Raw genomic sequence first — 72,089 nt, 5'->3', positions numbered from 1 at the left:
GACATTCTAAGAGTGAAGATATCATCCAGTCTATCGTGGCTTCCCGGATCCTGTGTTCCTCCTCGCTGCTGTCCTTGCAGGCCTGTGCCACGGATCCTGCTAGGCTTCCTGTGCCTCGTGTACATCAGTTCACTGCCACTTGGTGTTTATCTCATGATGACTGGGCATCTACTAGGCATCATCCTGGTCAGTCTAGTGCCCTGCACCCTAATTCTCAGTCTGTTGTGCTATTGTTTCTGCCATGAGCTTGCTGCCTGCCTTTCTGACTGACGCAAACTTGAATCCTGTGCAGCCAACACCGATTGTGTAAAAACTGTGTCACCAGCATCGCGTCACCTCCACTGACAGTGCCAAGCCTATGCCTCTAATACACTTCCATGTGCCAAATCCATGCCCTCTCTCTCCTCCATACGTGTCCTGCATTGGAACCACAACCATCCATGCTGGCGCCTTGAGAATCAGATTCTGCCAATCCACATATCATTCTATGTTTACTAATATGATCAAATTTACTAATATTTTTGGACCACCACAACTTTTTGCATACTGCTACTGTAGAATCCTCCCAAAATATTACTATGATTTGAGTTTTTATATCGTTGCTGCCGAGTGGCATAACAGATAACAAGAATAATGCTACAGAAAACTCTGCAAGAACTTTGATGCAGATTTCACTCTTTGCAATGTGACGGGAATACATTTGCTTCAATTCCCCGATCATAAACATGCAGATTTTGTGGCTGATTTGTCTATATTGTGAAATGTTATCACCCTCACACCCTCCTACTAAATGTAACAGCTTAATGGTCAATTACTTTTTAACAAGGTTATCATAAATTAATAGTTTAGCAGGAGTGCACCATCCATGAGGCGAGCGGAGCCTCTTGCCTCAGGCAACAACAACTGCAGCTATAAAGCAGAACCGTACCTCTAAAGATAGTGTTTCTTCACACCCAGTGTCAGCTCCTGATATACAATGTCTGGTTGAGGAGGAGGGGCGTAATTTTATATCGCTCACCTCAGGCAGCAGAGATTTTAGGTTCCAGTGACTACAAGAAACTTTGTAATGTATCTTATCGGATAAAAATGCTTCCTTCTCTCCTTACTTTGGCTCTTATCATCCTCCATCCTTCCTTGTAATTTCATCCTCCATCCTTCCTCCTAATTTCATCCTCCACCCTTCCTCCTCATATGCTCAGCATCCTGAATTCCGTCTTGCTAGCAACAAGATAGAAGCTGACTGAGGTGTCTCCCTATGGACAGGGTGGGGGAGCAGTAAAATCTCTACCTACCAGCTGAAAGTTTCACTGGAAAGAGACTACAGAAACCTCATGTACACGCTCCGGACAACTGATTCCTGCAAAGTTTTTAAAAAATTTTACGCTTTGACTTAGGACTGACACCACGGGCCTGGTCTAAGACCAAAACTACTAGTAAGACATCACTAGTCAAAGTCCTATACATTAAAAACTTTTTTTAAAGGCCAGACTCACCGTACACAGCCCTTCGTTGACCAGGTTTTTTTTCTTCATAAAACTAAGTGTAAAGTTACAATCTATCGATGAATCCAGCATTTCTACTATCAAAGGCAATAACAAAATAACTCAGAGGACAAACCTGTTACAAAGCAACTTACTTACCCATCATCGTGCATGCAAAGGACGGAGAATAACCGAAGTGTCACTATTACCAATATTTTTGCATAAAGTTAGAGTATACAAAAAGAAAGAGTCTTGTAGTGACCTATCACTATGAGTATATGTGTATATTATATATTATGGTATATTATTCCAGAGAGTGATCATCCAGGATGCGCTAGTGTTTGAGATGTTGATAGGCAAGGGCTATGGCTTCTCATACTTCTATGTATACTGGTATATTTTATTATCCATGCTATCATGTTGCAGATAAAGTGCGTTTATTTTCTATTGTGTGTGAGTATTTCTTATGAAGGGCATCAACATAGCACTTCCCCCCTACCGCTGTGTGATATTACATCGGGCAGAGGAAGTGCTGAGGGAGCACAGTTTAACAGCCTGTGAAGCTAGAGCACGTAGGGACTTTGATAATACGCCCTAAAGTCCCTGCTGGTTCATTAGCATAATTTTAAAAGTTGATTTGAGAAGGAAGAAGGCTAACAAGATTACCACAGTCACAGTGGCTGGATCTATGAGTAAGTGTCCCTGGTTTATCATGATGGATTTTGATGGTAAATTTTCATTTAAAGGGGATTACCAGATTCAAAGCTATGTCTCTGAGGTAGGAAACATGGGAAAAATAAAACAAGATTCTTGCTCTCCGACCCCAGGTTGCTGTGTCGGAAGGGCCTAGAGTGTCCATTGTCACGTGACCACTGCCTAGGCCACCAATTGGTTGCAGCTATTACATGACCCACGTCTCTTCTGCCCCTGTGGGACAAGTAAACAGAGATCAGGGAGCTGTGACATGGAGCAGGAATTTTAAGCAAGGCAATTAGGTTTTTGTGTTACATTTTGGGAATTGTGTCCAACAGGAGCCCCATATTTTACTGTGGTATAATTTTGGTGCATCTTTTAACTGGTTTGGTTCTTCTTCATCCAAAATTTAAGACCTTAAAAATTGATCCCAGCCCATATCTGTAGTTAAAAAAATATTAATATAATAATAGAAAACACATAAGATCTTGAGTAAATTCTCAAAAAGTATCAGCTATTCTCATATAGTGTTGTGCCTTAAGCATCACTGTAGTGCGCCAGAGGGTACAACATGGGTAAAGCAAGAACAGAGCAGGGACTTAATAATGAGAAAAAAACAGTTACGGAAGAAGGAGCAAGTTCTAGAAGGGGACGGTGGAATAAGGAGAATGGGGGATATTTATCATGCGCTCGTGTGTATGATAGCCCCGCCGCTGCAAATTCGCAGCCCAATACATCAAGAGGCTTCTGCCTCTTGATGTATTGGGCTGCCAGCAGCGCAGCGTTTAGAAAAAACCGCAGCCGGCGACTTTTCGCGTATGAAAAGTCGCCGGCAGCAGCGAGTGCACAGGCGCGGGGCGTTACTCGGCCGGCCACCCCCCCCCCCTTCACGCCCCACTGGCGTGAAGGTGGCGGATTGGGAAAAATAATCGCAAAAGCTAGCATTTGCGATTATTTCAGGGCCTCTGCGCCAGTGGCGGTGCGCAGAGGTCCTGATAAATATCCCCCAATGTTTCTGTTTTATGTCCCTGATATATAGGAAAAAGATCATAACACATCCCGCTTTCCTAGCAGTAAAATTCTCCTTCTTCCACCCCTACCCCGGGGACATTCTCCTTCTTCCACCCCTACCCCAAGGACATTCTCCTTCTTCCACCTCTACCCCAAAGACATTCTCCTTCTTCCACCCCTACCCCAGGGACATTCTTCTTCTTCCACCTCTACCCTGGGGACATTCTCCTTCTTCCACCTCTACCCTGGGGACATTCACCTTCTTCCACCGCTACCCTGGGGACATTCACCTTCTTCCACCCCAGGGACATTCTCCTTCTTCCACCTCTACCCCAAGGACATTCTCCTTCTTCCACCCCTACCCCAAGGACATTCTCCTTTTTCCACCCCTACCCCAAGGACATTCTCCTTTTTCCACCCCTACCCCAAGGACATTCTCCTTTTTCCACCCCTACCCCAGGACATTCTCCTTCTTTCACTCCTACCACAGGGACATTCTCCTTCCTCCACCCCTACCCCAGGGACATTGTCCTTCTTCCACCTCTAGCCCAGGGATATTCTCCTTCTTCCACCCCTACCCCAGGGACATTCTCCTTTTTCCACCCCTACCCCAGGGACATTCTCCTTTTTCCACCTCTATGAAGTGTTTGTGCCAGTTTTGTGTTTTGGCTAACCTGTGTCCAACACTTTAGAAAACTGTGTACCTAAAGGGGCGTGTTAATGATTAGTCGGAGTTTGCGACATATGTATTACTTCGATTCGACACAGTGTATCTAAAATCGCCACCAAAGTAAAAGGTGCACTATTCCCGAGCAGCACGTTGCACCAGTACTGAATTACATAGCGTATCCTGCACATTGGTGAAGCAAACTGCACTGAGGCAAATTGCTGAGCTAGCGTCAGTACTGGGCATACCCGGGCAAGTGCTGGGGGGGCAACATAAGCTTGTACATAAGAAATCCATGGGGTTGAGAGGGGCTGTATCTAATGAATCCATAGTGGGTGTTTGGTATGATTTGGTATGATTAAATAGGGAATATTTTAGGGAACAGGAGACTGTTTTAATTTCTGAATTTTTAATGCTGCCACGTAAGTTCAGTGGAAAGGGGCCCACTGAGGCTCTGTCGCCCAGGGGCCTACTGAAACCTGCAGCCGGGCCCTTTTAGATGTGCCATAAGGTTCTGACCAGTGTGAGGCTACGTAAGCTCATTTACTTTCTCCATAAACAACAGATCTCACATATCCAGACTATGTATTGCTGGAAGCCCCCAACACAAAAGAGAAAGGGTGTCCATTTTGGTTAGTGGTCAGTACCAAGGGCGAATGATCAAATGGGCTTGATGGGCAGGCGGCACAAATCTGTATGTGGAAAATAAAAAGGGAGTTAACGGCGGGGGATGTTGAGCAGATCCCAGCCCCAAATCCAAACTTCTAATAAAGTTTGGGGTCAGATCCGCTCAAACCCCCCCCCCCCCTCCACTACATGAAGCATTACATCAGATTTCTGCTTTAAAGTTCCAGATTGAGCAAAGGCGCAGAGGTAGTTACCGTCTGGAGGTCGTCACATTAGCAGGGATGCTATGAATAGATGATATTTGTGCTGAATAGACACTTTATACTCCTCCAGACACTTACCGGCCCCTGGCGTTGAGCTTATATGAGATACCAAGGGCATTGCAAACACGATAAATATATTGAAATATAGTCAGAGCTTAGAACTATATTTAATATTATGTAAAGGAGAAGAGCGGTGGCTGAAATGTGATCTATAAATAAATCCCCTTGAGAATAAGACATCACATTAAGCAGCTCTCGCTGTGCAGGAAACAAAGGTCAGAACATCTCGCTACATTCTGCATAATGGCTTAAGTACATAAAAGTGTTACATGAAGCTCCCTGCAGACCTGATGATATACTGCACGCCGCCATGTCCACAGCCCAGCCACATGGGGGAACGCGCTCTCCTAATAACACTGGTCACAGGGTCCAACTCTAAATCTAGGAATAAAAGAAAAAGTGCAGTTACAGACTTTGTGTACATAGTGTCCTATCTGCAGGAAGCATGTTATAGAGCAGGAGGAGCTGATCAGATTGTACATAGTGTCCTATCTGCAGGAAGCATGTTATAGAGCAGGGGGAGCTGAGCAGATTGTACAGTGTCCTATCTGCAGGCAGCATGTTATAGAGCAGGAGATGCTGAGCAGATTGTACATAGTGTCCTATCTGCAGGCAGCATGATATAGAGCAGGAGGAGCTGAGCAGATTGTACAGTGTCCTATCTGCAGGCAGCATGTTATAGAGCAGGAGATGCTGAGCAGATTGTACATAGTGTCCTCTCTGCAGGCAGCATGTTATAGAGCAGGAGGAGCTGATCAGATTGTATATAGTGTCCTCTCTGCAGGCTGCATGTTACAGAACAGGAGGAGCTGAGCAGATTGTACATAGTGTCCTATCTGCAGGCAGCATGTTATAGAGCAGGAGGAGCTGAGCAGATTGTACAAAGTGTCTTCTCTACAGATGGCGTATTATAGATCAGAAGGAGCTGAGCTGATTGTACATAGTGCTAGCGGGCAGCATGTTATAGAGCAGCTAAGCTGCTAGTTGGTAGCCATCAAATTGGAAATAAAGGTCCTAAAATTTTAGGAGTCAGGCGGTGATTTGTTTTGATTCAATAATAAACGCAGCTTTATTTCCTGTATAGAAGAATATCCGTTCTTTTACAAAAGCAATGAATATAGACGTTACACACAGACTAGATGAGGGTTTGGTAAGTAATAAGTCCCTTTATTACAGTAGTACAGAGGGCACAGGTGTGACCGCTCTCATTCTGGGAATGTAGTTACCTCCATATTACATATATACAGTAATAAGCAGCAGTGGCTATTAGTGGTAGGAGGTGATACAGTGCCATGCAGTGACCGCCATATATCCAATATATCCTTCAATATAATCACTGCTCATACAGAATCCAGCATTACAAGCTATGTGATTTTCATATGGAATATAACCCCCCTCCCTCCCCCTCTGAACAGACTTTGTAATCCAAGGTATGTACATGAGATATTACAGTTTCTGGTCATTATGTATCTTTAAGAAGCTCTTTTTCTCTACAGTATTTTGCAGTCTTTGTGCTACTGGATGAGGACCCTGCTGCTGTGACTCAGTGCCCCCTCCCCTCTCCATAGACCAGCTGTGATTACAGCAGCAGTGTGCTTGTGTCTCTGTCTCCTCTCCTCCAGCTCCATCTCCCCGGGACTCCACTGCGGGAGCGGCGCAAGGTAATGTGAAATAAAGTTTTATAAAGTTCAGAATGCTGACAAAGGCATTCTTTAAAATCTGTATAGCATAGGCTACTGGAACCTGTCACCAGCTGAAAATGACATTCCTGGTAAGAGGTTCCCTTTAATGTTGACCATAAATGTCACACAGCATATTTGGTCTTCCCCTACACCCCTGTATACATAGATGCTTTTGCATACGTTCCATACAGAGACAGGGTAAAAATCATATTGTTCTTTGTCAAATAAGAAATCCCCAAACATATTCAGGATGTTGAAATCCAGCATCCTAATTCTTTTACACCCGAATATCTGCCTTTGGCTACAGATTGGAAGTTCTTTGTTCAATCGATGTTCTAATGTGGCGATTTAGCTTCCTGAACTCCACTGCTGACATTGTCCTGCCCAGGATGCACCAATTTTTACATCTCCCGAGGTTTGCTACCATATTGTAGTATGTCATTACTGGTGGCAATGGTTTGTTTTACTTTTTTATGTTATTTTCTTAATGCACAAGTTACAGATACATCTTGCAACTTTTTGTAAATTCCACCCCCTTGGGTGATGATCGTGTGACATGGAGAACACATTAGAAGGAGAACATACATGAATATGACAGTTATAGATAACGTATGTGCTTATAGTATAAATATTATGTACAGGCAGTCCAAAATAGGTTCTGTAGGTTTGTTCTTAAGTTGCATTTGTATGTAAGTCGGAACTGTATATTTTATAATTGTAACCCCTGACAGAATTTTTGGGGTCTCTGTGACAATTGGATTTTAAAAATGTTGGATTGTCATAAGAACCAGGATTAACAAAAAAGCTTCATTACAGACACCTGTGATAACTGTTATAGCTGTTTATTGTAGCCTAAAGCTAAAGTACAGTAATTTAACAATATCAAGAGGTCCGTTTGTAACTAGGGGTCGTCTGTAAGTCGGGTGTTCTTAAGTAGGGGACTGCCTGTACTGTATTGACCAGGATCAGATGGCTTGTCATTGGCTGCATTATTTGAGGGTATGTGGTACTTACTGTATATTTGGAAATAAATCCAAATACCCAGAATGGCTACAGAAACAGGTTTAACTCAATTAAATATCCAAGATCATTTGTGAGATCTGCCCTACACAAGGCAGGGAAATTGTTAGATGTGTTGACATTTAGGAGGATAGGCGCTACTTCTGACTTGTCTCTTTGAGTAAATACTAGAATTGCTGAATCTTTTGTTAATTTGTCTTCTAATTTCATAAAAAAGTTGACAACAAGATTTTTGTACCAATAAAAAATGACAACCCTCACCCCAAAAAAACAAGCCCTCATCTAGCTCAGATCGCTGGAAAAAAAATAACAGGTTTTGAAACGAAAAACTTTTTACTTGTACAAAGGTAGTAAAAGGTACAAAATGAACAAGGCACAATTATATGGTTTTGAATTATATCGTTTTATGTATAAAGAATTCATACAAATATTTAGCTATTGGAATTTACAGGGTTATTATTAAAGCAAAATTAGGCAGAGGAAATGTGTGAAAAATTAAGTACACCCTTACTGCTCCTATAGGAATTAAGAAGGTAAGTAGTAGCCAGGTGATGCTACTCAAATCAGAAGCAAGTGAGACCACCTCTATAAATGCAGCAGTTTCAGCAGTTTGCTGGTCTGGAGCATTCAGGCATGTAGTAAAGATATCAGGAACGATCTTCGAGAAATGATCAGTGTGTGATGACCATTCGGGTAAAGCTATAAGGTCATTGACTTGAAGTATTAAAAAAAAAAAAAAAAAAGATGACATCCAAGGATATTCACGCTGAGGTCAGACAGTGCAGAGTAAAACTAGCTCTCAGACTCTATAGGCCTCAGTTAGGCCAAGTTCACACCTAGGTTTGCTCATGCCTTGTAAGGACACGTTGTGCCGCCTCCTCCCCTGAATGTGCAGCCAATTACTGAGGTTCAGTTTGTTTCCCCAGTGATTTCACTGTCCTTTTATGGAGAACCTACCTGAGCATAAGCTCAGCGGAGGCCGGGGGCAGATGCAGTACTGCTGCACCCGTCCCCAATGGCCTCCGCTGAGCGTGCACTTTACTCAGCAGCCTACAAAAATGTAGGTTGGTGGATATTTCCATCCTGCTTTTTGCACAGTATATTAAATTTTAAAAAAAACAATGCCTCCTCCTGCCAAAATATGTCTACGATGAGCGGTTATGTAGAGCGGTAGGTTTTTTGGCATATACATAAAAAGTGTTGTGAACTTAACATGGAAGGTTAAAAAAATGACTGAATGAGGGTTTTCTGCTAAAAGAACAGGTCAGAATATTGTATTATTTCATGGATTGTTACCCGTCAGACAATTTGTATTTTCTTTTTAATATATATAATATTTATAAATATTTTTATCATTTCTGTATACAATTATTAAATATATATGCTTATTTTTATATATTTTAAATAGGAGAGGGTGTGATTAGAATTTTTATATATTTTCTGGAATGTTGACATTTCCTCTTATTAATAAGCTTATTATTCTGCATTATATGTACTAAAGCCGGAACTATGTACCTGTCTGATCACCATGTGGTGGGGACCGATTTCCATCTTTGTAAACACCGCTGGTTCGCTCCATGGACTACAAGAAGAAATCTTCAAAGGCGTTCAGGAGTGTTACCCAAAGTATATTAGAGAACAGCAGGGAATTCTATTACATACTGAATAAGGTTTATGTGCCGAAACAGGAAAGTAAGTAGGAAAACAACAGAAGATGATAACACTTGTGAAATGGCTTGTGCTGGAGTGTAAGGATCAATTCACAAGTGGCAGATTGCGCCATTCACCAAAATGAGATTTGCAGGAAACCAAGTACATGCTGCGGAAACAATCCCATTCAGAGGAACGGGCCTCACATACAGCCACATACAGTACAGACCAAAAGTTTGGACACAACTTCTCATTCTAAGAGTTTTCTGTATTTTCAGGACTATAAAAATTGTAGATTCACACTGAAGGCATCAAAACTATGAATTAACACACAATTATAACATAAAACTAGAAAATATGTATTATATTCCAGGTCCTTTTGCTTTGATTACTGCTTTGCATACTCTTGTCATTCTCTTGATGAGCTTCAAGAGGTAGTCACCTGAAAAGGTTTTCACATCACAGGTGCTTTGTCAGGTGTAATAAGTGGGATTTCTTGCCTTATAAATGGGGTTGGGACCATCAGTTGTGTTGTGCAGAAGTCAAAGGGATACACAACTGGTAGTCCTACTCAATAGACTGATTTCTATAATTGCTAGAAAAAAAGAGTCACCTCTGCGCTGTGGAGGATAAGTTAATCCGAGTCACCAGAAATCACAGGTTTACCAGCAGCTCAGATTAGAGACCAGGTCATTGCCACACCAGAGTTCTAGCAGCAGACACATCTCTACAACAACTGGTAAGAGGAGACTGTGTACAACAGCCTTCATAGTAAAATAGCTGCTAGGAAACCACTGCTAAGTACAGGCAACAAGCACAAGAGAACACAAGGAATGGACATTAGACCAGTGGAAATCTGGGCTTTGATCTGATGAGTACAGATTTGAGATCTTTGGTTCCAACCACCCTGTCTTTGTGCAACGCAGAAAAGGTGAATGGAGGGACTCCCATGCCTGGTTCCCACAGTGAAGCATGGAGGAGGAGGTGTGATGGTGTGGGGGGCTTTTCTGGTGACTCTGTTGGTAAATGTATACTGAACCAGCCTGGTTACCGCAGCATCTTGTAGGGGCTGCTATTCCATCCAATTTGCGTTGAGTTGGACTATCATTTATTTTTCAACAGGACAATGACCACAAACTCACTTCCAGGCTGTGTAAGGCCTATTTGACCAAGAAGGAGAATGATGGGGGGGGGGCTACGCCAGATGACCTCACCTCCACAGTTACCAGATCGGAAACCCAATCAATGGGTTTGGGGTGAGCTGGACCGCAGAGTGAAGGCAAAAGGCCCAACAAGTGCTGAGCATCTCTAGGAACTTCTTCAAGATTGTAGGAAGACCATTTCAGGTGACTACCTCTTGAAGCTCATCAAGAAAATGCCAAGAGTGTGCAAAGCAGCAATCAAAGCAAAAAGTGGCTACTTTGAAGAACTCAGTTGTTTAGAATTTTTTGTTAAGTATATAATTCCACATGTGTTCATTCATAGTTTTGATGCCTTCAGTGTGAATGTACAATTTTTATAGTCATGAAAATACAGAAAATTCTTAGAATGAGGAGGTGTGTCCAAACTTTTGGTCCTGTATAGGGTACTGTATATGTCTATGGTATATTCTCCAATTAAAGTCACCCTATTGTATTTGATATGATACAATAAATGTATTATGGAACAGTCATTGTGGCATTTTCCTAATGGCTGTTTTTATGGCTTTCATTGTGTGCCCCTAATGCCCTCTTTAACTTTGGGTCATTACAATCACGGGGGTGCATAATTTATATAGGTTCGGTTATGTTTTAATACATTAGATAAAAAAAATAAAATTTTTTTTTGTATTCCCACACTCTGGAACCCTATTCACATTCTTTTGGAAGCCAAAAAAAAGTATTTGATTCTCGCCGATTCTGCGACGCCTAAGCGCCTCAACTGTTGAGATGTCATGGTCATAGCTGACCCTGGCATCTAAGGGCTTAACAGCCGGTATATGCTACAGGAGAGATTACTGTGAAGGAGAGGGCACAGAGGGGGCAGGGGAGGATGATCAGTCACACGTATACACCACCTACCTCTATAAGGACCTTGTGATGCAAATAATTACGAGCCTTCTGGAACGCAGGGAATTTAGGCCTTTCAAGTTCTGGTGATTATTATTAATTTGTAAAGCACCATTAATTCCATGGTGCTGATGTGATGATAAGTCTATGTACACATACATAGATCTACGTTGTTCCATATATTGAGTGGGTGTGTTTCTAGGGCACTGCCTAGAGCCAAACTTTAGCCACAAACATTAAAAGGAGTTTTGCACTTTCAGCAAACAATTCATATTGTTTGTGTAGTGAAAAGTTATACAATCTACTTTCTGTATCAATTCCTCTACATTTTCTAGATTTCTTGCTGTCACCTCTTGGAAGTTTCAATGTCCCCATTGATCCCTGGTCACGTGATGTCACACAGGTGCACACCTTGTTATATACCTGGTCATGTGATGTCACACAGGTGCACAGCTCGTTATGTATCTCGGGTCATGTGATGTCAGAATTGCACACCTTGTTATATACCTGGTCATGTGATATCACACAGGTGCACAGCTCCTTATATCACAGAAAGTAATCAGAGCTGTGTGTTAAAACAAGCAGTGCACCTGAGTGACATCACACACTCAGGGATATAACAAGCCTTGCACCTGTGTGACATGACACGACCAGGGATATAAGTAGCCATGCAATTGTGTGACATGACATGACAAGGATATAACGAGTTGTGCACCTGTGTGACATCACATGACCAGGGATATAACAAGCTGTGCACCTGTGTAACATCACATGACCAGAGACATATTTCTATGCACAGAAAGTAAAGAAGGAAGCAGAGATCTGGAAAACTGTGAATAATTGATACAGAAAGTATAATGGAAAATTGTACAACTTTTTATTACACAAACAATATCAATCATTTGCTGAAAGTGGACATCCCCGTTAATTGTTTGTATATTCTAATGCACAATTGCCCCAAAGTATACCAAGCTCATGGGTGACAGTGCAAAATCACCCAACAACCAAAGTTTTAAAGGGGTTGCTCATGTGAAAGGAGCTGCGGCAGTCACATCACTGACCCGCTACCTTCCCATTTCCAACACTGTCCCCCTGGGCTCTACTTTCTGCCAATCCCTGACAACCCTGGTGACCCGCCTCTGCCAATGATTGGCTACCCAGTAGGGACCCAGTTAGGAACCGGGCAGGAGTCAAGTGAGGTGCCTGCTGCTTATTTTCCCTCAGCAAAGATCCAGCGCAAAGTTTTGATTTCTGTAATTTTCTATGGACTTTTTCTGTAATTAAAATAAGATTGTAGACTGCTAACGGGAAGGTTTTATATGAAATATTTCTTATATATATCCAGGTGCTTGTATCTAGAAGGAACAGAGTGTGCGGCTCCAAAAACCTTTCGTATGGTCAGTCGCATTGTTTCACTTGGAAGTTTTGGCCTTGCTACTCATGGTGCTACTTGGCTTACAGTCAGCAGACTAATTTGGTCTGATTGCTGATTGGCTGAACGGCGTCGCCTCTGATGAAGCCGTCCTGCCTCAGGTAGATTTACATGCGGATGAAGGGCGCTGAAGCTTCTGTCAAGCCTCCGCTGACCTCGAAGTGGGATCAGGTGCTGGAAGAAGATTCTCATTTGGCCTCAAACAGAGGAGAACAACAATCTGACAAATCAGCAGCGACGCAGGAAACCAAACAAGACGCAACGGCAGTGCAGGGAGAGGGGGGAGAGAACCCGCACCCCTCCCGTCATGAGAGGAAACATAGCAGGGTGGAGGTCAGCTTCAATGGCTAATGTGTAGCCAGATGCCATGGACAAGTGTTTATTGCAGAGGGAAAAAGGAGGAAGAGGATTACCCGATTTTATGATTATCCTTGTACTCGGGGGATTAAATGCCAAAATCTGCCCTAATCCCTTTAATCTGATAAGAGGAGAGGGAGTAAAATCACAGATCAGACACCAGTTCCTGCACCGGAAGAGGTGAAAGTGTAGTGTAACGCTGATCCAGAAGGTTCTGATCATTGCTCAGGACCAGATCCGTCTTCATGTTGGCTCCAGAAGAAGGAAATAAATGTCTGCATGAGTGACGAGCGATCCTGGGGCAGCCACGAGGGCTCCATACCCACAGAGCCGGGCTAACACCTGCTGGCGCACCCGGGGGGCCAAGGAGTGAAGGACACCGGATAGCAAAACACTATTTTGTAAGATCCATGTTCTGATCAACATGAAAAATACACTCATTCATCAACCTCACAGGGTCTGTCGGGGATCTACAAGGCTATGTCTGTATAACGGCACAGGGTATAACTGCGTACACCGATGACATCAAAGAAGGACGAATCATGGAGTGTGGCGCTATACAGTATCCCCCGCTGTAGGGTCTGACGGTATTCAGTTACATGATACGATATTCCCCCCCAGCGTTAGGGTCTGACGGTATCCAGTCACATGATACTGTATCCCCTGCTGTAGGGTCTGATGGTAATCAGTCACATGACATGGTATCCCCCGCTGTAGGGTCTGATGGTAATCAGTCACATGACATGGTATCCCCCGCTGTAGGGTCTGATGGTAATCAGTCACATGATACGGTATCCCACGCTGTAGGGTCTGATGGTAATCAGTCACATGACATGGTATCCCCCGCTGCAGGGTCTGATGGTAATCAGTCACATGACATGGTATCCCACGCTGTAGGGTCTGATGGTAATCAGTCACATGATACGGTATCCCACGCTGTAGGGTCTGATGGTAATCAGTCACATGATACGGTATCCCACGCTGCAGGGTCTGATGGTAATCAGTCACATGATACGGTATCCCCCGCTGCAGGGTCTGATGGTAATCAGTCACATGACATGGTATCCCCCGCTGTAGGGTCTGATGGTAATCAGTCACATGATACGGTATCCCACGCTGTAGGGTCTGATGGTAATCAGTCACATGATACGGTATCCCACGCTGCAGGGTCTGATGGTAATCAGTCACATGATACGGTATCCCCCGCTGCAGGGTCTGATGGTAATCAGTCACATGACATGGTATCCCCCGCTGTAGGGTCTGATGGTAATCAGTCACATGATACGGTATCCCCCGCTGCAGGGTCTGATGGTAATCAGTCACATGACACGGTATCCCCCGCTGTAGGGTCTGATGGTAATCAGTCACATGATACAGTATCGCCCGCTGTAGGGTCTGATGGTAATCAGTCACATGACATGGTATCCCCCGCTGTAGGGTCTGATGGTAATCAGTCACATGACATGGTATCCCCCGCTGTAGGGTCTGATGGTAATCAGTCACATGATACGGTATCCCACGCTGTAGGGTCTGATGGTAATCAGTCACATGACATGGTATCCCCCGCTGCAGGGTCTGATGGTAATCAGTCACATGACATGGTATCCCCCGCTGTAGGGTCTGATGGTAATCAGTCACATGATACGGTATCCCACGCTGTAGGGTCTGATGGTAATCAGTCACATGATACGGTATCCCACGCTGCAGGGTCTGATGGTAATCAGTCACATGATACGGTATCCCCCGCTGCAGGGTCTGATGGTAATCAGTCACATGACATGGTATCCCCCGCTGTAGGGTCTGATGGTAATCAGTCACATGATACGGTATCCCCCGCTGCAGGGTCTGATGGTAATCAGTCACATGACACGGTATCCCCCGCTGTAGGGTCTGATGGTAATCAGTCACATGATACAGTATCGCCCGCTGTAGGGTCTGATGGTAATCAGTCACATGATACGGTATCCCACGCTGTAGGGTCTGATGGTAATCAGTCACATGATACAGTATCGCCCGCTGTAGGGTCTGATGGTAATCAGTCACATGATACGGTATCCCACGCTGTAGGGTCTGATGGTAATCAGTCACATGACACGGTATCCCCCGCTGTAGGGTCTGATGGTAATCAGTCACATGACACGGTATCCCCCGCTGTAGGGTCTGATGGTAATCAGTCACATGATACGGTATCCCACGCTGTAGGGTCTGATGGTTTCCAGTCACATGACACGGTATCCCCCGCTGTAGGGTCTGATGGTAATCAGTCACATGATACGGTATCCCCCGCTGTACGTTCAGCCACTATTCCGCCAGGGTGATCACGTCGTACTGTATCTCCTGCTGTAGCGCCGACTCCGTTTCTGCCGTGTACACCGTCTGAGCCATTGCTGCGTCCGCCACAGCTGAGAGACAGGACAATGAGTTATTAAAGTATACACATAATCCGGGTTTAGAAATTCATGCTTCCTACAAGCACCACTAACCTGTGACGGCGGAGTGGGCGGCAGCTTCCAGTTGTTCCTGAGTGAGAAGTTGTTGTGTAGGGGACATGGGCACAAAGTGGATCTGCTGAGAGGGGAAATCCAATAAGTCAATTAACGCTTTGCCCTGAGCCCTCACCGTCCTTGATGAGAAGATACGGCTCAGCGAGCCAGACAAAAGCCATCAGATCACTAATAACATGGATGGGTGCAGGTCTATTGTGAGATGTCAAGTGATAAACAGGACAGTTACCTGGGGGTCTTGGATGAATGGTCCTCCTGGTTCATACTGGATATGTGTGATCTGCCCATCCTGCACCTGGAAAAAAAATTATTAATCAGGTAATGACTAATGGTATAGAGAAAAGAAGACATAGACAGGTTGGTAAAGTGATAGGACGCATGAGTGGATGTTGGGAGGGCGTCCCATCTGAACCACTGATATGCATGTATTTGCATTGAGCTGCACACCAGATACTCATGACCCCAATTTTTCTGCGACCTCATCACACCCTTCTGTTGTGAGGGTGCAGACAAAAAAAAAAAAAGAACTATTTTGCAAAAAAAAAATTTTTGTGCAACTTGACAAAAAGACAAACAGTGATTTGAGCTGTTTTCCACAGCAAAAACAGGGACCTGCTTCTTATTAAAGATTCGGGGACTAGCATTGAACAGACCCGACTACAAAATTTGGGTTCATACTGAACTTTGTGGGTGAGGGTCCTTCAGCCTGACTCCGATCTTCATTAGAAGTTAAAGACTAAGGTCAGGTTTGGCTCAACTGCCTCCTGGCACAGATTGAGGTTTTTGGGGAGAGCGATGACCCAAAATGGCGGCACGCAGGTTAGTGCCAGCGTGTGCTCACACGTGTTTATATGCAACTGATTGCACGTGTTACTGGTCGGGGTCTGGGTTCGATACCCGAATAGGATTTTAAAATTCCGAATTTCAATGTTTCTGCTCATCATCATCTGAGACATTTTGGTTCCAACTGAAATGAGATTGTACTGCAATACCACACATGGCCTGCAGACATAAGTGCCGCTGATTCAATAATAATAAGTGGCGTTAGATGCTGGCCACATGATAGTGATGGTCACAAGTAGGAAATAGTTTCAGAATTTACCTGAATATGGTGACCTTCAGGGAGAACAACATATTCTTGTGGGATCAAGTGAGGGACGCCGTCTTGGGAAATGATGTATTGTACCTAAAGAAAGAGGATAGCAAAAGAATAAGAGATGACGCCACAATGTTCAACTCAGAATCCGTGGACAATTAGATTTTAAAATTAGTGACAGGAACAAATTAAAGCTAAAATAAGATATTTTAAGGAAGTATTCCAGAACTAGTGAATTCTCTGTGTCATTCTCAATTCTCTCAGAGCTGGTGGGTAAAGACGTAGCTGCTTTCACTCTTTTCATACCTACTCCTCCCCATAGACCTCTATGTAATCTCTCTGTCATCTTTGTCCATTCTCATAGCCAGATGGACGATTCAGAGTAAAAGTAATTTTATCAACGAAAAGGGGAGAATTAAAATATAGACTTTCCTTAGATCCCAAAGTTTCAAATATTTCCTTGTACTACACAAGTTGAAAGTTGACAACCACAGGCCACACTGAGGAATACATCAAATGAAGGATAGATGATCTGGTAAAGCGCTGCTCTAGACGTACAGGATTATTCTCAAACCTTCATATGCTGAGAAGACTTTACCTGATTGTCCGCAGTTACCAGCTGCTGTAGGGTCTGTCCATCTGCGGTTGTGATCTCCTGAATGTAAGCCGTATCCTCCTAATGAAGGGAGACCAAGGAAATCATTGTACAGCCACGGGAATAACTGGAGTATATACAGGTATATAGCAAACGCTGCATAGAGTATAAAAGAGGCAGCATATTATAGAGCATGATGCGCTTACTGACCGGGTTGCTCACAGTTTCCTCCTGCGCCAGGAATATGTGCTCCTCATCCAGGCCTGGGACAGATGCAAGCTCTGCAGGAAAAGTGGCACAAGACACTCAAATATTTCAGTATTTACATGTTATTTTAAGATGATTCTTGCTTGTTTTGAGCAATGGTTGTCTAGAATCAGAATCCTATGGACAAGTCTTGCGTCCCTTGTTTATGTCAGATCCCAATGATAAGACAGAGGTTTTGCCCTGTAATGCAATATTTGACTTTTAATACTCGACTGTTGCTATGACAGCCTAGGGTCACACAAAGACCCAAGGCTGTCTCTTTTACCACTATGTATTACAATGTGCAATTTGCACATCATAATGCATGATGCGTAAAATCCCCATAAACTGTAGTATGGCAGTATATGGTAGGATAAATCAGACAACCTAGGGTTAAAGTACCCTGGGGAGTATAACAAAATAGGGAAAAATAAATAAATAAAAATTCAAATCACCCCCTTTCACTAGAACTCATATAAATATAAACAGTAAAAATCCTAAACACATTAGGTTTAGCCGTGTCCCAAAATGTCCGATCTATCAAAATATTATAGTTTTTCCCCATGTTTAACCCCATAAAAGTAAACAGCACCCAAAGTAAAAAATGACACTTTTTTGCCATTTTACAAAATATAAAAAAAGTGATCAAAAGGTTGTACAGTCCTAAAAATGGTAGCATTGAAAATGCCATCAAAAGTCTCAAAAAATGACGCCACCCACAGCTCCGTACACCAAACTATGCAAAAGTTGATAGCACCAAAACCTGGCAAAGAAAATAATTTTTTTCGAACAGGAGGTTTTAATTTTTGTAAATGTGTGAAGACATTATAAAACCTATACAAATTTGGTATCCCTGTAATCGCACTGACCCAAAGAATAAAGTAGACATGTCATTTGGGGGCAAAGAGAAATCTGTAAAATCCAAGCCCACAAGAAAAAGGCACAAATGTGGTTTTTCACCAATTTCCCTGCTTCCCAATACACGGCATGGAATATTAAATACCATCACTATGAAGTGCAATTTGTTACACAGAAAACAAGCCGTTACACAGCTCTGTCCATAGAAAAGTAAAAAATAATTGGGGATATTAGAAGATGGGGAGTGAAAAATGAAATGCAAAAACAAAAAGGGCCTGGTCGTAAAGGGGTTAAAGTGATCAATCTTCCGAAGATCATAGGTCATACACTTTTTTGCCGCCCTCACCTGTTCGCTGCGGCTGCTCTACATTCGCTCCGGTGTGAAGCCTTTCGATATGGAATTTTAGATGACCTTTCCGATTAAATCTGGGAAGAATCCAAAATACTGTAAAGCTATACGTTGTATTCAGACAGTTACTTTACCCGAAACACAGAGTTCCTTTGTGAGACCTAATGTTACGAGGAATATGTAAGCGTGATACATGATACACGAAAGTCACCGGTGAGGACTGTATATCATGTGCCATCAACCAAACACTGGTGTCATAGGGAGAGAAAGGAAAAGGAAGAAGGAATGTGCATAAGTAAACAATGCGGAGAGGACGTTACCTCTGTCCACACAAGTGACATGAATGCGGCCTGTGGTTGGTGTGTGTCATCGCATGTCTGCTCAGATCTTTCTTATTCCTGGAGGCAAAACTACACTGATTGCAGCGGTGCGGCCGCAGATCTGAGTGCAGAGTCATGTGAGTCTAGGAGGGAGAGAGGAAAGTTAAACAAATCCCAGAAAGTCAGCAAGTTACCAGCTGGAAATACAAATGTATCCGGGACAAGGGCCGGACAGCACAGCCCGGAAGTCTTACCCGGACTTCAGCCCAAGTATCGGCAAAGAAATTCCCACAGTCTGGACACTTGAATCCGCTGCCACCTTCAACGTGGGCTCTTTTGTGGCTCTCCATCTCTGCACGTCCCCAGAAGGATGAATTACAAATTTTACAGGAAAATTTCTTTGTTGTAGGCGGAGGTTGATTGGAGGGAACCTGGTAATAAACACGTGTTATCAGGAGACACTGCATGCAGTTTATCCATCCGTATAATATATACTCTATTTATGGACTTTGGACCATAAGATGCAGGTACTTGTGTCTTAAAGTCAGGAGGATTCAACCCTGCCAGACCTCTGTCCTGGAGATGGTATGAAGTGCTGACAAAGCATTTCACCCGATCTCTGGGGGGGCAGAGCCTCTGCACCGCTCAATCCACTATCAGCATCCTGACAAGTATTTCTGCAGATGGCAGTGACTGATCACGTGATTCATCACAGTAAGGTCCTAGAATCCTTTCATGCTGCTGGCCAGGACAGAGCCAAGGGATGGGAGGAAAAGTTTTGGGATTAGAGATACTTGCGATAACAGATGCGTGTGTGAGGATAGATGTAGCAGTGCTGTTTGTGCGAGGGTGGATGTAGCAGAGCTGTGTGTGCGAGGGTGGATGTAGAAGAGCTGTGTGTGCGAGGGCGGATGTAGAAGAGCTGTGTGTGCGAGGGCGGATGTAGAAGAGCTGTGTGTGCGAGGGCGGATGTAGAAGAGCTGTGTGTGCGAGGGCGGATGTAGAAGAGCTGTGTGTGCGAGGGCGGATGTAGAAGAGCTGTGTGTGCGAGGGTAGATGTAGAAGAGCTGTGTGTGCGAGGGTGGATGTAGAAGAGCTGTATGTGCGAGGGTGGATGTAGAAGAGCTGTGTGTGCGAGGGTGGATGTAGAAGAGCTGTGTGTGCGAGGGTGGATGTAGAAGAGCTGTGTGTGCGAGGGTGGATGTAGAAGAGCTGTGTGTGCGAGGATAGATGTAGAAGAGCTCTTTGTGCGAGGATGGATGTAGCAGAGCTGTGTATACAAGGCCGGATGTAGAAGAGCTGTGTATACAAGGCCGGATGTTGCAGAGCTGTGTATACGAGGATGGATGTGGCAGAGCTGTGCATACGAGGACGGATGTAGCAGAGCTGTGCATACGAGGACGGATGTAGCAGAGCTGTGCATACGAGGGCAGATGTGGCAGAGCTGTGCATACGAGGGCGGATGTGGCAGAGCTGTGCATACGAGGGCGGATGTGGCAGAGCTGTGTATAAAAGGGCAGATGTAGCAGAGCTGTGTATACGAGGGCGGATGTAGCAGAGTTGTATCTTAGAGGATGGATGAAGCTGAGCTTTGAGTGTGTATGTATGAGTGAATAGATGTAGCAGCGCTGTGTGGGTATGTATATACAGCATTGTTGTGCTTGAGTGTGTGTGAACGCCAGGAAATATTTAGTTTCAAATACATTTTTCCCTTTTTTTGATGACTAAATTTGGGGTGTGTCTTATAGTCAGAAAATATGGCAAATAAGTTCTGTGGGTGCATTCTTAAAGTGACCTTGCATAGAAGTTGATTTTGTATGTGTAACTCCAGTGTTTCCGTCCCTATAATAACAATTTGGGACTCTCTGTACATAGATATTAACATAGATATAGGTACATTTCTCTCTATATATGCAGATGGACAGATATAAATCTAGATGTATAGATATCTTGGTCTTACTTGTGGTTGTTGTGGCTTGTTCAGTAGCTGTGCCGCAGGCTTGTCCTTCCCACTCTCTGCCAATAGCGTATGAGGAGATCTAGGGGGCGCATCATTATCGCTAACACCACAAGAAATAAAAATGGCGTGTTACCATTACCCCCATCAATGCCATTTTTCTCACTCGATAAATGTACAATCTTTATAGATACCTGCACAATGGGGTCTGCATGTTATCTGCATTGATCAGGCTGTATCCGGCAGTAGTGAACGCTGCATTGATGGTGATCTGCTGGACGGTTCCCTCGTAGCCGGCCTCCTGAATACTCGTCTCTTCATAGCCGGCCTCTTGCACTTCTGTCACTTGTCTCTCATCCATGTGTAGTGTTAGGACCTGAGCCATCTGAGGCTCCTGGGGCGAAGCTTCTACCTCTTCTCCATCAATGCACGGTGCAGATTTTACTACAGCCACCTGCAGATAGAACACATTACAGAGGTCACAATTCCAATAACTCCATATCTTATCCATATACTCGTATGCCCCTGTAGTTCTACTTGCGACTGATGTCCACCTACTTGTAACGCTCCTCCAGGGCCATCTCTTTGGGCGCTCATATTCAATAGTAGATCTAGAGCCGCTTGAGTTGCGAGTTCATCTCCTTCTCCACCTACCAGACAAGGTGTACAATAAGGATAAGTGTTGGAACATTTGATTCCTTTATGATCTTACAATAACCTATGAATATTGCAATATTTTTTAATTTTTGGGGGGTCTCACCTTGTTCATATATGATAGTGGCAGCTTCCAGTGTATTTGGTGCCTGCCCACCATCCTGGTTGGGTTGGTGAAGCATGTGATAGGTAAGCTCTCTGGGTGGATTCTGTAGGAAGATATAGAAATTCAGATTTCAAATGTGTCAATAATATCCTGGGCTTCATGGATGGATTTTGTATCTGCAGTTCACATTTGTTCACACGTTTTTAACTTCTGTAGATCACAGAACCACAAGCCTGACGTGGTCTGCAAGATGAGATTCTCATCTTCAATATGACACCAAAACATATTTCTAGATACTATAGAACCAAAAAATAGGGGTGTCTGAAGTCTCTCCACCTGCAGCCCCTAAACTTTTCTGAGCCTCCTCTCTGCTCAATATCACATGACTTGGGAGGAGATTTTTTTTATAGGTAAACGGGTGATATTTTACATAGAAGTAGGAGTTCTGGAATTCATAACCTATTGGAGGGGGTTAGTAACTTAATAGGGAAAGATCTAGAGACAATTTCCCTTTAAAACGAAGACTAGATATTATGGAATCACCCCGGTCACAATCTTGCACATTACTGACCTCTGAGTCTTGTGTAGGTGGAGGCTGGAGCACCGGCTGCTCATGTTGTTGCTTGAGTTGTTCAATCTGCTGAGGAGAGAAAAATGGTCGCCGTCTACATGGCGCTTCCTCCGGGTGTCGCTGCACCCACTCCTGGAACAGTTGTGCGTGTCGACATTTCACGTGTAGACGCAGGTTCTTCTTGTGTTTGGTGGTGAAGTGGCAATACTCACAGGCAAAAGGCTTCCCAGCTGATAAAATAAATGGAGACTTTTTATGATGCAACCCAAAAATCCTAATCAAACACAGTTTACTCGTTGGCCATATTTACCTGCATGTTTGGTAGCCTGGTGGGTGAGCAGGAAGTCCTGGCGGAAGGTGTGATATTTGCACTGGTTGCATTTAAAGGGCTTGTCATTCATGTGAGTGAGCTGGTGATTCAAGAGCTGCTTTCGGTCCTCGCACATGTACTCACAAAATTCACATTTATACCTGCAAAAGGAAGGATGTTAGGCTCCATTCCACAAATGTATGGGGGGCATATATCCGGTCACAAATTTGCAGCTGGATATGGGGGATATGGGGGGTGTATATTGTAGGGGAGGGGGGGCGTTTGAGTACTCAACGTTCTGAGCCGAGGCCGCAAAAAAGATAGAGCATGCTCTACCTTTGGTCGTAACAACGGCCACATGGCTCTATTTTGTATGGAGAGGGGAGGTGTGAGCAGCCATAGTCGGGTCTGGGGTGTGGAAGAGGTGGCATAAGCGGTGCTCAGCCCAATCACATATGTACACATGTGATCGGTAACCAGCACCCGCTGTTTTAACCAATGCAAAACAGCGGGAGCTGATCACCAATGGCCACGTGTGAAAGTAGCCTAATGCATGTCGCATTATTACTGTAATTTCCTCAATTGGCTATTTAAGCACAGAAAATAATGGCTGTAATAATTTTCTTGTATAAATTTTGTATAAATTAGTGTAACAAGGAATTATTTATTTGTATTACTAAAAAATTTCATACTCTTCAAAATTGGTAAGAGGAGTAATTATTGGTATTATTACCTTTCTGGAAAAATGTTAGTGCGACCGCTTCACACTGCTATGACACTATATTACCTATTGTTGCGTTTTGATCCAATGAAAGTATCAGTATAAAGATGTTAAATTACTATCTATCCATCAAATTCCACAATGTTTTCCAATGTTATAAAATCTCATGGATAGTATGAGACACCCTGACAGGTCCGCCAGGGGGATCTCTGGGTGCCCTCTCTGCATGGCAAAGCTGATGGGTCTTGGCAAACCAGAGCAAGAGACGGGAACATAATAATGATATTACGGTAATAAGTAATACAGGCGGTCCACTATGTAAAAACACCTGACTTACAGACAACCCCTAGTTACAAACAGACCTTTGGATGTTGGTAAATTACTGTACTTTAGCCCTAGGCTACAATAAGCAACTATAACAGTATAAAAGGTGTCTGTAATGAAGCTTTTTTTGTTAATCCTGGTTTTTATGAGATTCCAACATTTCTAAAATCCAATTGTCACAGAGACAAAATAAAATTCAGTTGGGGTTACATTTATAAAATATATGGTTCTGACTTTCATACAAATTGAACAGAATCTATCTTTTACGTAACCCGGGGACTGCCTGTATACGGTATATTTGATAATAAAATAATTTTAAAAAAAAAATAAAAAAAAAAGACACACTACCTACAACTAATCAGACTGTACCAGTAGGCTTCCCCCATCACCTACAAAAGGGTTAACAGATAGCAGGACCAGAAAATCATTAATGAATGTATAATCGTGGGAAGTAATTCCATTTTCCAGTGTTCGGTTAATACACCGGCTCCCATGGGTAAAGAAACAACCGAGCCGGCCCATGGTTATTATAAAAAGCAGTAACAGCGATCTGTGAAATGTAGAATTTACAAAATCAAAATCACAAAAATAATCTGACACGGACAGCAAAAAAAAATAATAATAACAGAGAGATCAATACGATCCAACATTACCGCCACCCACAGCGACTGCACAAACAGCCGCTGAAATCTGGTCAATATGTATTAAGAATAACTGAATCCAAGGTCATGTGCACACCAGGAAAGATTTCTGAAATAATCGGAAAAAATATGCAACCGGGAGACAGAAAATCAATGCATTTAATAAGAGGGAATATTTAGAGGCCGGTCCGATTCATTAGAAAGTAGTTAATGATCCATTTGAAGCATCGGCCACATATCAAAAATCACATTAAATAAGATATAACAAAACATATACAAATCAATAAAAACGTGACCTTGCCGTGTCAGACGCCGCCATGTGGAAAAACTACCATGATAAATAAGAATAAGAATAATAATGAGGGGATCAATAAATTACAGCGAAAAAGTAAAAAGGAAAGCAGATTACTTAATAGTAAAAGAAAAATGGAGGTTGTCCAGGATGGGAAAGAAACATATGAAACATCTACATTAATACTTAGCTCATCCGCTTTGTAGGTACACAAAGGCTCAGCGGTGACATTACATCGACAGCACCCACTGGTTACACCCTGCATTAAGCTGTGGTGGGTGCCGTTCAGCCAGGATCGGAGGTAGGGACGGAGCCAAGTTCAAAAAATAATGCTCAAAATAATGTTGCAAAAAATAATGTTGCACCAAAAAAAAAAAAAGATTCCAAGAGTTTCAGCTTCCATGGATTTGGAATCGATTTGCAGTACAAGCCATTGGCTGCTGTGGGATACTACGATGTCAAGTCAGTATTTCTATACTAACTACTGTGGGACTATCCACAACTTGCGTAACACTACCATCGTTATAGGGGACGTTATCTTGATCAGATCACGACCCCCATAGAAGTCTATGGCACTGGATCACGGTGCAGTAATCACTCTGTCTCACAGCTCCGTGATCGGCCAGGTGGAATGTGGGACATGTCCTATATTTTGCTGTTTAGAGTCTGTGGTTGCTCAGGTTTCTACGGAGAGGGGAGCACATGAAGCCTAATCAAAATACAGGCTTCGGGGAACCCCTGTTATAACGATACACACAGTGGGGCACATCTACCATATTCTGGTGCTCTGTATGTTTCCTCCTTGCACCCAGTCTCATCAGATTTAGCAGGAGGCTACGGCAGGCGACTCTGCTGCGCCGGTAGGGGAGTCTTGCCTGGCACTGCGACCCAGTACAGAATAAAACAATAGCTTGAGCACAACCATGGGGAACAAGCACCTCACGCTGGCCCCATTCAGCCATCTGCAGTGCCCCCTTCACTCCCCTCCAAGCTCACTAGGCGTGGAGGTTGGCTAATAGGCGTAATTCCTGCCCTATCATCTCAAAAAAAGAATATACAGGTCTTAATTGAACCGATTCAGATTCAACCAGAATGTGGTTACATTTTACCCTTTACGCCAGGGTTACAGTTACGGCCTGACGTCTGTCATCATATATGCCTATGCTGCTGTAAGTACAGGTCATGAGGCTCTAGTCGGACCAGGCTTTGCAGATATATTAGACACTAAAGCCATATCACATATATATTAATCTGATTTAGGTTTAAAAGGGAATCTGTCAGCAGACGCAGAGCTGCAGGTGGTGTGAGTGATTGTCCCTGTAGATCTGTGTAACAATACCTTTCTGTGTGTTGTTACTAGTTACAGGACTGTGGTCTGCAGATCCTGCATGGGCTCTGGACAGGTCTTTCAGCCTGAAGAGCTTTCTGCTCCCTGCACTGTGCTGCTCCACAGCCCCTGCCCTCTACTAGGAGGAGGCGCTGTATCAGGATTTCGGTTGGATACTTACAGCAGCCACTCAGAGCAAAGGGGAGGGGCTGTAGAACAGTTCATTGCAAAGAGCAGTGAAGCAGCACAGAGCAGGAAGCTCTTCTGGCTGAGAGACGCGCCCAGAGCACTTGCAGGAGCTGCAAACCTGGATTTAAAGTTCACTTTTCACAGTCCTGCTGCTACTTACCACACGTACACAGATAGGTATGATTACACAGCTGTACAGGGTCTTTATCTCTGTCTAGAGTTTATTCAATTCAAAAATGATGATGGATTCTGATGAAAGGTACCATTAAGTGTGCCAACAACTATATAACAATCAATGAGAACTATTTATTATTAACATTATCACATTTCTTGACGGGAGACTTTACCATGGCGCTTTTCCATTCTTTTATAAAACGCTCCGAGTACGTTCATGTGATTGCACTCCAGAAGAAGGTCATTCAAGCCCCAGATGAAGAGGAGCCTCGAAATAAACTCGGGCTCTCACGGTTGCCATGACAGCTTTTTATGTAAGGAATGCTTTGCTAGAGGTGACTTCAGCCTTGTCATTTATTTCGTTAGAACATGAAGTTGGTATAATCATCCGGAGCAGGTGCCAAGTGGATGCCAGGTGGGCCGATGGGGTATGAACACTTCAATCTATTATTCCAGGAAGAGCAGGATTGTACGGCTCAGTGATGGTGGGGGGTTTCATTTAACGGAGAGTGAGGTTAGGAGCAGAGTCAGATCTATATACTAATTCTAGGAAAAAGTCATCATGGTGGAGTCGTGCAGAAGCAAAGGAGGACCTGCTTTACATTATCAGGGGTGACCCAGAAGACCCTGACATAGCATTTATGTTCTATATCATTCACCAACACTCAGAATATCTGCCCACGGAGACAGACCCCAAGACTGTATAGGTGATTCTACATAAGGGAAGCATATGACAGGCTGGTCTCTTACTACATTGGGCGAGATAACGTAAAATATATGATTTATGTTGCACGTTTAGGTGTAGGGTCGAGATTTTGCCTAAATGTGCGACTTCCTCTGCACCATCCTCACACCACCTTTCTTTATGCCTTCCAGGAGGGTGTGTAACCTCCCAGGGCACCACAAATCCGCTATAGAAAGTGGTGTAAATTGTAGCCAAAATTGGTTCATTCCTATGTAAATGGAGGCCATGCAACTTTTAGATGCTGATGGAAACACTGGACATGCTGGACATTGTAGAGAAGAGTCTGCCAGACAGCCCCTGGCACTGCTCATCACTTTTCTGTATTACTAATAGAGATAAGCGGACCCGATAATTACCTTAGTGTTTTCGTGTGCTGGACATACTGCCGAATTGGCGGCTGAAGAGTCAGTACAGCAAATTGATGCTACTAGCCATAGCTATGATAGGCCAGAGGGACATGTTGTTTGGCTACCAATCCAGCAACATGTTGGGGTCCTGTGGGCCGAACCCTAAACCAAAACATTGGGTCATCTCTAATTACTAGCCATCAATAGCAAGAAACTAGACAAAACCCACTCCATGTATGTGGTACAATAACTAAAAGAAAATTATTAGACCTAGTTTTTTGGGTTTTTTTTTAAAGTGCAAATAAATCAAGATCCATATCACCACCTTTTGAAGTCTTTCGCAGGAATTATTCTAGTGTTATGCACCACTTTGCATATTATGGCGCTGGTCAAAAGTATGTAATAAATTGCAAAGAAGAAAACGATCTGATCAGTGGGGGTCCAACTTCTGGGAACCCCACAGATCAGGAGAACAGACCTTTCTCCCCCCCCCCCCCATCACAGTGATCCATAGAACAAAGGATTCTTACTATGAATCCCTGCTGCCTGTCCATTGCCGGAGTATCGGAAATTGCACAGCTCAATGTCATGTATCTCCAGCTCTCATATACACAATAATGACAGTGCTGGAGCGCTGTGTACTGCAATTTCCAAAGCTCCCATAGTATTCAGTAGAGCTGCAGGACACAGGCTGGACCCGCTGCTCAATTAATTAGTGAGAATGGGATTTACGTTTTCTGGATCACTGGAAGTTCCGGGACTCCCAGCGATCAGATTGTTAGCCCCAATCCTATGGATAGCATGATAAAGTTGGTACAACCCCCTTAACCCCTTAATGATGAGGCCTGATCGGCCATTTGTAGCAGATTTGCGGACAAAGTGGTTTAAAAAATAAAATAAAAATAGCATATTAAAAACCAACTGGACTGTGGTGGTGCTGTGGACCTGCTTTCCTAAACTCCTGAATGGCACATTGGACTAGTTATGCAATTATATATGCAGCCACCTGCCAATGCAGAAGATTGTGTTTGCTCCACTGTTCTCCAGCTTCTAGTGCTACCACAGTGATTTTTAGGGAAACATCTGCTTAGGATATACAAATATAGTCTTGCATTTTTACAGACCTTTTTTTCCTGACTTCCTGATAATCAGATGCAACTCAAAGTGTTAAGGCCAAAAAAGCATGTAACCTTTCATCCAAGATTTTTTATTTTTAGGACAAATGTGTAATTGTACGATTTAGGCTGATTATGAGGCAGTGTGGATAAATTAAGCTGCTCATAAGACCAAGTGTGCTCAGACATCCTGCATCGCCCCAGCTGTTGTTTACATTCTGCTGTCTGTTGTATGGCACATTCACAAAACCAACAGCGGGCGAGTGTGTGTGCGGAGCGGTGACAATACATGCCGTATAATGGAGACAGGATCCTGGGGTAGAAGGCTTATTTACAAATCCAGGGGTAAATTATGAATGTCTGGGGCCCCATCAATCACTGGAGCCCACTATGGTTAAATATTGTTCCCTGTCACTGCATTCAAGGTCCATGAGTCTCTGTACTGGGTCATAGACATCGAATGGAGCGCCATGGCACGTGTGTGGCCAGCATTGTGCTAATAAGGGGCTAAGCACCCCCATTCAAGAAAACAACAACTTTCCAGTGTTTATAAGCTGATCCTCTACCGTGTAGGTAGGTGAAATTTATATAAGGGATTAACCCCTTTGTGTCAATAACCGGACTTCACAAGCGGACGCATTACCTGTTTTCTTCCACGCAGTGCAGATGGGTCAGAAGATGATTCTTAAATGTATATCGCTTTTTGAAGGCTTTACCGCACTAAAAGGGGACAACACAAACACGTTAAGAATGCAGTTAAAAAATTAAAAACGTAATATGTAGAAAAGATCAGAGAGTAGTTGTAGGTCCCGCACCTTGTCGCACATGTGTGGCTTCTCAGCGCTGTGCGTCTTCATGTGCTGCGTCAGGCGCTTCTGCATGGAGTATACACGGTTACACACGGGGCAGGGGTAGGTAGTGGATTTTTCAATCTGTAGGGGTAAAGCAGTACAGAAGTATAGATTATAATGAAGACACAGGATTGTCCAAGTAATGCAATGTTTTTTTATGTGCCCCCAAAATGCAGGCCAGGGATATAGAGTGTAATTATCTCCCTATGTCCCATAGATCCATTGCTGTACCTCCCGCACAGTTCCTGGTCTCTGTTGTTCAGCAAGCAGAAAAGCTGCAACGATTGTTGCCAATACAACAGACCAAACCATTCTTCCCTTTCTCAACTCCTCCCCTAAATCTGACTTTTATTTGACTTACTACACGACAACCCCTTTAATAGGTGTCCCAGGAACTCTGTTTCTGTGTCTGGCTAAAAGACAACTGGCCTCCCCTCTGTCCCGTGTCTTGCTACAAGACAAGTAGCTTGAGCAGGAACTTCCTCTCTGCCCTGTTCCTGCCTTTAAGACCACTGGTTGGAGGAGGAGCTTTCCTTCTGCCCTGTGTCTGGGTGTAAGACAACTGGCTGGAGCCTGAGCCTCCCCTCTGCTCTGTGTCTGGGTGTAAGACAATTGGCTGGAGCAGGAGCCTCCCCTCTGCCCTGTGTCTGGGTTTAAGACAACTGGCTGGAGCAGGAGCCTCCCCTCTGGCCTGCGTCTGGGTGTAAGACAACTGGCTGGAGCCTGAGCCTCCCCTCTGCCCTGTGTCTGGGTGTAAGACAACTGGCTGGAGCCTGAGCCTCCCCTCTGCCCTGTGTCTGGGTGTAAGACAACTGGCTGGAGCCTGAGCCCCCCCTCTGCCCTGTGTCTGGGTTTAAGACAACTGGCTGGAGCAGGAGCCTCCCCTCTGGCCTGTGTCTGGGTGTAAGACAACTGGCTGGAGCAGGAGCCTCCCCTCTGGCCTGTGTCTGGGTGTAAGACACCTCCCCTCTGTAATGAAGTATAGATTTGAATTCCATTCTTACCATTAAACATTTCTTTTTCCTGAAAAATAAAAAAGCCGAAAGGTTACGGTCATAGCAGGATACTCAAAGTCATATTCAACGTCTAATCCACATAAGCTATTTGTAACTGGGAAGCAAGATGTACATTATATTCCTGGCTAATTAGCCTTAATGAGCAGAAAATAATTTTTAGGCCAAAATATTTCTGGGACCTAAAATGCATGTAAATGGAGATTAACTAATACTATTTTATTCACTGCACTGATACAAGAAAAAGAAAGGAAAGTAAACACTCGAGTACGCATACACATATGGTACATATGGCACCTACCGTTCTTGCTGGTGCACAGCTGAGTGTCTGATCACATCCTTCTTGTAGACACTTGTGTAGTTACACTGATCGCATTTGTGAGGTTTGTTTCCTTGGTGGTTGAACATGTGTTCCTAAAGAAAACAGACAAGGTGCAAGACTATAAATCTGTGATCTAAACAAACATACAATACTCAACAAAATCAGATAAATGGCTATAGAACAGTAAACTATGAGCCCTGGATGAGGCCCAGTTTTTGGATTTTAAATACTGGGATGTCACTTCTATATGTCCAATGATATATTATTTCATACTTTCTATAAATGAGGATATCGACGGTTTTATAATTAAAATAACGACTAAACAGGAGACACAAAAACCTAACAAATACAAAATATGCCTGTTCCTTCCGGCCGCTGACCCCATTTTGTCTAATTTACCAGTTCTGATAAATGTGTTGTGTATTTGTCTGCGATTTCCCTCCTCCTCATTACTATTACAATTCAAAAGAGAAAATCTCCCCATCATGTTTGTGTTTCTAGTTGCCACTGTTAAAGGAAATCTACCATCAATCTCGAGCATGATAAACCAGGGACACTTTCTCATTGATCCAGGTACCATGACTGTGGTTATCTTATTATATCTGTTATCCATGGCCTCCTTCCTTCTAAAAACTTTTACAACTATGCTAATGAGCCAGAAGGGCTCTGGGGGGGGGCTAACAAAAGCCCCTGCACGCTACAGATTCACAGGCTGTTACACTGTGCAGGAGCACTTTACTCTCCCACGGTGTGCTGAGACTTCCTCTGCTGCAGTGAGATTACATCAGGTAGAGAGAGGAAAGGACGTGTTGAGGGAGCAGGGAGAAGGGTGAGACATTGTAATACCCTGTAAAGCTGCAGCACGGAGGGGCTCTGGAAACAGCCCCGGAGCCCTTTTGACTCATTAGCATAATTTGAAAAGTTGACTTTTAAAAAGGAAGGGGGTCATGGATAACATATAAAAGAAGATTAACACAGTCACAGTAAGTGTCCCTAATTTATTATGATTTATATGTGATATTAAATGGAAAATTTATCATCTTTAAAATGAAACCAGAAGGTTTATAGGCGCCATGGTTCAAAAGACATTGGGGCACATTTACTAAGGGTCCGCAGCCGCAAATCCGTCGGGTTTTTCCCGAATATTTCCGCTTTGCGCTGTATTTCACGGGATTGTAGCGCACGTGACCGATTTTTGGCGCAATCGCGCCGACTTTCGCGCAACAGAAATCAGGGGGGCGTGGCCACCGGAAAACCTGAAGGATTTGGAAAAACCGCAGAATTTAAAAAGCCATTTGTGTCGCAAGATCAAGCACTCACATACACCAGAAAAAAGCAGGTGAGCTTCGGCGGACCTCGGCGCAGCAGCGACACCTGGTGAAAATCAACAATTATTAAACCAAACAACTTATATATGGGAGGAAAATCTTCTTACCTTTAGAGAAGACCATCTCCGACACTGATAGTTACACTGCTGACACCTAAACATTTGAGGGTCATTGCCATCATGGGAGTTTAAATGGAAGGAATAGTCTTCTTGTGTGAGGAACCTGGAGCCACAGACCCGGCAGATGAAAGGTCTAAGCAGAGGTTTATTCGGTGGTTTATAATACCTGTGGATGAAGTCAAATAAAGCCCAAACCATTATGTACTTGTGAGGCTACAATCATATCAAAGACACATACTCATACCTCATTGCTCCACTCTTAGGCTATATTCACACTGCTGCAAGGAGGACGTATATACGGCCAATATACGTCCCCAACTAAAGACAATGGGCGCACGGCGCCCTACGGGAGTGGTGCGGTACAGCACACGTGCGGCAGCGTACCGCTCCGTACCCGGGAAAAAGATAGGACATGTCGTATCTTTTCCCGTATTACGGCGCCAAGCGCCATATGTTCCTATGGAGTGGGGCGGGGGTGAGTAGGGCTCACCTCCTCCTCCTCCTCTCCCCGCCGTGCTACGGTATGGAGGGCAATGGCAGTGTGAATATAGCCTTAGACTGAAAGTGCAAGAAGCCTTTCAACAAACTTTGCAAAAATCTGCCCTACAGCATATGTGTAGATGAGGAGTGACAGGGTTTCTGGTCATGATGTGACTTAAAAGTCTTTATCAGTTCTCATCACTAGAGTCTGTATCTCTAGTTTGTAGCCCTATTTACACTGCTAGGAGTAGACGTAGTTGCTGTTACTCATGGCTCCCACTCCCCTGTCCATAGAGCCTCTATGTAATGTAACACCTCCTTGGTCTTCTGCCTGTATCTCTATGTTATAGTCGATTAAAACCTAGCCGCTGTGACTCACTGCTCCCCCTCCATAGAGCCTTTATGTGATCTGACACTTCAGTGAGCTTGTCTGTATCTCTTATTGCTGTTGGGTAGACTAGCTGCTGTGACTTACTGCTCCCCCTCCCCTCCCCATAGAGCTTCTATGTAATCTGACCCCTCCGTGAGCTGCTGTCTGTATCTCTCGGTGCTAGTGGGTGGAGACCTAGCTGCTGTGACTCACTGTTCCCCCTCCCCTCTCCATAGAGCTTCTATATAATCTGGCACCTCATTGAGTTTCTGTCTGCATCTCTCCATGAAAGTGGGTGGAGACTTAGCTGCTGTGACTCACTGTTTCCCCTCCCCTCTCCATAGAGCTTCTATGTAATCTGACCCCTCCGTGAGCTGCTGTCTGTATCTCTCCGTGCTGGTGGATGTAGACCAAGCTGCTGTGACTCACTGCTCCCCTTCCCCTCTACTTAGAGCTTCTATGTAATCTGACAACTCCACGAACTTCTGTCTGGCTAGCGAGACATAAATTTAGAAGAAATGTCTGAGTGAAAAAACAGTTGTGAAGGAAGAACGAAGAGAGCCAAAGTAGCTGGAGAAGGCCGCATTCTATATCATAAGATATATTACAAAGTTTCTTGTAATTATTTGTTCTATATAGTTATGCAAAGTTTTCTCAAAAGTAAAATATCAAAGATTCCCTGGTCCATGATAAGGCTGTGCATGAAAATATTTTATATCCATTACAGAAGAAGCACATGGGTGAAATACTGATACACAAGATATAGGATCCTGAGGAAGAGCAGATATCTCCCCACTCAACATGGAGAAATGGATATGCGTAGCTGCATCTCACACTCACCTCCGGCTTCTGTAACGATGATACTTCCGACCTCTGAAGTGTTTGGGTGGACGACCACGAGGTCGACAGGTTATCTTCTTCTCTTCTTGTGGTGAGAAAGACGAGGCATCCTTGTTTTCAAAATCTGAGAGGGTGACGTTGATTTCCACTGGTTGTTCCATTGTAGACAATTGTGGAGGACCAACGTCCGCTTCTGGAGCTGTAGAAAGGAAATACACACCAAAGACATCATAAAACAAAGCAATAACCATGGATATCTTGAAAAGTCCCATCTCTTAAATATGTTTCCCGCGGCAGATTGTTCTACTTCCAGCCTTTTACTGCCTATGTGTAAAAACTAATGGTCTCTGTGTAGCCCTAGTTTGCAAAAATTCCCATTATAGAGCATACAGAACAAAGGCCGGGGACCGAGTGAGACCGAATAAGAATACAAAGTTCTGTCTGGTTACATTGAATGGATGGAGCCACACACATGCATCTTTACAGTCAATCTTTGCATGAATGTGATAGCGGCAGCAATTTCAACAACCAGGTCAGTGGACCTCCATTCTGGAAATAAGCACAGGTCAACCTCAGTTTTACACATTCATAGCATTTCCTTGCATATGCCCAAATATCCAGTTTTTCAGGGTTTTTTTTAAAATGAGAATAACATCAGAGAGAAAGAGAAATCAGCTCTTATTCCCTCTTCTCTCAAGAATGAGGGAGGGATAAATAAGGGGGTTGAGAGAGACATTGGCTGTGTGTGACTCGAGAAAAAGAAATCAGCTCTCTCATTCCCCCCTCTCTCAGGAATGTGGGAGGGGTGGATAAGGAGGTTGAGAGAGACATTATCGGTTTGTGACCCGAGAAAAAGAAATCAGCTCTCTCACCCCCCCTTCCTCTCAGGAATGAGGGAGGGGTGAATAAGGGGTTTGAGAGAGAAGGTGGATGTGTGTGACCCAAGAAAAAGTAATCAGCTCTCTCATTCCTCCCTCTCTCAGGAATGAGGAAGGGGTAAATAAGGGGCTTGAGAGAGACATTGGCTGTGTGTGACCCGAGAAAAAGAAATCAGCTCTCTCATTCCCCCTCTCTCAGGAATGAAGGAGGGGTAAATGAGGGGGTTAAGAGAGACATTGGCTGTGTGTGACCCGAGAAAGAGAAATCAGCTTTCTCATCCCCCCTTCCTCAGGAATTCTATTCGTTAAGTCACATACAGCCGACATCTCACTCATTCCTGAGGGAAGGGGGGGGGGGAATGAAGGAGCTGAGCTGTTTCACACAGTGACTCGGCTGAAGGAAAAACATGCCCCTTGTGACTCGGTGAGTCTCCTAGTGCCAGACACTTTTTTAAAGTGATTTTAGCTAGGATTTTTATATAGGAAAAAAAAAAGCATGGGGCACGGAATATAGACCTCTGTGGGAACTTGTCATTACGTTTAATGGTGAAAACCGAATGACAGGTTAACTTTAAGTGTCTACAGTTGGAATACTCCTTTAACAAAAGTTACAACAGTGTAATGTAATGCTGCAGTACCTTGTAAGCGTGGAACTTTGCGTGGACGTCCAGGACGTCTACGTGGCCTTTCTTTCGCCAAAGCGGTGGTTGAGGAATCCAACTGATGATTGTGAGCTGAATCCTCTCCAGGGCTATAGTCACTATCATCTGGGATTGGATAAAGGAAAACAATAGTATAAATGAAGGAAAAGGATGAAGTAGTGTCATTACTACTGTATCTATGCAGCCAAATAAAAGTCAACTGCAGATTAAGTGAAATAGTTTTCTGTACAAAACCTCATGGGAGAAGACAAGATTTCTCACCATCAGCATCATCTATGGCTCCAGCATCCATAATATCATCTTCCTCTTCCTCCTCTTCTTCTCTAGGTCGTGACACTTTGTGAAGTACCCTTTCATCTTTATTGACTAAAAGACAAAAATGGTGATGAAGCATGCCTACATCACAACGAAGTGGTGGAGGATCATCTGCGCAGCAGCACATTTATCACCCGCAGATGACTAATGTTCCCTGCTGACAGCTAAGGGCCAGTTCACACCTCAGTTATTTCTGCCTTGGCGCCAGAAATATACAATGTGCAGAGCTGGATGTAGATGGATCTGTATACTGCAGTACCCTGGATTGGCCACTAATAATAATAATTAATAACAATTCCTTTATTTATATGGCGCTCACAGATTACGCAGCGCTGCACAGAGCTTTGACAAATCAGTCCCTGTCCCCAATGGGGCTCACAATCTAATCAACCTACCAGTATGTTTTTAGAGTGTGGGAGGAAACCGGAGGACCCAGAGGAAACCCTGAACATACAAACTCTTGTTTGTTGACCTGGATGGAACTTGAACCCAGGACCCCTGCGCTGCGAGGCTGTAGTGCTAACCACTGAGCCACAGTGCACTACACAGTGGATGTAGCCTTTTGCTTCTGTACACAGTATAAACAGCTGATCATGGGGTGTGGGATGCCATGACCGGATCTTCTAGAATTTTAGGATGCGTTTCCGCTTATCACTTATCAACATCGTTACCTGATTGGATGTGACGCTCTTTCACGTGGCGGAGTAGGGTTGACTTGGATGAACTCTTGTACTGGCACATCTTGCACTTGTATTGCTGAACCACTACTACTTCCATCATCCCTTCTAGAGCTTCCAAGTCAGCCGCTACATCCTGAGCACCAGATGACCGGGATGGGGATCCTTCTCCAACAGCAATAGGACTTGTGGTCAAGGGGTAACTAGCTGTGGCTGTATAATAAAAAAAAAATATACATTAAAAATTATTTTTTACATATTTATATAACAAGTATTTTTCATGAATTTGTCTGCATTGCCAAGACAATATTTTTCTTACCAGCCTCAGGTTCCTGCAGGATCAGGTACTGGGTGATCTCAGAATTTCGGCCTTCGGTGCTTGTAACAATGCAGCCTAAAAGGTACAATAAACCTGAATGACCAACTGTTTGACAGTATCTGTGAGACCAAAGACTAGCTGGCCCTTCCTGACTTAAGGTCCCAAACTTTTTTACATGCTCGACCATCTAGACATGGTCGTCTTCAGCAGAACCATTTATTTACCCCTTAAATAAAACCTAAAAAAATAGAAAGTTATTTCTATAAATTGATAAATGGCCTAATGTGCAACTTAATCTTAGGGCCGCTTTACCCCACTATTCACAAAAATCACTGGAAAGTGCCCGGGTCCATATTGGGTTAAGCATTATCCGCAGCAGATATACATCCCAGCTCTACTCTTAATGCTCAATTTAAAGGTTAATCGTCTGCAGTTTTCCACAGCCAGGATTCCTTTCCGCCTCATCATTAACCCTTCGTAGAGGACGTGGCTTTTTGGGAAATAATTAAGCAACCACAAAATCCACAATTTTTCTTTTGGTGTGGTATACATGCAAATCATTCTGCATAGAGGACCGGGGTCACAGAGACCCAGAGGAGTTCATCCGGGGACACAGGCTGACAGCTTGGAACAAGTTCTTCTGAGTCACGTTGGTGCTGACAACAAATGTACGGACAGACCATGGAATGACTCAAACATGGGAATAGATGTTATTTATTTCTTCTTACCTTGAAAAAGCTGAGGGTTGATCGAGCCGTGTATAATCCCATCCATGGCAGAGTTGGCTTGATAGGTAGTTGTGGAGACTTCGGAAGGTATGAGGACAGGCCGATGGGTCTGGGTAAGGACTGACTGACATATGCTGCATACCCCAGGTACAGAGCAAGCTTCAGACTGACAAGGGAGGATCTGTGTCGGGGGTATTGCCTCCTGAAATGAGAAGCCATGATACAAAAAGTTGAATGATCGGGTCTGCTCTCATAACCATCTGGATGACTAATCTGCCCTGTTATGTAGAAGTGATTCCTGCTAATCATTTCTGCCAATCATTTTTTTACAGTGTGCAGACTCTCTGTGCTTCTTTGTTTACATATCTGAGCTCGGCTGAACAGGAGGAGCTGTAGCAGGAGAGTTATGACTCATCATGCTCCTGCCTCTGTCAGTGAGGACTGACAGTGAAAAAAAAGACACAGTGGGAAACACCATGAGGCCGGCCCAGAGCAGGGAGCGAGATTGTAGCATTGTGCATATATGCAGAGGGCAGCATGGTGAGAACAGGGAAAGACTGAAGCTATGAAAGCATGCAAAGGCACAAGTAAATATAGATGCAGAGACATGTTTAACGGAACACATTGAGAAGTGGCCAACCTTTTAAAATTAGCCCCCTTTTCTTCAACTGCCCCAACTCAGACTGGAATGCCCAAAGTCTCTATTGTAGGTCTAGTTAAATTCAAGGCAATTACATCAAATACATCACTACTACCAGATATAGCCTGCACAATCCATAGCGGGTGTCAGCGTTATATTAGGCTGGTCGCCCATAAATGAGAACAGTCCTAGAAACTGGAACCTCTAATTACTGGACTGAACTTAGCATGTCAGTGATAAGAGGTTCAATCTAGAAATCCCACAAGCACATGGAGTAAGTTTCTTGGACCGTACTTGTTCATGGGCAGCCAGCCTTATATGTCTATTTTTATGTCAACCAAGACCCTTAATTACCCCCACTCCCAGGTCTAACTTTTTGTGTGTAATATTTTGTTAGCTGTAGTAATCATCCATAAGCAAAAGGAAGTATTTGCAAAACACATAGTGAAGAACATACGGTGTAGTCGTGATGCATGGTGACATCTGGCACCTGGGTAACCACGATGTCTGCGTTCTGCCTCTCGGCAGCATCTGCCGCGTCGAGACTGCTTGGATTTAGTGCAGGCTGCTGAAAATTCTCTTTTATATAAGTCTCTGGCACAATAATATTAGCTGATCCTGGTTCTTGCACCTCTTGTACAGTGTTAGGGATTTGTTGTGTGGTCGTCTTGGGCGGGTTTTCCTCATTAGATGCACATATAATATCTGTGCCTCCGCTGATTTGATCATCTGGCATCTCTTTTGAAGGGAAACTTTTAGAATCCATATTTTCTGTCGCTATGACATCGAGATGCTGAGTAACCAGCTCTGTTGTATTGTCTTCTGGATTGGGATTCACCATCTGAAGGCACTGGGCGATATCTAGCTTATGTGTTTCTGAGGTGACCGGCTCCTGTTCTACATGACCTACATCAGTGCTCATATCTAAGGGACCTTCACTAACGTCCTTGCACACTGAGGCATCCAAGTTTTCCATGCCCGTGTTATTTGAGTTGAGATCCTCTTTTGGATCCTCCAGCTGCGGTCTACTCTCATCCATCCCTGACTCCGCTTGGTCGTTATCTTCAGGATCTCGTTTCTGAGGTGCAATCTCATCAGTAGTCAAGCCGTGGGACCCTAGTTGGAGTATATCTGTTCTACTGCTGGTTTCTTGTGGTGTAGAAGGCCTCTGAGCTGTAGATTGGTTACTGCCATCTTCATCCAACACATCGGTTTCCGGTCCTCCATCAGGGTTCATCTGCTGGATGATCTCTACGTCTTTCTCCATTTCACTTTGGATCTGTTCTCCAAGAAAAAAACAAAGTATAGGGTTTTTTTTTTAGATATAATAAAAAGTTATGGTATATTTAAGCAGTCTTATTAGAAAAAAATTACATACTGATACAAAAGTTGCAGAATAATTTACATTTCTTCCATCTATTTGCAATACAATACACAGACCTTTGGGTTGCATGGAAGTAGCTGATGGATAAAACAGGGCAAATCTGCATGACCCCGGCTATGATGCCATCAGATATTTGGAAAAATCAGACAAATAAGCTTGGACATCAGTCTTTCCTCCCCATGGATGCGAATGAAGTCCTCTCTTGTAATGAAACGTATAATCCCTACCTAGAAGTATAAAGTTTTGATGTACTGAACATTGGTTTGAACTTCTTCCATGTTTGGCGACTGTCCAATTTTACCAAATATCTGGTGACCTCTGACTGGATGAGCTGCACTCCAGACCAAGGACAATGTTCTGCCACCTTATATATAGCGATATCCCGGTAACCCTCCAGAATCGGAATACCTGTGGGTTGTTTGTTTGACCAAAATGAACACTCGGTGGGAGTGCGATCTCTGTATTTATCTCCATGCTTTCTACTTCATACAAGTGAATGGAGTGTTACTCACATGTGTGCTTCGTTCACATATGGCAGATTCAGGCCTCCATTTTTGTGAGCGATAGAAGTTCTCAGTTGTTGGAACCCCAATAATCAGACATCAATCTCCCATCCTATAGATGAGGCGATTCTAATTTGTTGGGTAGCCCCTTTTTGGTATGACTGATCGGTGTATAACTTATGTGATACTACTACAGTCAGGGGCGTAACTACAGGGGTAGCAGCCATAGCAGCTGCTATGGGGCCCACAGTATCAGGGGGCCCCGACATCTGGGGTATTTAGTGTCAATATGCTATATATATGTATTATTTGTGATGTGTATATGCTGTATGTCTGTGTATATGATGCATGGGGTTATATGGTAGTGTATGTATGTGTGTATATATGGAGTGTATATACTGCATGTATATTTTTAAGTGGTAAGTGGGGCCCCATTCAGAAATCAGCTATGGGGCCCTGCCTTTCCTAGTTACGCCACCGACTACAGTCTAGCACGTACACAACATTGCCCAGGTTTTGATGCAATGATCATGATCAGAATTGGTGTGAAGAAAGTTGTATCCGCAGGAAATGTGGCTATAAATCTCCTGTCTATGTCTTCCAGGCATCTTATTTTCATGGATCACTTTAAAAAGCAACCGGAATAAGGGGGCAGATGAAACTTGTTCCTATCTAATAGTCCTTCGGGGCTTTCCATGGTGTTGTCCTGTGTCTGGGTTTTGTGTGACAACTATCCAATACGTATGTGAATCACGGCAGGAGGAAGTGATCCGGTCTCAGGGCTGATTCACTAACCCTTCCCCATTTCTATACATGTCTGAACCAAACATTCCCTTATATTTACAAACATGACCTCTTCCTATGGATGCGGGGGCGAACCATCCAGACGTAAATAGGGAAATGGTGACCGGATTTGCTTTCGCAATAGAAAATGCTAATAAAAATGGAATGATAAAAATCTGCTACACTAACAACGTCATATAGGAAGGATACGAGTTCACCAAATGCCACTGACGTCTATCTATTTCTCCAAAATCTAGGAGTAATGTGCAAAGCCATCGTGTGCACACCAGCGAGCCGAGGGACGCTCCATTGAAAATGTTCTTGTTAACGTGTTAATAGGAGCTGCAGACCCCAAAACACTCCCGTTTCAAGTAACAAGACACGCTTAGCGAAGCTCTCCGAAAAGCCCGGATCTCCCCATTGCTGTGTCCTCTGCCCGTGGTACCACAGAGGCCTCTGCAGACACAATGTTATTCACCTCAGTGGAGCAAGTAATATGGCAATTGCTGCTGGCATTTATGCATGCGCTCACAAAGTAACGTCTTCCAAATAAAAATGACAGGACGCAGAGGAGAGGAAGGGGAGGAGGGCACGAGATGTCACACACTGTCTCCTGCCCTTTACACAGGATCCGCACACAGTGAAAATCACGGCTTGGGTCAGGGAAGAGATTATTTTTTTACGTTATTACTAATTTTTTACATATTAACCATATATTAAGTACCGTATATGGTTAATTCCACACAATATGATGAAGTATTGTTTTTTAAGGCAAAGGATCCAGCAGTTGACTCTCGTAACCCACCCTACACATGTGTAAATGCATGATGCCCCATATACAAATGCTCGGAGTAAAGTCGGCTGCGGATGAAGGGTTTTCAGCCTGTGGAAACAGACACATATTTTGGTCCAATTTTGGACTGTAGACATTGCACAGGAACTGCAGCACCAGTACTGCAGGAACTGTAATAGTACAGGTGCTGCTGGTCGGCTGGCAATTCGGGGAAGTATAATGGGGTCCATCTTGAGTCTAGAATAGTCAATGGGCTTCAGTAAGATTGCATCTCTTCAGTACAGTGTAGGGAACTGGTTTGGCTTAGTAAGAGGCTTTTGACTGGAAGTAATAGTTCTCCTTAGGCTACATTCACATGATGTATGCCGCCGTACCATAGCACGGCGGGCATACATCTGCGCCGGGGAGAGGAGCAGGGGATGAGTGCAGCTCACCCCCACCCCTCTCCATAGGAATACACAGCGCACGGCGCCGTATTCCGGAGAAAGATAGGACATGTCCCATCTTTCTACGGGCTATGGAGCAGTACAGTGCCGCACGTGTGCAGCACCGTACCTCTCCCGTACAGCGCCATGAGGCCATAGAAGTGTATGGAGGACGTATATACGCCGTATATACGTCGGCTGTATATACGTCCCCCATACGTTCGTGTGAATGTAGCCTTACAGGGGGCGAAGTCTACTCCACGCACCCGCATACCCGCTCGTGGCGTCCTCTTCCCTGCACAAACGCAGTAGCACGTGTATCGCTGCTAGTGCCTGATGCCAGCACATTGCCAATCTTGAGACAAAGACGATCCGACGAGCGGGTATGCAGAGGAGACTATAGGCATGAAGTAGCCTTTGCCACAAAGCTGCTTGAGGCTATTCCACACCCTCAGTAGCCCCCTGAAATAAATTTGCATATCCAAGGATTAAAGTTTATTTCTGCAGGGAGGGGAATCTTTCAGATGGTAGATTTCCTTTAAGGCCACCTGCCGGACGGGTGGACACTCAGTTACACCAGGACTGTAGAGATGCAACCACATTAGAACAGCGCCGTTTAGAATAGGGATCTGTTCCTTCTGGAATAGATGTACTGGTTTGGCTTTTAGCCCACATCATGGCATTAGGCTTCCTGAAAGTCATGCTTGCTGTCAAGAGTGCTGCCTTATAATGTGGATAAAAGAGGCAATGTTTTCTTAACCGTTTTCAAGATTCTTAAATAATACATTCTCATCAGTCCTGATGAATACAATTCTGGTTGCTCTGTGATCTGTCAATAAATCTTCTGCTTTTGGTCAGGCAGGGCATATTCTTCTTATGACTAGCTCTGTCTGCTTCTGCTCTGCCTCCAGCTTCTCCCCCCCTCCATTACAAGAGGAGCTCACACACAGACACGTCCTGCCGGCAAGCAGCAGCGTTAGGAGACTTACTGTACAAGCTACAGGCAAGATAAGATCTCCATCCATGGGAGCGCTTAGCACTTTGCGTGTGTTATAGATCACATGTAGCAGAGTTTAGAGTGTCCTTTTGTGTTATATCCACCAAATAAGGCCAAATAAAAGTGTAGATAAACCCTGTACCCTGATAATCTAAGCACATTGTCAGCACACAGAATCTCATAGCACAGAGGGATCATCAAGTGTCTGCTTAGAGAATCCCTGCCCACACTCTGGAATCTTACACTGACCATCACTGAGTGATAGGAGATAAAACTGCAATAAAACTGAGTAACATTGTAAAGTAAGGGGTATAAAATTAGCTTTATTATGTAAACATCACTAGGGGATTCAAACTTTCTTTCATGGGCAAACCCCTTTAAGAAGGACTCTTACTTCCTGATCATTTTCTTAGCTAACACTGTACATTATATAGCTAGGGGTAGGAAATGTCAGACCCCAATGTCGGCTCCATCCTGTTAGAGGCCGATTGACAATATCGATATGTATACATCAGTTATATGTATGGCCCAGAAACGTATTTTATTTGCAATGGGTTTCCCCGATAGGAAATTAGGCAACCAATTGTTTAAGAGGGGCACTGTGTAATACTTCATCACTACTGCGGGGGCGCTGCATTGGAATTGTACACACACAAGCTGATCTCAGCAAAGATGTAAAATCAATGGAGCAATTACTTCATTAATATCAAGTTTGTATTGTACAAAGCATTAAGAAGAACAAAAGCTTTCTAGTTCTTCCCACTTCCCCAGTGATTCTTATGTTTAGTCACTATTATGCAATGATCATTTCACATCCTTCCAGCGATTCTGATGTAATATTATCATACATTACAGTTTATATATTACTCTATTATTTATGGAAGTATTGGTTACGACCGTCAGCAAGTGACCGCAATATATCATTCCCATAGAACTGTCATACATAGAGAGGTTGTCAAACATTACATCATGTATCCGGTACCGATGTACAGTTACAATGTATTTCCATCATACAGTGATGATACATGGCTAAGGATATGCCGTCACTTTATGATTGGTGGGATTTCTAGGACCCCTACCTATGGCCACACCACTGTACCAGCACATTCACAGTCTATCTAGCTTTGACCTTGTCAATGCCTAAAACTGTCTGCGGCGTTGCTTTATAACCATAACTTTGTGCATATTAGCAGCAGCTGGGCAGTGCCTGTATATAATGCCTTTATATTCCAGGTTTGCAGCTGGACTTGTGTGTGAGATCTCTTCATCCCTCTGCTGTGCGTCACTGCTGTAGAAGCTTCTGTTTGAACACCAAGACAGTTACTCAGGGGGAGGGGCTTTGCTGTGTCCATCGAAGAGATCTCACACCGGTGCGCCCAAGTGCTCTGAATCCAGCAACAATCCTGGAATGAATATGCAGTTTTTTTTTCAGATTCCTTTTAAGTTGGAATACCATTTACAGCAACTATACAAAGTACAGTTAAGAGATTACAGCTCTCGTTGCAATGCTGCGGCCTTCTCTTTTTTCTCAATGTACACAGAGAGGCCAACTGGGCGCAATCAGTCCAATCCCATCGCCCAAGCCATCCAGCCCAAAACACACGCCGTGGGAACAGCCGGTGGGACTACACCACATACTCTAGAAATCAGGTCCAGCCGCTCCTTCCTGCATTCCCACAGCTTGTGCATTATAAGAGCCCCTTCGAAGCCATATTTGGAGCAAAAGTCCTCACTTGTTGGTGCTTTTTCAGAAAGCTAATGACCAGGGGTGACCGACCCCCAACAATCTGATACCAATGACCTACAGCTATCAATATTATCGTCCTGAAATCACTTTTATCATCCAAATTTAGGCATCTCCCAATTTGCATTATTCCAAAATTTCCAAAAATATGTAGATATACCCAGTACGTATCCACAGTTTGCTTGTGGTCACTTATTCAACTTTTGGGAATATGTAGCCCTCCCCGCACTTATGAAAATGGCTGAAAGACTGCTGAAGCGGATGTCCCTCGTAAGGATTGCTTAGATGGTGCTCAAGTAGAAATTTCCACGATGGCGCAGTCACAGAGCGGTGCTCGAGTGAAATATACAACTAAATCATGAAAACAATAAGGAAGAACGCTCTTACTGTGCATATAAAATGAGAAGAAAATTGTTTGGAGGACCCCATAATCAGGGGACGGTATCGCATAATCCTGCCATGACAGTCCCGGGAGGTTCTCACTTGTGTAATAACGATAACTATTATTGTGCTTTTCCATGGTTTTATTCCCTTATACTCCAGCAATGTGCATCATCTCCTTCCTTCCACAATAACCATGTGACTAGTTACAGAGAGAAGTGGTAGCCGCTAAGCTGCTCGTCTGAATGTCACGTCCCCCTGTGAAGCGTCAGAGCTGTAGAAATGACTAGACATCTGCTGCGTGCGGCTATGGTGATCGCTGCTGCCAGCATTGGAATAAATGGTAATTATAAGCTAGATTTAACACCAAGCCTCGTGCCAAGCCGCGCACTGCCAAGGCTCCCCGGTGACAAGAAGAGAGGAAAAGGCTGGCACCTTGTTACATCAATGGTGCCGCGTCTTATAGAGGAGATTCCCGCTGCTAAGGCTTGTGTCATATACACCAATCATTGTATATATTGTATAGCCTCTTACATACCAACAACCAACTGTATATTCTGCCGTCTTTCTACCGTCATCAGATTAAATCCTATGAATAAATCCTAGGATAGGCCATCGGAGCTTGGGAGACACCCTGCCCCTATTGTGGCCTGTCAAACACTGGAGACGTAGCCAGAACTATGGGAGACAAGACTGTAGTTACAGCTTTCGGGCTTTTCCTCCGAGAAGGGAGCTGTACTTCCGCTTTAGTCTCCGTTCCTGACTTTACTTCAGGCCGAATAACTAATCGGTTTGGGGGCTTGATATCGTCTCTTATCGATCAGGCATTGATTGCCTTTTCTGTGGATAGGTCATCAGTTATAAACTTCTAGACAACCCCTTGAAGGTCTCGGTTTTATTCACCCAACAGCTTTCTCTCACCTCCCTTATTCACTAGTGAATAGATAAAAAAAAATAATTTTTTTTAGACTTTTAGAACAGTGGAGATGACCAGCGCATGCGCAAGAATTGAGACGAGATTACAGGCAGATAGGGAGGCGCGGTTATGTAAATATGCGGTTGTGAGGGCCGGCGCCTCCTTGACTACTGAGCCCAGAACCCCACCCCCCTGACTCGAAGTGGACAATGAATACAAGTAAATTTTTCTGGCTGCAGACAGCGTTCTCAATTTAAAAGATACCTCCAGCACACAGGCAACCGGCCATACAAGGAACTTATTGTGGCTTCATCGCGTTTCACCTGGTGACAGGTTCTTTATAAGTCTTGGGAACAGAAGATTTGCCACAGTCTCATCTCCTCCGACATCTGCCATTGAGTGAGACCCCAGTGGCCCAATACACCATGGGGCACATTTACTAAGAACAGTAGTCAGTACTACGTGCAATTTGCCTGTGTATAGTGCAGGGGGCGTCAGGAATAGTGTTGCAGGTTCCTCATGAATCTGGCTCCCCCTGCATTGCTCCAACAGAGTGCACCACTTTTTTATTCGGTGCACCTTAAACATAGGGCATTCAACACCCTTCTGTAACACTTTGCATGTTAAATATGGTGAAACCATACCATTACACTGTGATGTATACCGCATGAATACTTTAATATTGCTATTTTCCCCTAACTGTGCGTGTTCTATTTTTGGTTTATGTTAAATATGGCGCATGGTCTGAGTACTGAAACGCCACTTTAGTGCAGAAATTTGTGTCGCCAAAAAAAGGGTCGCCGGCGCCACAAATGTAGAACGGACACTTATTAAATACATGTGCAAGTAGTTTGCACTGAAAAAAAGTGGGCAAAGTGCAATAGAAAACTGCTGCAAGGACCTTCGTAAATGTGGGCCAATAGGTCTTATTCCAATGAGCCTCGCGGGTTCCTTCTCTAGTTCTCATGAAGGGTGGTTTGGTACATCTCCATTGTTTGAGCACTGAAGTCCGGGTGTACTACTCCAACTTCAGCAGAACTAAAACTCTGCAGGTGTTGGGAGAATCAGGAGATGGGAGAAGAGTATGAATGTTTGTCTTTTCTAATCTGGTCCATCAGTATCCAGGACACTAATGTCCTGTGGGTGGCCATGTGTCCTGAAAGCCCCCAACAGTTTCCCTTTGCCAATTCTTGTTTTAACGTGTCCCTGACAAGGGCATAGTATGGAAGGCAAGTTCTGCACCAACTTACAGGTTGTATAAACTTTGTCTAAAGAGGCACCAGATTATCATCCAGCATCTCTTCACTCTTATCTGTAGCATTCAATCTAAACCCAGACACTTGATTCTCTGCCAACGTACGCCTCGAAGTCCCTCCATCCCCGCTCGTCTGAGGACAAGGACAGGTGTAAATATAGAAAACATCATTCAGATGTTGCGAGGGAATAGATCAACCTTGAGCTGTCAGTCAGAACTGTTGTCTTAAAAAGAGCCAAAATCAATTTAAAGGGCTATTCCAGAGCTTTCTTAATCGATTACCATTAGGAGAAATTGTTTCTTCACAGATAAGCGCCATACATTGCATTGTGGCTGTGTCTGGTATTGCAACTCAGCCCATAATCACAACAGCTGATCAGACGTCCTCCTGAAACTGACGAGACAATCAAAAGTTCTATTTAATGGAGTCCAGCTTGGCTTATGTTGGGAAGTCCTTCATATTGCCAGCCCAAAATGCAGATATGTAATAAATGTATACATCTGTAAGTCATACTTGGCACAATCAGCCAAAGGATGCAAAATAAAAATTTCCAGGGATTTTGGAAAACAGTTAGTACTTCTGGGAATGTAGGACCCCTGGTTTTGGCAGCCTCGGAATAAGTAGAAATTCCCCTACATTTTTTAGATCTTTAAAACCATTTTTTTAATTTACATTTTTTTTTATATTTATTATTTTCTAATCTGTTTATATTTTTCTACTGTAGAAATAGATGATGGGATCCTGGTCACAGAGCTCTCTAAACGTCCCACACAGCAGAATATCATATCACTTAGACCTGTCAACCAGGAACAAGGAGGCAGGACAATGCAAGTCAATTTTAATATGCGTGACTCACTAAGTGTGGATGACTCACTTGCATATAGGTAAGTTTACAAACTGATTTTTGTAACATTGCAGCCATGCAAAGGGCAATGCTTTTTAATAATAGTTTTTAATGAAGTCTATACTTTGAGTGGGTTAATTTGCATGGCAGGTCCTCTTTAAAGGAAACCTACTACCTAAAAATGGTGGTTCTAACCCTCAAATACATATGCCGGAGCATATTTTATACGGCTCTACGGCACTTCCGAATTAGGCGCACGCACGCGCGGAGCCCGATCATGGTGCGCCGAGCCCTATCATGGTGCGCCGAGCCCTATCATGGTGCGCCGAGCCCTATCATGGTGCGCCGAGCCCTATCATGGTGCGCCGAGCCCTATCATGGTGCGCCGAGCCCTATCATGGTGCGCCGAGCCCTATCATGGTGCGCCGAGCCCTATCATGGTGCGCCGAGCCCTATCATGGTGCACCGAAGCATCCTGGCAATATAAGGTATAAAACAGTTTAATAAACCAATCAGCGGTTTCTGGAATTAATGAAAATATGCTCCGGCACCAGCTCACCCTGAGCTGGTGCAATGTATTTGAAAGTTAGAACTACCATTTTTAAGTGGTAGGTTTCCTTTAAGATACAATTTTTTCATTTAGAGCTCAGTAGAACATTACCAAAATAATAAGTCACATGGCACAACAATGCAACATCATAGATCACCAAGATGAAGTGACTGCAGTCCATCTGATCCGTGGTCAGTATCAGAGACAATAGCACCATGAAATGGACATCGGAATTAGCCCTTAGACATACGATATTCAGTCAAACAAAGGCTTGTTCACTTCGCTTGTTGGCTGATCCCAGGAAATTTAACAGATCCTACGAATTCTCCTTCCATTGCAAAACGACCTTTTACAAATTCAGAAAACAGCTACAAATGTAGGTCAGTGCCGCTTCCATATTATGTAAGGAATGGTCAGAATTTCAGAAAAAAAAGTGACCACACAGACACATTTATCTTTAGCCCTCGGGCATCTTGATAAATGTTTCAGACGTTGCTCAGATTAATGATTTTTTTCTCTCCTACGACAGTATTGATAATTCTGGAGACTTGCTGGCAGTAAATAAGCAAAAGATCATCTACAATCCTTCTCTTTCTGCCCCTGTCCCTGGTTTATCATGATGGTAGATTCCAGGAATATAAACGTCTGATACAGAAATTATAATACTATAAATAAAGGCCATGTTCATTGGATGGATCAGTCTGTGAACAGTACAACAAACCCAATGTGAAATTGGACCCGTTTACTTACTTTTGTGCTTATTATGTACAGGCAATCATATAAAAACAAAAATAAAATAATATAAAAACAAAAAATGCATTAAAAACTATGATCAAAGAGTTAGAAACCTTCATCTTCCTCCAGAGCTGTAACTCCAGCCCGGCGCTAAATATACTTCATAACAAGTGATGAAAGAGATTACTTCATTATACACAATCTCAAAACCACTTCCCAAAAAATGTTTTTTAAAAAACACGTTTAAGAGAAACACTTTCAACATTTACCGTGAGAAGATATCCGAGTGAGGCAATTAACCACCAAAAACGAGAAAATGAGGGACTAGAGCGTGCGTGTAGCTATGTGCAGGGAATCTCAGTGCCCTGGGGGCTCCGCTGTCATTTCCAAATACGTCTCTTCATCGTATCTCATAGGTAGTCTAATGACCTGACATTTTCTGAAAATAACATAATGTCAGGACCCTTGAGAAGCAAATGCAGACTAGTTGGGGTGCAGAGAGTCAGAACCCCATTAATCTGATAACATCCTGAAATGGAGACAGCGGTGTAGACCTCCGAGTCTACAGCTTTCAACAATGGAAGGGGCACATCGGCGTCTTTCCAAGGGACCGTGATAACGTGGGATGTGGGCTGGGTTGTGTAAAACCAATAGTACCCCCTCCTATCATAAAAATGAGGATTCTATGCCCCACATTTATGTAGTGCATATTACATATTCAGCACCACGTGCACATATAAAAACACAAGTATGGGCCCTCTGTTCCCATGAAGGACACCAGCAATCGTACGTAAACTTATCACCCATGCTATAAAATAAAATGTGCTCTGGACACCCCAGGTAGTTCTCCACAGATTCCGATGTAGTCCACCGTCTCCAACAATTTTGCAATCTGTAATGGGTGTCGCTGGACGGATTCTGAGTATAATGTGAATTTATTCTTTAGCTTCTTTCGATCCCGAGCAACCAGTGCTTTTAGGTTCGGCACACAAGTCCATTTGGCTCCCCACCAGTCAGTTAAGCTGTGCAAGGCTGCCTGCTCCAGTTCAGGACCACCCACATCCGCCGAACCTAATGGCACTATTCACTCAGGTTTAAAAAGGGCCTAAAGAAAAAAAAATAAAGACTGCATCTGGAATCAGTGGACAGACATCTATTAAAGAATAAAAGAGTTGGTGAACTACATCGGTATCTGTGGAGCACTACATGCAATCTAGAGTGAATTTTTATTTTATATGATAGGTTTTTTTTTTTTTTTAAAGACTTGATTAGATAAAACTTTTTAATCCTCAAAGGGGAAATTCTTTTTGCTTCAAAAGTATACAAACAATATCAAGGCTCAAAGAACATCCAATAAAAGACACAGAATAAAGAGGCAAACATAAAAATAGGAAATTATCTATTTCCTAATCAGTGTTTGAACATGAACCTGCAAGTTCCCGGTTATAAAGTACCACGGCAAACAGAATAAAGGACCTGCGATACCGCTCAGTGCTAATTTTTTTTTTTTCCTGCAGGTACCTTCCACTAAACAGACTTTTCCTAGCATTCAGGGTCTCAAACAGTGGGCGAGCTGGGTTATCAATAATGCCCTTGAATTTCAGTCACACTAGAAAAGCTTTCAAGCTTAGTACAGACTATACCACCGGACATTTTAATAATATTATTGCACATTCTACTACCAAAACTAACCGAACAATTAAAAATTGCACCAGCTAACACTGTATCATAAAAAAAACTTGAAGTAATTTCTTACATATGTCAAATGACCTCAACTTGCTTAAAAAAAAAAGAATTAGTCGAGACCCTTTTTATACAGCTTTCCAGAGTTGAGTTTCTAATCAAGGTTACCATCAAGATGTTCCCCAAGATGTTTATACGTCACCAACCTCTCCACTTTAATTCCATCTATTGATATAGGGCTAACAATCGGCACTATCCTACTGAAGTTCACCACAATCTCAGTTTTTTTTACATTTACGCACAAACCATTCCTATTGTTCCATTGTACAAAATCATTTATAACTCTGGAATACTCAGCCACATTGTGGTAACTCTTCCAACCACAACTGGTGTCGCCAGAGAAACGCTGCAAGTGACAATGCAGGGAGCATTGGAGAGCGAGGGGACGTCACCTCCCTCTCAGTCCGAAGATTCGGACATCTTGTCCCCGCGCTCTGTGCTGCTATTTATAACTTTCTTTTCTAGGTGATCCCGGGGTGTCAAGCTTACCGTCGGACAGCGGTAAGATCAAGGTGAAGAAAAGCGGCGGCGATTGTGAGTATTACTAGGTTTTTTTTAGGTGGTTGATTTCCTTTAACTCAGTTGCACAGACCCTTAAAACACAAGGATAGATCCCTTCCGGACCTTTCCTATCATTTCATTTTCTTAGCTCACCTTTTTACCTCGACACACTTCAACCCAATACCACCAGACCAGTAGACGTGGCACTAAACCAACTCCGATTAAAGTGACCGGTCAAACAGTTCACTAATTCAGAACTGCTCTCCGAGACACAAGATTCTTTATTTATACAACAAATCCTTGAGACCTCTCCAAACCTCCCGGCTAACCCCTCCAACTTCTCCTTATACCCGCTCTTTGCACACCCAATACCGTATCTCTTTAACCTCTGTTGGATTTTTATTCCTAAATGGCCGCTTCTTTTTATTCAGCAGGATTGTAAGGTCCGATGTTACCCATGGTTTCTTATTGGGATAGATTTTGCTACCTCCTTAGGGACCACTAAATCAACACAAAAATGTTGTTAATCAGTCAGTCTTGGCCCATAAATCCATTCATCCCGGCTCAATGTGTGAGAAGTCCTCCTTAAAGGGCATCTACCACCAGGATGAAAGATTGTATGCAAATGAGCCTGAGAGGTGTTTAATGGAGCCTGGGGGCCCTCCGGCTCATTTGCATACAGTCTTTCATCCTGGTGGTAGATGCCCTTTCAAGTGGTGCCTACTTCTTGCCCAGACTACTAGTGTCTTGTATTGCAATGCATCCCTGTTCCATTGGAAAGGGCAGCGCTACAATCCCAGGCCGCCCTTTCATTAATGGAAACATAATGTACATAAACCACTGATGGCCATTTCTGATTAAGCATTGTGTGATGCAAAAAAAGTTCCACTATCTTATCGATAACCTGGGCAACATCCTATGGGGATAAGAATGACTTTATATTTTCTCCCCGGAGAAGTTATTTCTATATTAATAGCATTTTTCCTAGTGCCATTACCTTATCTTGTTATTGTTTGGGGAAAAAATGGCTTCCTTTTGTATAGAAAATTGCCATGTAAGCTGAAGATGTCTCTTGGAGAAAAGCGGGCGAGTTTCAGTGGACACTAAATGAAATGATTTGAATGACATTACGACTATTATTTACATGCAAATGAGTTCGGCTTCTACATTCAGCGCAGCTTCCTATACAGTGAAGCGGCTATTGTATGGGGGTAATCTCTCACCGCAAAGAGGGGGTTAATGAATGCACGGGCGACTGTCAGGAGACATCCACTCATCACTGCTGTGTCATAAGGTGCAAAACCCAAAGGAGAAGGGATCTAATCGCTCTCCCGTCATGGATGCAGAATGATAGACCAATACAGTCCAACCCCATTATATACCTAATGTGAGAATTACACATAGCAGTAGCGTTACATAAATCAGTAGTCCAGTGCGTCTACAATAATTCTCTATCTCTAGTAATCTCAGAGCTGCTATGATGTCTCCCATGCACTGCACACAGAAATAAGCCACTTGCTCCATAACTTATCAGAAGCCACTCTCGGATCATAGACGGCATTATAGAAATTAGTCAATGGACAAGGAACCAGCTTCACTCAATGAGTGGCCTCTACAAACCAGAGGTCTATGCAGGAAGTGCCACACATTGGATGATGAGGGTTCCGTGACCTTCTGGAGATTCCCATCAGATGCAGGTCCGGAACTTAAAGTATGGGTGCGACATGGGAACCAGTGCGGGGTATGTGTTTGTTTTTCTTAGGTTAGATCCGCATCTCAATTTTTTGGATATGCTCAGCGTATACTCCGGGGGCGTGCCTTTAGACATAATTTTTGCTTCCGTGTGCACAAAATACACAATGAACTATGCAAAACATGACAAGCAAGGTCTTTCCACCCTACTCCCTTCTGCTGAGCAACGTGTATGCTCAATGGAGACCATTGAATTCTAGATCTGCACCCACTTAGCATACATCACTCAGCCGAAGGTAGGTCACCAGTGATGTTACTGTCCATTTGAGGACAATCACTTGGGAAACACCCTAAACACTCCTCCCACCCATTTAGAGGGGAGGAAGAGGCACATTGAAGCAAATGGCGATACAGGGATTTTTTTTTTTTGCTGCTTAGTTTTTACATTTTTAAAGGTATTAAAATATAACAAACTCATTTGGTAACTACGAGATAAAGAATGAAGGGGATAAATGTAATTCGGACCCAACAATGAAAACAGTAAAAACAAAGCACATGAGCAAAGGGGGCAATTACAATTTTTGTCAATTTCACATTTGGATTTTTTTTTTTTCAGTTTCCAATACAGGCAGTCCCCAGGTCACGTACAAGATAGGTTCTTTAGGTTTGTTCTTAAGTTGAATTTGTATGCAGGTCGGAACAGGCATATTCTATATTTGTAGCTCCAGACCAATTTTTTTTTTTTTTTTTTTGCCCAAATGACAAGGATTTTGAAAAAGCTTCTTTATAGACACCTTACAGCTAATCTTTGCAGCCTGGGACTAAAGTAACATCCAGAGACTTTCACCAGGTCACAGGGGGCAGAGAGGTCATTCTGTAACTATGGGCCGTCTGTACATTGCATGGAATATTAAATGGTGCCACTAAAATGCCCAAATGGTTCTGCATATAATAAGCCCTCATACATCTCTGTAAACTGATAATTAAAGGGGTTGTCTACTTTCAGCAAATAATTGATATGATTTGCCTAATGAAAACTTATAGAATTTTCTTTGTGTATCAATTCCTCACAGTTTTCTAGATCTCTGCTTGCTGTCTTGCTATAGAAAGCTTCTATTTTTACTTCCAGCGGATAGAAATCAGACCATAGTCATGTCATATACATGTAGGAGCACAGGACGTTATCTTCATGCAGCTCTGATTACTCTCTTTGATATTAACGGCTTATGCACCTGCATGTCCATTACAAGACCATGGAGAGATCTCTATCCACTGGAAGTAAAAATACAGGCAGTCCCCGGGTTATGTACAAGATTGGGTTTGTACGTAAGTTAAATTTGTATGTTAGGCCCCTTCCACACTTGCGTTGCAGATCACGTCAGAGTCTGATCAGGGTGCGATCAGGGTTTGGTCAGTGAAAAACACGCATTTTGCATCAGAGTGCAATCAGTTTTCAGTCAGAGTTTGTTCAGTGTCTCAGTTTTTCAAGCACAGAAAATGCGCGTGAAATGGACTCAGGACTGAGCTCTATCTATTCTATGGTAATTGATGCGTGAAAAACGTATTGCACTTGCATTGCACTTGCAAGTGTCTCAGAGTGCAATGCGTTCTTGATGCATCTCCATAGACTTGTATGGTGCGTTTTTCACGCGCGTGACTTGCAAAAGTAGAGCATGTGGAGATTTAAACGGGCGTTAAAAAAAAATGTGCGTGTGTGCGTGAAAAAAATGCAAGTCTGAAAAGACCCATTGGTTACAATGGGTCAGAGTGCAATGCAAGTTCTGCGCGTCAAAAGCAGAAAACGCGCGTGAAAAACGCAAGTGTGAAAGGGGCCTAAGTTGGAACTCTATACTATATAATTATAGCCCCATACAAAATTTTATTTTTGTCCCTGTGACAATTGTATTTTCTAAATTTTTTGCAGTAACAAAACATGGGAACAAGGATTATCAATAAAACTTTATAGGCAGCACCTGGGACTAAGGCTACAATCACACGAACGTATGGGGGACGTATATACGGCGTGTGTACATCCCGCATACACAACAATGGCCTTAAGGCGCCGTGCGGCACCGTACTGTTCCGCAGAAACATGGGACGGACCCTATGTTACTCTATGGAGAGGGGCAGGGGGTAAGTGGCGCTCTCCCCGGCGCCGATGTATGTCCGCCGTAATACAGCATATAGGTTACTGTCCATCACCAGTGCCGTCTATGTTATGTCTGGTCTAAAGCAACAAAGAAATTGTGTTGCATGTTAGACCATTTGTGGCTCGCATACAGGGACAGTGTAAAACAATAAAACACTATCAAACACTGCACCTCTGTAGGACCATAATACTAGTCCAACTTGCTGGCCAACGCCTGAACAAAGTATATATTGAACAAGACTACAGTAGTCTGATATAATTTTAAATTAATTCTAATAAAGATTAATCATATTTTAAACGTTCTAGTCAGGCAGAAAATTTGATATGTCCGCCGTAATACATTGTGTGAATGTAGCCTAAAGGAAAGCATCCAGAGAGCTTCACCACAGGTCACAGTGGGTAGGAAGGTCCACCTGTAACTCGGGGTCGTATGTAAGTAGGGGACCACATGTAGATGCGTTCTATGGAAGTACAGCAAGCAGGGATCTCGCAAATGATGAGAAATTGATACTGAAAAAGGATATTACAAAATTGTATAACTTTTCATTACACAAACAGTAACAATTATTTGCCGAACGTGGACAAATAAGTTTTGTTTTTTGGATGTGGGGAAAAGGGTTGGGTCTTCTAGGGGGTTAACCTCACGTCATCACAACTGATGGGAAAACTTGGGCAAAAGATGTTGATTTGAGGGTAAAAAAAACTGATGACTGACCAATAATATATATTATATAAGATAACCTCAGACTGGTTGGTGGATGAGCGATACTGCGCCTCTTCCCGCAGCGGCATCCAGTCCTTTACTGATTTTGGGGATGACTCGGGCGCTGAGGACTTCATTTAATTTTTAGTTTGGGAAAACAGTAAAAAAAAAAGCCACATACTGCTAAAGTCCACAGAGATTATTTTTTAGGGACGCACAAAAATGGATTCCACACGGACAACAAAATATTGATCCCCGATTAGTCATTTGGGACCCTTGCACCACACACTATAGCAAACGGAGGCCTTTCTTTTTTCAATATATATATACATTTTTAGACTCAAAGGTTGATGCCACACGTGGCGTTATGAACCTGTTTTTGGTCCGTTTTCAAGCAGTCCGTTAAAAAACGCATGCACCAATTATCTTAATGAAAACTGGTCAAAAATGCATGCATTTTTTTACTGACTGCTTAAAAAAAAGACCCAAAACGTATTCAAAACGCCATGTGTATCATCACCCAAAATGAAAATTACGATCCTTAACAACCCCTTTGAATGGGAACTTGTGAAAGACGTAGCGCTGGATCGCCGGAGGACATTGAAGGACACTTTTCAGTTTATAACATTTAGGAGTCATATTTCTGTTTTATAATTATTCTGCTTTGCCTTCCGTATTAAGGTTCTATTCACACACAGAAGTGAATTGGCTTTACTCAATCATACATAAAAAGCATGCAGCTCTGATGTGACTGAAGGACTGCGACGTGTGAATAGACCCCGAGTCTTGTAGGGCTGGAGGAGACGTCTCACTGCATCAGTGAGAGATAACAGGGGTTGTAGGACTACAACTCTCAGCATGTGCGGAGGTGAGGGAGGCCGCAGCAGTCTATCTCTAGTCACACACGTTATATTTCTCCTTGCCAGGGCCGCACTGCACACATGTCTCCTATATGCCCGTCCACAGCCTCTCACTCCCCCCGGGGTCCTCACCTCCGGGCTGCCCCACCACTGCCTGCCTCTAGCCGCCATTTTGTTTCAACCGGTCGGAACATATTAAAACACGATTCTAACAGCACCACACAGACAAAACACCACCATACCGTCCTCCTGGAGTCTCTTCGTCGTTATTTTACCGCCAATATCTCCTCCGATAGCTTCACCCTTTCCACAGGACTTGTTGCGATGTTTACTCCGGCACCTACGAAGACACCAACAGATCACTCCGCCCGGATCTACATATCTAGAAAAAGGCAGTCCTTGTTCTTCTGCGAACAGTGTATCGCGCTTGTATGTTATTTTATAAAACGTTTTTTATTCCTGAAGTAAGCTTGTGGACATTACATGACTAAAATAGAGCTTGGACTTTTTTTTTTTGGTCTAACGGCGGAGGGATACATAAGGGCCTCAGAATTTTTTCTTTTGGTGTCGTCATTGGAGGGCGAGGCTTGCGGCGGCCATGATTGATGTGGGCAGGAGTAGTTACATGGAGCCTTAATAATCCAGTGGGGGGTCACTTAATGAACAGAGAGCTCTTAGATGCACAGAGGGGAGTGGGATTGATGTACATGCTGCAAACAGGGAAGAAAAGCTGTAATTATATTAATTATACATTTCTTCAGGTTTTTTTTGTTTAATCCAGTGACGTCTCTGTCTTTTATCGCAGGCAATAAACATATTGTGGAAAAAATAGTGTCTTGTAGCCGTCCTTGAGACTAGATCAAGTTCAAGGTCGATGTGATTGCTTTCTTTGGTGATACATTAAAGGCGCAGCAATCCTACAACAATGATCGCCTAATATAGCTCATGCTCTTAAAGGGGATGCCTTAATAATATGCTGAACAATCAGCTGTAATATATAATTAAAGGGGTTGTCAAGTTTATTTATATTGATGGTAAGAGATGAGCCGAACCGATAATGTATCAGATTGGCTGTTTGGCCGCCAATCCAGTAATATGTTAGGGTCAGACACCAAATCCAACCATCGGGTCTACTCATTTCTATTGATAAGATGTCATGATAAGCAGGGCTGGGGCCAGCACTGGGAATAATGGGGCAATTGCCAGGGCCCAGAGTTGCTGGGGGGCCCACGTAAGGCTGTACATAAGGAATCTATGGGGGTGAGGGGGGCTGTATCTGATGAATCCATAGGGTATGAGAGGGGCTTAATATAAAATAACCATGAGGGGGCTGTTTGGTATGATAAATTAGGGAATATTTTAGGACAGCAGACTGTTTTAGTTTCTGAATTTTAATGCCGCCACGTAAGTTCACTACAAAGGGCCCCAATGAGGCTCTTTTGCTCAGGAACCTACTGAAACCTGGAGCCAACCTTGATGATAAGGTCTCTGATCAGGTACTGATCAGAACTGTGAGGGGTCCTGACTCTATCAAGTAAATCCAAGAATGGAGTTGGAAATTATTGTTATTTTTATCAATTCACCTCCTGGAAAAACAAAAAAACTGCTACAGAACCATATGTATCCCAAAATGTAAACATAAAAGGAGTTTTCCATGAACTTAACTCACCCTTGTTCCTGTGTCACTCTGGAACAAATGGTTTTCAGGCATGTGACCGTTTGGATTGCATACGCAGGGCTCATTCAGATGGGCGTTTTTGACATCAGTTTGATATACATTTTCTTTTGAAGATAGAATACTGACCCATTGGTTTTTACGGGTCTGTTCACACGTCCGTTTTTTTCACTGATGTGCAGACTGGAAAAACATTGCTGCATTCACTATTTTTGGGAAAGACCTGTGGGCCGAAACGTTGATGAATAAAGTTAAAGGGGTTTTCCCACTAAGGCAAGTAGGCCCTATCCATGTGATAGGGCCTAATTTGCTGATCAGTGGGGGTCTCAGTGCTGAGCCCCCAGAGATCTTGAGGACGTGGGGTCCGACCGACCTCTCGCCGCTCCTCAGACTAATAGAGGCGTTTGACCGTTCTTCTCCATTAATCTCTATGGAGCTGAGTTTTTGAACTATGCCACAGGATTTCTATTTTATGCAAAACGCAAACTAATTTCAGAATTCTAACCAGATGGTTTTGGGTCCCAGGCAGGCCACACACTATGGGGCAGATTTACTTACCCGATCCATTCACAATCCAGCGGCGGGTTCTCCGACGCTGACTTGTGTCTTCCGGCGATTCACTAAGGTAGTGCGCCCAATGTCCACCAGGTGTCGCTGCTGCGCTGAAGTCCGTCGGAGTTCACTGGAGTTCACCATGCTAGCCTGGATGCAGGTACGTGCGTGTCAAGCGACAGTTTTTTAAAAAAAAATACGGCGGTTTTTCCGAATCCGACGGATTTCCGTTGCGCCACAATCCAATCGCGTGCGCCAAAAATACGGGGCAATCCAGGGAAAAACGGTAATATTCGCGAAACATGACGGAAAAACGCGATTCGGGCCTTTAGTAAATGACCCCCTATACAGGCAGTCCCCGGGTTATGTACAAGATAGGTTCTGTAGGTTTGTTCTTAAGTTGTGTTTGTATGTAAGTCTGAACTGTATATTTTATTATTGCAACCCCAGTCAAACTTTTTTGGTCTCGGTGACAATTGGATTTAAAAAATGTTGGGTTGTCATAAGAACCAGGATAATAATAAAGCTTCATTACAGACACCTGTGATAACTGTTATAGCTAATCATTGTAGCCTAGGACTAAAGTACAGTAAATTACCAACATCCAGGGGTCCGTTTGTAACTAGGGGTCGTATGTAAGTCAGGTGTTCTTAAGTAGGGGACCGCCTGTATATCTATCTTGCCTTGAGTGTTATAGATGTAGACAAGCTCTAGGTACAATGCTCGACATCTGGTGGGGCTGTCCCCTACTCCAACATAACAGGAAAATGTTACCAGATTAATCTCCACCATGACTGGTCCTGGTGACCTAACACTTGGGATATTTTGAATACTTTGGTTTTTGTTATCCTTGCTCTATCCAGATTTTATACTATGTTATGTACAATTGTGATTTTTCAATGTATGTTCATCTCATGCTTGTAATCCTAAATAAAGAACGATGTAAAAATTTGGGTTATCAAAATACAGTATATTTTATTTGGTAGGAGTAAGAGTAGTAAAATGTAACTTCATAAATTTACAAACCATAATTGTAATGAAACAAAGAAATAAAAATTCACTGTTTTCAGCAAAATTTTGTACATTAAAGAAAACCTGTTACCAGAAACCAACCCCCCCACAAACCACACATAGTACCTATTGGATCTCTTTATACATGATCATATCCATGGTATTAGGGTGATGTCACACATGGCGTTTTTGGGCCGTTTTTGGGCCGTTTTTAGTTTGTGCGTTTTCAGAGCGTCCGGTTTTGGGAATTTGAGCAATCAAAAACGGACAAAAACGCATTCGTTTTCAAAAAAACGCATGCATCTTTAACAAACAGATGCGTTTTTTAACGCATGCGTTTTTTGCAATCTGAAACTAAACTAAAACTAAAAACGCCCCCAAAACAGCCTAAAAATGTGTGACATCACCCTTAGAGTCAGCATTTTTCTTGAAAAAATAATTTTATTGAAGTCCTCTGTTCCAGAGGCAGGGGGCTTCAGTACACAGTCAATTTATCCTGCCCTCCACAAAAAAGGCTGACACTGCTAATCAGGCTGAAGAGAAGTCCTAAGGGTGGTGTAATGAGGGGGGTGAGAGAGACAGTGGCAATGTGCTACTCGGCCCTGCTACATCATTAACCATTCCCTTAGGAAGTAGGGGGTGATAGTGATGTGGGCTATGTGAAGAGCAATAAACCTTGCTCATCACCCCTCCCTCAGATATTCTCTTCAGCTGGGTAAGCAGTGTCAATGGTCATGTAAAAAGACATCTAAAAGGTACTGTGTGTGGTTTGTGGGGATAGGTTCTCTTTAAGACCCCCCCCTTTAATAAACATTAAACAATGCGTTATGTTTAGCTTCATCCTTTGTTTCTATGGTTTATTACAGTAATAGTAAATAGGAGGAGGGTATTTTTTTATATAAAAATAATTTCTGCAGTATTTATTTGTTATTATACTTGATGTATACTTTTTGGCTGATCCTCTTATATTGCACTTCCTGAGAAATGAAAATGTACACATATTTATTTGATTATTACATTGTTATATAATCTCTAGGTGCAACATCCTTATCAGTAATCCCGTAAATTGTTATGAACTGTAATTCCATGTAAAATGTACCAAGCCTTTTATGTACATAAGGTGTAACACTATTTCTGTTTAGTATGTGTATTGTATTTAGCATTTATCCCCTCTGCAGGCTCTGTGTCTGATCTCTCCCTGACCTGGTGGGTGAGGACCACTGTTAATAAGTTCCCACTTATCCCCCTCCCTGCTCCATAGAACTTCAATGTAACCTGACTCGTGACCTTCCATCAATGTTTTTTAGGAAGATTAAATGTAGCAGAGATTTCACAATGAAATAAATGTAAAGAGAATGAAAACATATTTTTTTAAAGATCTTTATAAGATAAAAAAAGTTATACTTTTTATTTATATTGTACTTTTTTGAACATTTCTTAACACCCTTCCAGAAGCCCTAGCATTGTTTACTGTGTGAGGGCCAAATTGTACTTCCTAATGGCAAAATAAAAAACTCATTACCATGTACTAGAAAGCTGCACCTGGGAACTCGCCCTGCGATGCACAGCTATGTGACGTGTTACCCAGGGTGCTGAACACAGAGCTGTAGGCGCTCGATCCATGAACCTGCTGGAGAACATATGTGTTGATATTGCAAACTTGCCTGTGGCAATCAATTTCTCAGAAATTTCCAACCTTCTTTATATTCTACATGACCATCTTCTCATTGGAAAAACTTGCCTTTGATCCAATATGGCGGATTTCAAGATGACATCCATGCCCCAAACATAGCCTAAAAGATAGATTCCTCACCCATTACCTGCTGGAGTATCAGATATATAATTTTCCCTTTTATTGACTTTTTTTAAGACAACAGAAATGTGTTTTCTAATCCTTGTCAATCACTTTAAAACTCTCAAGCATTCTCAAAAGAAGAACTATTCCATTAGGATGGACAGGCACTATCACTATGTGGTATCCACCAGAGGCGGAATTTAAGGGGGTGCAGAGGTTGCGATCGCACCCGGGCCCAAGAGGTTTAGCGGCCCTTATGGTGTCACTTTCCCATATGAGAAGACTGTTACTATAAACCATACATTATAGTCGGGGGCCTGGCACAGACTTTGCCCTGGGGCCCATCAGCTTCTAGTTATGCCACTGCTATCCACTAGACCTCCTATATTTTATCCATCCCCTCCAATAGTTGAGCTGCACTGTGACATTTCCACATTGCTTCCGCAGACACGTTCTGAATGTAGAAGACCATGAGCCACTCTTAATTTATAAAAGGTGCAATCCCGTAATGTAATAGGGCAATAAGTCAGCAGGTAGTTCAATCTATAATCCGATCTGTCGTAGTGAAAGACCTGGTGAAAAAAACAGCATCCCCTAATTGAAAGAAGCCAGCAGATGCCAGTGCGAGAGAGCATGGTACATGTTAATTGGGGTGGCATTCATATGTTAATTTCACCAGGCATACACGGAAGGCTGTCAATCATCTGCCGGAATCTGCCAGGATTCCTAAGATTATTAATATATACAGAATATTTTCCGGTAGTCTGATTAACTATATATGTGACATGTATATAACATTATATGTGATGAAAATAATCCCAACAATAAAAAATCCAAGTCCAAGCTCTTCAGTAGCATTGCAATCGGGGGTTTGTTTTATTAGGGCATAGTAATTCCAGTTACAGGCTGTGTGACTTTTTGATTTTGATTTTGGTCTTTATCAGACACATGAACTGCTGATTTCTGAGGGAGAAAGAGGGAAATAGGAACACTTGCTGCTGTACTCTCTGAGCGACGTTGTTGGAGAAAGGTATGAAAAAAAGAACACATACTTACCCTTCGCTCCTCTCTGACGATGGATTTGGACTTTTAGTTCAGATCCAGTAGTGGATTTTAATATAGGCAGTTTGGGCGGTAGTCCACGGCCCAAATTTTCTGTGGGCCCATGGGCACCCAACCAAACTTTATACTGAGAAGGACCTTCACCCATGAAATCCTTGTACATCTGTTTTTGCTCACAATACACATGTACACAAGAGCCATTTCAGGACTGTTGAAGGTCCTCTAAATGTCCTGAAACCACAGATTGAAAGCAGTCAGAAGGCACGCATCCATCATTCCACAAGGAGCTTGATTCTAGTACCAAATGTAGGAAGTGACAAAATTTAGCCCAAGACTTGTAGGGGCTATAACGTTCATACAGCCCAGGGCCCATAGCAGTCTTAAACCGCCCCTGATCAGATCCAGTTTGTAGGCTCCATTGATCAGGGGACTACATAGGAAGTGAGGTCACCTGGAAAACGGAAATGAACTCACGCGTCAAAGGAGGAATATTATCGGATGGGGGTCCCTTTTGGCACAGGCCTGAAACTGGATATTCTGAAGCAATACAGGAACCAAAGCAAGGTAAGTATAGGCTCTTTTTCTGGTAACAGGGTAACAGGTCCCCTTGAAGGTCTTTGGATCTAATACACAATATAATTTTGCATTATGGCCCACAGTACTGAACCAATGAGATGACAAATGTTTTTTTGATGTATTTTGCATAAAAAAGGTGATAATCTAGGGCAGCATTAGTTACATTACTTGATAATGTATCACCTTATTCTAGGACATTATCAAACAATGGCTTCTAGTTTTCCTTTTTTCTTCCCCAGGAGACATCTAGATTTCTATAAGCCTCTAAATCTACATGAATAATGAATGCAGTGAATGTATAACAAAATTGTAGGGTCATGTCGACCTATATACGGTACTTATAGCGATCCAGGCTGCTGAATACACGGTAATCGCGGCAGGATAGTGATTCACACTTGACATTATGATTTATATTGATGTACGGTGCAATTATCTTTTCAATATGTCTCATAAGGTGCATTATGTAAAAATCTGAGCTTGTAAGGTAATAATACAGGATGTTCACATACTGCTAATATGGTGATTTCATTATGTGGAACTTGCATTTTACAGAACTGATCCTCTGTTACAAAGATAACAGGCATATGCAGGCAGTCCCCGGGTTACATACAAGACAGGGATGTTGGTTTGTACTTTAAGTTGAATTTATATGTAAGTTGGAACTGGTAAGAGTGTAACTCCAGAAAGTGCCCTTTTACAATTTGATTTTCAAAAATTTTGGGCTGTCGTGGGAACAATGATTAACAATAAAACTTAATTGCAGTCACCTTTGATAACACTTACAGTTGTCCATTGCATCCTGGGGCAAAAGTTCAGTAAATTACCAGCATCCAGAGAGCTGCACAGTTGGCAGGGAGGTCTGTTTGTAACTAGGAGTCATCTGTAAGTCGGGTGTTCTTAAAGGAAACCTACCATCAGAAGTCTACCTAGGCTCCTAGTAACGTTCTAAACCCTAATCTATTTTAACCCAATCCCAGGGACATAACTTGAGGGGTGCAGAGGGTGCGATCGCAACCTGACCCAAGAGGCTTAGGGTGCCCTGTAGGGTGTCTCTCTCCCATATGAGAAGACTCGTATTATAAACCATACATTATAGTAGGGTTCATGGCACAGACATTGCCCTTGGGCCCATAAGTTACACCATTGAGTATTCCTATAATGCTTTCTAAGATAAGCTACAGTTTATTCACCTAATGCGCTAATTTTTGACAGAGGCTACTGGGCCTGGAGTAGACTTTTTGGGCAGTGAGAGCAAAGGTTACTCCATGCCCCAGTAACCTATGCAATCCTTCCTACCTGCACATCCTTGGTGTGCTCTTCACACTGCTCAACAAAACTACATAATGGATAGCCCTTTTAGGACTGCCAAGGCAACATTAACCTTATTTTCAAATCTGCCCGGAGACAGAGTAAAGCCTTTTAGGTCAGGCCTAAAACTTTATTGTATTTCAAGGTAAAACGTAACTAATTTACATCACACTAACTCGCTTTAAAAACGCTGTTTGTGTAGTTGTGGACTCTCTACTATATGTAAGGAGATACACTCTGCTCCCTCAGTAGATTATATTGTTAGATCTCTGCAGCGATCCTGTAAATTAGTTACATTTTACCTTGAAATACAATAAAGTATACAGTGCCGACTTGTAGCTTTGCTCCTGTCAGCTCTGATGCACAAAATGGAGAAGGAATCGGGACTGCAGCAGCAGTGTGAACTCTTCATGTGAATGTGAGCACTCCAAGGACGTTCATGTAGGGCCATGCTGGGCCGACACTAGTCTGAGTACAGTACAATATCAGATAAGTTTGGGCATTGTGTACATGGGGTACAGCTGGACCTGTGGATCCCAACTAAAGTAACAGAATAAAATATGGCAGATCGGGGCAGCAGTCCAGGGCATTAGACTTTTTGAGGCCATATGCCCACCCAAAATACCCACCAAGTTTGATACTGCCGGTAGAAATAATGTAGAGAGGAAGCTCCTGCGCTTCAATCCTCATACAAGGTCCTTCAACTTCAGAACTGAAAGCAGACAGAAGAGACTCACCTCCTTTTCCAAAAAGCTTGGTTCTGGTACTATATGCAGTCAGTAAAGAGATAACCATAAATAGAAAAAAATTTTGGGTCCACAATTTTCATACAGCCCAGGGCCCATGGCAGTCTTAATCCGCCCCTTACTGGGTACCAGTAGGTTTTTGAGACTGGAGTCCCAGCAGGTCCCATGCTTAATTGGTGATAAATTTAGTAACCAAGCAAGACAAGGAGGTGTTGCAATCTTGGGAGAGACACATTGATTTGTGGGGGTTAATTACTTTGGTACAAAATATTCGGTCAGGATCATGGACTTAGGTTCAGTAATGGAGCCTGCCAGGTCACACTGGACCTTGCCCTGACAGCTCTCCATTCTCCAAATCCTAATTGATTCTAGCTGCCACAGCTCCTCAGCTCCTCAGCTCCCATACTGAAGTCACCAGGCTGTGAGCTCTGTGAAGGAGCAGGAGGGAGGAGCTGTACAGGAGCAGGAAGGTGGGGTCTGCAGCACAGTCTGCAGCACAGACAAGTCACATGTTGTTTTTAAAATGCATCCAAACCAAAGCCCAACCCCTGTGACTACAAAGAGGATTCTGTCAGGGTGCAAGGTAAGTTATAATACACATTTTTCAGGTTAGGCTAGTTTCACAGAGGCGTGTGTGCTGTTCTTCCCTTGCGCATCTGTTGCATTTTGTCCTGTTGTGTCTCCGTTTTTCTTCTGTTTTACGTCTGCATCTGCAAAACAAAAACCTGAGGGTGTAACATTGCTTTGAAAACATAACACCTGGTTTCTCAGCCTCATCAGAGAGAAGAAACTGATAGACTTCTATTACCATGATCTGCATTCGTGAATAAAATAGGACATAATTTATTCCACGAACAATGGGGCAGATTTACTTACCCGGCCCATTCGCGATCCAGCGGCACTTTTTCTGCGGTGGATTTGGGTCCGGCCTGAATTTATTAAGGTAGTTCCCCCGACGCCCACCAGGTGGTGCTGCTGCGCTGAAGAGCATCGGAACGCACTGGAATACACCGAGCCGGGCTGAGTGAAGGTAAGTGCAATTTTCGCAACACATTTTTTTTTTAAATGCGGCGGTTTTTCCGAATCCTTTGGGTTTTTGTTTGGTCACGCCGCATGATTTTCGTCGCGTGCATGCCGGTGCCGATGCGACACAATCCGATTGCGTGTGCCAAAATCCCGGGGGAATTCAGGGGAAATAGGCTCAAATCGGAAATATTCGGGTAACACGTCGGGAAAACGCGAATCGGGCCCTTAGTAAATGACCCCCAATGGGTCAGTGAAAAAATAAGGCAATGTGAAAACACCCATTAAAAACAATGGCTTTGGGAGGCATCTGTTGAAATCATTGAGCCACAGATGTGAAAAATAACACCAATGTGAAAGAGCCTTTATTGATATCAGTGACCTATCCATGACAAATCGTGGAAGCCCAACATTAAAGACGTCCAATCCTCAAATCAATTGTTCATGGCTGCCTACTGCAAAGTAACAAACACAGAGATTCCTGATGACTGGATGGCCATGTTAGGATCAGTGGATCCTCAGGACCACCGCGGGAGATGTAACTAGCCAACACCTGGAACTGGAGCCTAGCGGCACCTGGTATTCACCAGAGCCTGCCGCATAGCGGGTTGGACTTGCTGCGGCAGGATACCACTAGGTCGTTCCCAGGTGTGACTAGCCCACGGTGGCAGCCGAGGTCGAGGTACCTTAGCGGATGACAATCTCGTAGACAGGTCCAGGCACAGGGTCAGGGCAGGCGGCAGAGATGCAACGTCAGGTCCAAGTCCGGGGTCAGCAACAGGAGGTCCAGGCAGGTGGGAACGGGAACACAGGCACACGGAACACAGCAACACGGAGGAACTCAGGTAACACGGCAACACAGGACTCAGGAGCGGGAACACACAGGAATACACAGGAACACAGGAATACGCAGGAATACACAGGAACACAGGAATACTCGCTTGGAAGCTTTCTCTAAGGCTATGAGGCACAAAGATCCGGCAGGGGACACAGGAAGAGGCAGGATTCTTAAAGGAGGCGGGGACGCGCGCGCACAGCAGTCCGGGGAAGAGCAGGAGCCGGGAGAGGTGAGTGCAGAGACCGGCCTGCAGCGGGGGCAAACGGAGGGGCACGGATGCGCCCGCGATCCGAGACAGGGATCGCGGGAGCACCCGTCACAGGCCATAACACTGAAAGTCCATCCACAGTATCTGAAAACAGAAAATCGTGAAGTTTTGTATGCTAGATCCACACTAGTCTGAAATTAAAGGGAACTTGTCATCAGAAATTGACCTAATAAACTACTACCGGTATGTCAAGCAGTTGAACACCTTTCAGATTGTATTTCATTCATGGCCCAGTGTGGTGGCATCATCCAAAAAAATCTACTTTGAAATGAGATGTAAGTTGGATGTATAAAGTCAGGGAGGCGGAGACTTTAACATGGAAGTCAAACTCGCCTCTGAACTCCTCCTTCCATGTGATTGACATCATGCTCTGGACTTCAGGAGATCTGATCAATGATGTCCCCTGAACGCAGGACCATCAATAACAGTGAAGGGGGCACTCTAATACAGGGAGAGCTTTACTTCAGTGTTAAACTCTCCGCCTCCTTGACTTAATAAAACCAATTTACATCTCACTTCAAAGTAGATTTTCTTGATGATGCCACCCCTCCAGGAGATGAATGAAACGTGATATAGAAGCTGCTCAGCTGCTTGACAACAGACTGGTAGTGGTTTATTAGTCCAATTTCTCATGACGGGCTTTAAAGTAAACAATATCCAATTTCTGGAAACCCCTTTAACTGTCCGACTTTAAACCCTCGTTAAATATTATGGTGAGGGTGTATGGGTAAATGAGGGCACATAAGCAAAAGCTTTGTTTTAATGCTGAAGTTTCTTTAAGGCATAAGTAACGCTGAAAAAAAAAACCTTGTGTTGCAAAAAAATCTCTTTGTGCTTGTTTTATAAACACTATCAATGTCAAAAGGCAAAAAAAAGAAGCAAAATAAAAATAAATCCTATGAAAATATCACAGCATTGCAACATTTTCTCCCACAGCTTTGATGGGACAGCAGATGTTAATTCTTCAGAACCCTCTCCGACTCATTACTATAATTAGATTTTTTTTTTTCCCATGAGTACGGCCACTTCCATAAGTGGGAAAAATCCCCATGAATCAGCTGCAAATGAAGAAGTTCCCGAGACGGTAAACTGCAATGCCTGGAGGTTATACAGGTCAGACATGATTCCCTATTTGTATGATAAACACCTGTTGACACACTGTAACGGGCAGAACTCTATTACCGTGAAACATATTGCACTTTTCCTGTCTTATTCAGGAAACTGTTTCTCAAGAAACCCGGCTTATTTACTTGTAGGTTCCAAGAATATTAAGAAACAAACTCAAACCACAGGTCAGGGGAGGACTTATGAAACAGTGGGGAGAGGGAGTGAGGTGGAAGAAAACTTTTCGGCAGAAATATGTATTTAGCACAATCCGTTTGGTATATATGGAAGTATTAGGAGCTCGCCGTCAATGATATAACCACAGATATCTGTGGATTATTTAATTTAATTTTTCACTTCCGACTGGGATTATAATACATTTCCTTTAAGGCTGCAATGAAGACACTAGTATTATTGGTGTTATCTGGGACAGGTGATCTAGCCTTATGTTTTTAATATTTATTAGGCGTATAACCTCATCAACCAGTAATTTTAACAAGATTTATATAAATCAATGGTGTAAGTTAACTTAAGAAACCTTGGTGTTTCATCTGTACCTTTGTCATTCTCTGTCTGTAACAAACAGCTAAGGATGCACTGACAATTATCAGTTATTTTATTCTGTATTTGCTAGTCTGAACACTGGTGTATTCCTTTTCCTGGTAGCTATGATTGTTATTTCTTGTAAACTCTGCTTCTGTTAACTAACCTGCTGTGATTGAAAGAATCTGTTCCCACTCTAATTGCTGCTCTGCTGTCTGATGTCAGAGAACTGATCCATTCTCAGTTTGAGTCTTTGACTCTTGTTTGCCTTGTGATTTTGTACTGCTTTGTCCTCTTCGTTCTGACCCATATTTGGCAACTATCTTTCTCTCTTTCTAGTTTCCTTTCTCTGTCTCTGTGTTTGCACTTTGGCGCAGGAATGGAAAGTCTCCTACTGCTTAAGTTAGGTAAAGCAATTAATCTGGAACAGTTAGTTAGGGGGCTTAGTCTAAGTACCCACAATCTTTGTTTGTTCATTCCCTGACTCTGAATAACTCATGGATTTAGACAGTATATTATAAAAAATGCATTTTCCCACAATTTATTTGGATGAATTCTTCTTCCACATGTTCCAAAAATGATACGCACTCTGAAATTCTTCCTAAATATGTTTTGCTAGAGCAAGATAGACTGCAGATCAAATATATTTATATTACATAGAAGTTTTTTAAAGAAGGGAGGGGGAGGTATGAGTAGGAGATGACTAAGAGAATAGATAGAGGCTACTGGAGTTAAATATTATGGGGCACATTTACTTGATGGACTTTGCACATTCTTTCTAGTGGAAACGGCTTGCACAGCTATTTAAGAAGTGTCCACACCACAAATGTGTCTGTGTCGCACCCGACCGTTTTGTGGCGCAGCTGCACTGGACACCATGCGACACAAATTAGGGGGCGTTCCGGTGCTCAGTCCGACGGTGCGCCTGATCAGCAGAGGGAAAAACTGCTACATAATGCATAATGGAAGTCGTAGTAGCCAGAAAAAGTTTTTTTCCTCATGTACATATGAGGAATATTCATCATATTTGTTGGAGCTATATAGCGTTTTCCCGGAATTTTGGGCCAAGGCAACGACTGACTCCGGCTCTTGGTTCTTGCTCCACTTCAGGACTTCCAGTTTTGGTCACCTCTGCCCCACCTAAGGACATGCTTCAGGCTATCAGTGTTCTTCTCGGACCACAGGATATCAGTTCCTCTTACTTCACGAGTGACATCCAGTGATTCATGGAGGCCACTGATTGGCAAGTGATCCTTCAGCACTTCCGTCTTTCTTAAGACACCACCAAGGGATCTGCTTACTTTAACATCTGACTTATATGTGATATGGACAGACCTGGTCTTCATGAGGCGTAGTAGTTGGTTCTTTGTCTACAAAAATCCACTTCCACAGTCATATTAGAACATTGTTACCAAGTTACCAAGGATGTCCTTTACCCATATTTATTGAGTTGGGATATGGTTATAGGAATTTACTTATCCAGATGTAAATGTGCTTATAATATCATTTGAAAATTTTTTAGTTTTACCCTACTTGAAAAGAGGGAACATGGAACACGATGAGAGAAGAAGATGAATTCTGGAATAAGACTTTGACTCCTAATACCAAAGTTTAAAGATTTCTCTTTCGGGCAGAAACCGAGTGACTTTATCCTCTGTGCTGGATTTGCAGCCGGCTTCTTATCCACAGGAGGCCTGTTAATGGGTAGTTTGCAAACTGTGTTCATAAAATGTAATGACAGTAAGTGTCTTCATTATGTTACTTCTATTAGATTTAAGCATCCTTGGAAAGATAGCAGAAGACATAGCATGTAATGTAGAGATGGCACATGTCTATATGAACACCAGTCTAGCCAAGATGAAAAATGAGTCTTAAAACTAGTTGTTCTTGTTATGAAAGAAATAACATTATTTTGTGTCCAATCTTTTTATTACCCTAAATTGATTGAATATTAAATATAATTTACACTGTGTGTATCCCTTTGATACGATCCAAACAGCTCTGACCTATTGAGGTATTTCATGTCTTCTCAAAACATTAGCAACAGATCCCTTAAAGGGCTTTTACAGGAGGGGATCCGACTGCAGGGACCTCCACTGATCACGGGAATGGCACTCACTGATCATGAGAACAGTGGGGGTCATTTACTAAGGGCCCGAATCGCGTTTTTCCGTCGCGTTCCACGAATATTTCCTATTTGCGCCGATTTTCCCTGAATTGCCCCAATCGGATTGTGGCGCATTGGCGCCAGGATGCACGCAACGGAAATGGGGGGGGGGCGTGACCGTAAGAAAACCTGACGGATTCTGAAAAACCGCCGCATTTTTTTAAAAAAAGTGTTGCTTGACACGCGCTTACCTGCACCCAGCGTAGGACGGCGAACTTCAGTGAACTCTGACGGAATTCAGCGCAGCAGCGACACCTGGTGGACATCGGGGGAATTACCTTAGTGAATCGCCAGAAGACCCGAATCCTCCACAGAGAACGCGCCGCTGGATCGCAAATGGACCAGGTAAGTAAATCTGCCCCAGTGAAGCAGCAGTTGGGCATGTGTCTCTCAATACAATGGGAGTGCTAGAAATTTCAAGCACTCTCATTAACAGTGAAAGGGAGTGCCATAGATACTGGAGTGCTGTGCTGGGCAATTTCTGATGC

General features: G+C 43.3%; 2 protein-coding genes across 4 annotated transcripts in view; one reads left to right on the top strand and one right to left on the bottom strand.

Annotated features, from left to right (window-relative positions):
* The window catches only part of LOC140064778 (E3 ubiquitin-protein ligase RNF182-like), a 2,862-nt gene extending 936 nt beyond the window's left edge, over positions 1-1,926 (top strand). For both annotated transcript variants that reach the window (XM_072112007.1, XM_072112006.1), the window contains exon 2: positions 1-1,926. This exon is cut by the window's left edge and continues 480 nt beyond it. In XM_072112007.1, coding sequence (XP_071968108.1) covers positions 1-270 — 270 coding nt within the window. In that variant the 3' untranslated portion in view covers positions 271-1,926.
* An 11,969-nt stretch (positions 1,927-13,895) lies between these two features.
* ZNF335 (zinc finger protein 335) lies at positions 13,896-57,440 on the bottom strand. 2 transcript variants are annotated; one of them, XM_072112005.1, is made up of 28 exons: positions 57,176-57,440; positions 38,432-39,253; positions 37,335-37,536; positions 36,607-36,681; positions 36,282-36,500; positions 35,557-35,661; positions 35,272-35,400; positions 33,756-33,954; positions 32,054-32,231; positions 30,598-30,710; positions 30,288-30,306; positions 29,248-29,364; positions 29,076-29,152; positions 22,558-22,718; positions 22,248-22,477; positions 21,677-21,779; positions 21,475-21,566; positions 21,111-21,370; positions 20,920-21,019; positions 19,214-19,390; positions 18,960-19,102; positions 18,637-18,716; positions 17,397-17,467; positions 17,190-17,267; positions 16,598-16,681; positions 15,725-15,790; positions 15,475-15,556; positions 13,896-15,393 (listed from the first exon to the last, which is right to left on the bottom strand). In XM_072112005.1, the coding sequence occupies exons 2-28, from the start codon at positions 39,239-39,241 to the stop codon at positions 15,293-15,295; spliced, it is 4,071 nt and encodes a 1,356-aa protein (XP_071968106.1). In that variant the 5' UTR covers positions 39,242-39,253; positions 57,176-57,440; the 3' UTR covers positions 13,896-15,292. The 2 variants fall into 2 exon arrangements, with proteins under 2 accessions (XP_071968106.1, XP_071968105.1); XM_072112004.1 differs by having other exon boundaries at positions 13,898-15,393; positions 15,475-15,559; positions 57,176-57,438.
* Positions 57,441-72,089: the final 14,649 nt, after the last annotated feature.

Source organism: Engystomops pustulosus, chromosome 6, assembly GCF_040894005.1.
Source record: "Engystomops pustulosus chromosome 6, aEngPut4.maternal, whole genome shotgun sequence".
NCBI lineage: Eukaryota > Metazoa > Chordata > Amphibia > Anura > Leptodactylidae > Engystomops > Engystomops pustulosus.
This window is presented reverse-complemented; position numbering and strand designations above follow the sequence as displayed.

Coding starts and splice junctions, on each gene's coding strand:
- ZNF335 (XM_072112004.1), bottom strand. CDS start 39,241: ATGGAGAAAGACGTAGAGATCATCCAGCAGATGAACCCTGATGGAGGA. Junction 21,020..21,110: donor ATGCAGACCCCATTGTGCAG/GTATCTATAAAG, acceptor TTGTGGTGTTAG/CGATAATGATGCGCCCCCTA. Junction 15,560..15,724: donor CATTCATCCAAGACCCCCAG/GTAACTGTCCTG, acceptor TTCCCCTCTCAG/CAGATCCACTTTGTGCCCAT.